The sequence below is a fragment of the Phyllostomus hastatus genome, unplaced genomic scaffold, assembly GCF_019186645.2.
Source record: "Phyllostomus hastatus isolate PE091 unplaced genomic scaffold, TTU_PhHast_1.1 phas_scaffold_21, whole genome shotgun sequence".
NCBI lineage: Eukaryota > Metazoa > Chordata > Mammalia > Chiroptera > Phyllostomidae > Phyllostomus > Phyllostomus hastatus.
The window spans coordinates 24,658,328-24,730,416 of record NW_025334017.1 but is presented as its reverse complement, the minus strand read 5'-3'; the positions used below and the strand labels follow the sequence as shown (position 1 = coordinate 24,730,416).

At 39.1% G+C, this 72,089-nt stretch overlaps 3 protein-coding genes across 4 annotated transcripts in view; 1 reads left to right on the top strand and 2 right to left on the bottom strand.

The window, feature by feature from the left end:
- Nucleotides 1-18,136: 18,136 nt before the first annotated feature.
- Nucleotides 18,137-47,146, bottom strand: DCAF13 (DDB1 and CUL4 associated factor 13). Its single transcript, XM_045860985.1, has 11 exons — nucleotides 46,989-47,146; nucleotides 40,397-40,596; nucleotides 39,735-39,842; nucleotides 35,973-36,062; nucleotides 34,173-34,328; nucleotides 31,197-31,274; nucleotides 28,983-29,065; nucleotides 26,837-27,001; nucleotides 22,026-22,161; nucleotides 20,313-20,476; nucleotides 18,137-19,069 (listed from the first exon to the last, which is right to left on the bottom strand). The coding sequence occupies exons 1-11, from the start codon at nucleotides 47,056-47,058 to the stop codon at nucleotides 18,982-18,984; spliced, it is 1,338 nt and encodes a 445-aa protein (XP_045716941.1). The 5' UTR covers nucleotides 47,059-47,146; the 3' UTR covers nucleotides 18,137-18,981.
- A 43-nt stretch (nucleotides 47,147-47,189) lies between these two features.
- On the top strand, nucleotides 47,190-63,974 carry SLC25A32 (solute carrier family 25 member 32). The gene is made up of 7 exons (XM_045860986.1): nucleotides 47,190-47,737; nucleotides 52,170-52,320; nucleotides 55,820-55,905; nucleotides 57,274-57,434; nucleotides 57,795-57,908; nucleotides 58,251-58,396; nucleotides 59,434-63,974. Exons 1-7 carry the CDS (start codon nucleotides 47,584-47,586, stop codon nucleotides 59,567-59,569), a joined length of 948 nt encoding a protein of 315 aa, XP_045716942.1. The 5' UTR covers nucleotides 47,190-47,583; the 3' UTR covers nucleotides 59,570-63,974.
- A 7,434-nt stretch (nucleotides 63,975-71,408) lies between these two features.
- The window catches only part of CTHRC1 (collagen triple helix repeat containing 1), a 10,655-nt gene continuing 9,974 nt past the window's right edge, over nucleotides 71,409-72,089 (bottom strand). For both annotated transcript variants that reach the window (XM_045861355.1, XM_045861356.1), the window contains exon 4: nucleotides 71,409-71,906. In XM_045861355.1, coding sequence (XP_045717311.1) covers nucleotides 71,764-71,906 — 143 coding nt within the window. In that variant the 3' untranslated portion in view covers nucleotides 71,409-71,763. The remainder of the gene's footprint in view (nucleotides 71,907-72,089) is intronic.

Below are 72,089 nucleotides of genomic sequence, written 5' to 3'. Positions count from 1 at the left end.
ATGTCATGGATAAAGCAAATAATGTACATTTAGTGCCAGATAGAAAAATAAATTGCTAGACGGAAGTTTCAAAGACATGCAGCTCGGAAGCGGTGAACAGAAGGACTAGGAGAGAAAGGCAAGGCTGACCTACTGATAAGAGAAAGTTAGGATGAGGCATAATCACAAGGGAGTGCATTTATAGATAAATGCTGAATCTGAATGCTTGAATGAGAAGGAAAATTGGGAGAAGATGTCCCATGTGGAGCTTGCCACAGTAAGCATTTTTCCCACAAATGAGGCTGATACTTTGTAATGTCAAGCAATTGAGTCAGGGTTGGCATTTATAACCAGTCAAAGTAGAAGATAGGGAATAGAATGTGATTAGTTGGATGTATTAAATCAGCTATAAAGACATACAACATAAATGCTTCTAAAACTGTTACTTAATATAAGAAATAAACTCTGTTTCCCAAATTTTAGTTTTTGGATACTACCTTATCTTAATGTAATTCTTTCTTAATGTAACTTAATTCTTATCTTAGTGTAACTCAATGTGATTCTTTAAAATAATTTATTAATTTTTTCACACTTTAGCTTCATCCTAAGCAATAGTATCTATGAGATCATGAGCTTGATAAGCAAGTTTGAGGTTTTTATAACTCACATTACCATAAATGTATAAGCTTAAAAATAAAAGCTCTCCATCTGCGTGAGAGCCAAAATCAACAGGCGTTCCACTGGTGATGCACAGCTCCCACTTTGAGAACCCTAAGATATGTGTTGTTCTTCCCCGGAAATGTTATGGTTTGGTGTGTGAGAAGGAATGTGCTAAACACATTCACTACCCCCTCCACATTCTTTCTTCCTTTTTGAGAGAGAGAGAAAAAAAAAAGCAAGAGAAAATAAGGCACCATTAACTTTCTCCTGCTTAGGTGGCTCTAAGACTTATTTTTTAAGTTACTGAAACTACTGGATTACTTGCATGTAAACTGGGGGTAGCATTTGTGGAGAGGGCTTTAGATCATTAACAAAAGAGTAAGATCCCCCCTGGTATGGAACGAGCTGTTGGCAGAGAAGTGTAAATAGAGCAATGATCCTAGATAGTCTGAATATGCTGTTACTCGGGCTAAAACCTACCAAAGAGAACAGCTGTATGTGGGAGTGAACCGTGTACCAGTTGAAAGCCAGAAACTTTGGTCGGGGGGGAATGAACTATATTTATATGTAAGTTCCCTGATACTGTGAGTGGAGAGGTTCAGGTAAATACCCGTACTACCTGGACTCACCATATACAGTTTTACTGAATTTCTCCCAAATTGTGGCACCAACAACTTGTTCTCTGAAGTAGATTTACCACCAAGAGGGAAAAGTCGAAGCAAAGAGCCAATGGGGGCATCTGGGTAGATATACATTCTGTCCACCATACATTCTGAAATTGGCATCCTTTTGTAAAGCAGCCTCTTGGGAGTTAGGTTAGAATGAGTTCTCCCTAAACATGAACAGTTTTGTAAGAAGTAAAAAAAAATTTCTCAACCTGCAAATCTGAAAATCTGTGGAGACTCTACCAAGAAATCATTCATATGGGGCCCAGGTTGGTTTCTTTGAAACCTTAGTCAGCACAATCGATACTAAAGGCAAACTTAGTCTCCAGCCCAGTTCTCCAAAGGCTGGGCCTAATTGTTGTGCAGCATTATGAAGGATCTTACTCCCCATTTAAAAGCTGTGTCTAACATTTTACTGGCGGAGGCTTTGCCTTGATAGTCAATAAAAGATATTCACTAATGGAGCTGTTTAAGAAATGAAATGAATTTATGTGGTAGGTAAAATGTTTTGAACCACAGCGGAGACTGCTTTGTGCTGTACACCTTCCTTTGCCAAGCTTGCCATCTTGCCACCAAACCATCTGCCTATCTTCCAGGGGCTATCCTGACCTTCCTGTTGTCTTTTTCTCACTTTCTCTTAATAATATCTGTTAATTAGATACTAAGAGGGCAATGTTGAAATCAAGGTAGCAGAATCCAGGACCAGCTTCTAATTATATAGTGAAAACAAAAAGTCTTCAGCATTAGATAAACTCTCTCTGTGCAGGTTAGTCTATAAACTTTATTTATTTTTACTTTTCAGCCGTCATGCTGTGCTAATGTCATAAAAGCACTGGATGCTATAAAACTCCTAGAGGACAACAAAGTGGTAAATCTTCATGACCTTGGATTGGGTGATGGATTCTTAGATATGAGACCAAAGGTTGAGCAACAAAAGAAAAAAATAGATAAGTTGGACTTCATGAAAATTAAAAACTTTCATGCATCAAAGGACATTAGCAAAAAACTGAAAAGAGAGCCCATATAACTGAAGAGAATATTTGCAAATCACATATCCAAAAGAGGACTTGTACCCGGAATATATAAAGAACTGTTACAACTCAACAACAGAGAGATAAGCAACCCAATTAAAAATGGGCAAAGAACTTCTAGACATTTTTCCCAAAAAATGATACCCAAATGGCCAACAAGTACCAGAAAAGATGCTCAAGATCATTGATTGTTAGGGAGATAAAAGTCAAAACCAGAATGAGATGCCACTTTACACTCACCAGGATGGCTATCATTACAAAAAAAAAAAGGAGACAAGTGGTAAGTACGTGAACAAACTGGAACTCTTGTACTTTGCTGGTAAGTATCTAAAACAATGCAGCTGTTGTGTCAAACAGTGTAGTTATTCTCGAAAAGTGAAACAAAAAATTACCATATGACCCAGCAATTGCACTCCAAGGTACATAGGTCAAAGAATTTAAAATGTACTAAATAAATAAATTAATTAATTAATGGTACTCAAATATTTGTACATAAATGTTGTAGCAGCACTATTCACAATAGTCTGAATGTGGAAACAACACAAATGTTAATCAATGAATTAATGAATAAAAAAAAGGGGTATATGAATACAACAGAATATTATGTGTCCAAAAACAGATAAAGTACTGATACATGCCATGATGTGGACACACCTTGACAACATTACACCGCATGAAAGAAGACAGGCACAATAGGTCACATGCTGTATGATTCTCTACATACGAAGTTTCTAGAACAGGTAAATCTATAAAGGCCAAAAGCAGATTGGCGGCTGTCTCAGACTGAAGGGAAGGATTAGTGATGACTGCTTAACGGGCATGGGGTTTCTTGTGAGGTGATGAACGTGTTTTGGATGATGAAGATGTTTTGGAACTTGATGGAAGTGGTGGCTGCACAACACTGTAAATATACCAAATGCCATTGAATTGTATGTGTACTTTAAACTGGCTAATTTTACGTTATGTAAGTTTAACCTCAATTTAAAACAAAGAGCAGTTGATGATTGTTATTGAGTGATCTGACATGCAAATTTGAAGCCAGGATCAACAGAATGCAACATCATGCCAATGACTTTTGATGGTGGAAATAGTCCATTGAGTTGAAAGAATTTTCCAAAGAATCATATAAGGTTATTTTTTAAGGGAAATCATTTTTATGACTGTGTATGCTCAAAGTTTAGCTGGTATCTGTTAAACAGCAGCATAAATTATTTAGCTTTGCTTCCCCATAACTGATGGCAAATGGGTTCAGAACAAATGACATTAATTTGAACACGACTGCCTATCTGAAGTGACTGGGAGATCATGGGGAACTTGATAGTGTCGAGTGATGAAGGTGATAGATACGCGGCATCGCAGCTGACAGCATAGAAACTATAGAAGCACATCTACCATTCTGTGGAGAACTGATTAGGACCGAGGAGTCAACTGGAGAAGTGCTGCAGAAGTCAGACATCATTCTACTATGAATAGATGAGTCTGCTAAAAGAGCGTGTTCTATTCCCGGAGATACAGAATCTGGGTAGAAAAATAGAATCCTTGCATGGAAGATGTGCTTTTTATTTTATGGAAATTAGTTTCATTAACTTCCATGGAAAGTGTCTTGATACAAGCCAAATGAACCCCTGATTAAAAGGGATTGACTTTAAATTTGCTCCCTCCTGGTCTGCAATTGGCCTCATTTCTCAAACTGGTTAAACGTTGTTGTCACCCTAAAAATGATTCTCCAACGGTGTTACGTGCACATCTCGATAACATGCTCATGTGTGCCTAACAGCAAACTCTCACCTCTCTTCCACCTTTGGAAAGGTCTGACTTACTTACTAACATTTTTTTTAAAGTGTAAAATGAGTACTACAGATGAATCAACCTCACATAAAATAGACAAAGAATAAGAGGAAAAGTATCCACTTATCCTTTGGGGCGGGAGGTGGTTTACAGAATGAAACTCAAACCAAGTCTTATATCAGGATGTTTTCTTGTCTTAATAATTCAGAAAATCAAACTGACAGTGGCTTAAACCAATAGAGATTTATTTGTCTCATAATTAGAAAAGAGGAGACAGGAGGTAGGATCGCCTGCTGAATGACGTCATTAAAGACCCTGGAGTTTGCTCTCTTCCTACTCCACCATACTTAGCCTCATACTTTGGACTCATGGTCATAGTATGGCTACCACAGGACCAGACATCGTGTTTCACACTAAAGGCAGAAAGAAAACGGGTGGAGGGCATGTGTGGGGAGAAAGAAGGTGGCAACCACATCTGTCCCTTTTTTAGGAAAGAAAAGCTTTCCCTGGAACCTTCTGTTTATGCCACATTGGCCAGAACATGTTCACATGGCCGCCCTAATTGTCAGGGAGGTAGAAAGAAAATATTTAGCATTTCTTGCCTCTCTAGTGGAGAGTTTGGAATGGAAAAGAGGGTGGGGAATGGATTTTAGGCCTGTCATATTTCATCATTCACCATGCTTTTCCTGTACAAACATTAAAGAGATTCTTAGATAAATAAAATAACCGATTTTATGCATAATATACAAGAACATGGACGACACATGACTCGCATTTCAACCTTCTTTGCCTAGAAATTATGATGTTGCTTAAGTTTTCACTTCATCTCAGAAATCAAGTAAACTGATAGTCTACCTTAAATGATTTGTAGCCTTTCTTTTCTGGTTCTAAAAGATCTTCATGCATATTGACTCATTGGCTTTTACTACATTTAAAAGAAAGACAATGGAGGTTGGAAGAAAGAGGAAAATGGAAAATGAGCTACATGCTCATTTACTCATCCAAATTTAGAACTCTAAGGGGTTTAGAGTTTTGGATACTTAGCAAGGTACTTTTTCTCTAGTATTCTTTCTCCCTCTCGATATCCAATTAAACACATACACTCACACACACACTGATATAAATAGTCGCCACCAGCATATGGAAAGGAAGCAATTATCTAAACCTTGGCCTGGACAAAGGAAGGTCGTCACTGAATACCCAATGCCAGGAAAAGGGGGAAATTATTATTTCCCTAAGGAATACAAATCTCTTTTAAGTTATCACACCTGAAAAATTAGATTTACGCAGCAATATTTCAGGGAACAGTGGTCAGATTTATGATGACATAAAATTCATTCAATTTATAAAAAATATCCAGCTTCCTCTTTGTTACCCAGAGAACCTATCTTACCCAACCAGGCAAAAGAAGTTTGACCTTGACAAATTTTCTCCCTGCAGCAAATGCTTGCTTGCATCAACGGGCAGATCTCCCCGGCTGTGGATTTATAATGACTTTCTTAATTTTGAAGAACAGATTAAATGAGTACATAAGGATCTGAGTATTACCATCCACAAATCTTTCTGCTAACTGATTACTATGAGTTATTATTAAATGGGTTTTCCATGTTTCAAAAGCATTTCCTTTGCCATACTACATATTGCCTCTGACAAATGATTCAAAAGTAAAATATGAGCTTCAAAGAAAATGAAGCCAACTATGTGGGAAAATGGATTTTGAAGAAGATTTTTATAATATTGTAGGGGCAAGGGCTTTAAATTACATTTCCTAAGGCTAAAACATAGTAGCTTTCAAGGTTTTCATATAAATGTTAAAATAAGTTTTACCAAAAGTACAAAACGTCTTCATAAATTGCAGTATTTATAGGTTTAACATTTGAGTTTAATAACTTGTATTGCATCTGTGATTTTAAAAAGTCTGTGAATATCACTTAAAAGCAAAATCCATTCTCTTCTCCAGGGTTGAAATGGACTTCTAATCTACTAGCCAAAGGGCATAGTTTCACTATTGCTATGGCAACCATTTTTTTTTTTTCATTTATCAAAGCATCTGAAGGAAGAACATGCTGTGTACAGCTGGGTAATGCAGTTGTCCTAGACTTTAATAAATTTGCTTTTATATGCAATTTGCAGATTTCTATCGTATCTATGATCTTAGACATTAAGGTTAAGAGATACACAGGGTCTTTCATAAAGTTCTTGTACAGATATCTGGCTATATTAATCCCCTTTGGCAAATTCCTGTAGTACAATGTTTTATATTTTGAAAGTACACTCTAATCATTTCTTTTTATCTTCTCAATATCCGTAAGACAGAGTAAGCTCTGGATAGAGAAAGTGTTGGCTCATACTGAAGCCAGAGGAGTCTGCTGGCCTTTCATAGAGATTTTATAACAATAATCAGAGGCTGAGAAAACAGAAGATCATGTTTTCACCAATGCTATAATAATAAATAATAAAGGAACCCAGTAAAAGAAAGAGACCTACTTAGTCTCTATACATGGAGAAGATAATAGCCCATAATTGGTGAGTTTACTGTGCTAGTTACTGGAATAAGTCTTTTAGATAATTTATCATTACTGAAATCTCACAGCAGTCCTGTGAAGAAGGTATTACTGCCATTTTCATATAAGGAGAGGAAGTTTATAAAAACTTTCAATAAAGGTAAGGTCCCTTCTCTGCTATCCTCCACTATGATGATTCTAACAAATGATGACCGTTCGTTTACAACTATTAATGTACAACTATTTAGTGCTAGGGACTGTGATAGCCATTGGGCAAACCAAAATAAAAAAGACCAACATAAGCCCTACCCTCCCAAGAGTAAGTTTTCTAGTTTTAATGTGGCACAGAGTCCGTGTTTAAGAAATGATAATGGACAATATTTGCATAGCATATATTATACACTAGGTACTGTTCTAAGTTTTTGATGGATATTAACTGATTTAATTGCCCCAACAACCCTACCACTTTACAGAGGATGAAGCTCACTCAAGGGCAGAGGTTGAGTAACTTACCCAAGGTTACACTGCTTATGACTTTCAAAGTGAGGGTTTGAACTCAAGCAGTCTAACTTGAGGACATGATCTTATCTACTGTGCTACTCCATCTCAGAATTACTCATTGAAATAGGTTAATCAGAGACCTGTCGCACTGACTCCTGGGCCTGTAGGATGTTAATTGTTGAATACATTTCTCTAAAAGAGAGTTTGTAATGAGGAGAGGGGGAGCTTTGTGGGCTACGACAAAGCAGAGAGGTCAGGGAGCTGAGACTCTAACTGAAAACACAACAGGCATGGTCCTCATCGCCTCTGAGCTCGCAGTTGGCAGACAAGTGCTTAGGGATTCCTTAAGGAGGGACCTACCTGCCCTGTGGGGTCAGGAGCGTTTTCTCTGAGGAAATGTTTGAGAAGGCCTAAAGAATGTTGTACAAGCCGAGGGCAGAGGGCACAATTTGCGGCAATCCTGAGGCAGGAGAAAGTACAGTGTGATCAAAGAACTGAGATAAGTCCAGTTGGCTGAGCATAGAGGGAGGAGTGTGGCATGAGATGGAAGCGTAATGGTAATGGAGAGAGCAGACCTTGAAGAGCTTGTGAGCCATAGTAAGAACTTTGGACTTTATTCTAATGGCATAGGAAGCTCTTGAAAGGCTTTTAAACACAGGAGGAACATGATGAAATTGGCTTTTAAAAAAGATGATCTGGCCAAAGAGTAGAGAACAAATTAAAAAGGGAAGAAAGTCATGTAAAAAACAACCCGTTTTCACAATGTATGAGGCTATTGCATTAGCCTGACTGAGGTTTGATGGGGGGGCTAGATTGAAGTGTTGACAGTGGGGAATACAGAGCAGAGGGGAGATTCAAAGATACTGTACTTTGCCGTGTATAATGTGCTCCCGTGTATAATGCACACCCACATTTTTAGCCCAGACCTTCAGGAAAAAAGTCTTTCATTTTAATTTTTAATTCAATTATGTATTTATTTATATTTAGATACTTTTTTGTATTATAAATGAATTTTAGCCTTTATTTTTGAACATACAGATATCATTACTGCTTTCTAGAGTTAACACTTTTAATGCATAAGCACAGATAAAAGAATTAAAAACATTTATATAGATACAGAATTAGTACTGTTCATATATAACATGCATCCTTATTTTTCCCTCAAAAATTTGGGCAAAAAAGTATACACTATGCATGGCAAAATATGATAATTTTAAGAGATATTTAGGACTTGATGACTGATGGAAGGACAGGGAGGGACCAAGAATATCTAAAAGTAGAACTCTAGTGTCTGGGTACCTATCAACTCCATTACCGGAGCAGTGCCGGCATGTTGCAGGGCAGGCAGAAGAAGCCGAGAGGGGGGATGTAGGATGACGGTGTGGCAGCTGGAGAAGGCAGAGTGGATGCTGAGGACGACGGTCGGAGGAGCGGTGTTCGTGGCTGTGGGCAGTCAGTCCTCAAGCGGGGGAGGCTTCTGAAGCTTTTTGGTACTTTCAAAACACTTTTTAAATATTGTTACAGAAATTCGAGTTAGCTATCTGGTGTAGATTTACTGCTGAAGACAGAATTTGAGTAAATATTTTAAAATGGAGAGCAGTTATTAGCCAATTCATTTATTAAAATCATGTATTTTCTTTATGAACACAAATCAACTTTGAGCTGAGGTCTCCTTTACTTATCGCCATCACTGCTAACATTAGCACTCTTCCACTGGAGGGCCAGTCCCTGAGCTACCTAAAATTGCCTACATATGTTTATTTATAAGACCGCTATTTGACTTTTGGAATATAACTTTTAATAGAACAAGTTATAAATTGTGGATAGGTTCCCAAACCAGCTCATAAGAATTTATTTCAGGCCTTAAAATGGCTAGAATAAGAATCGATATAAATCATGTTGAAGAGGTCCATCTATTTATTTAACATACTCAGTTGAGTATCTGTGATACAATGGATTCTGTTTATGTGCTGAGAAATCAGCAGTAGTCAACACAAAGTCCCTGCCAGTGACTGCATGGAAAATGTGGAATAGTGAAGTCCACTAAAGCAGACGTGTGGTGGAGCCTTCCTTCCTGGCCCTTCTCCCGCTCCCAGACACTGACTGCGTATTCCTGTCCCTCGGGCTCCTTTGTGGCATCCCCTTTCCTTGACCAACCGGGACTAACCAGTGGTTCAGTGGCCAAAATGTGGGAGGTGCAGGAATGAGGAGATTTAAAAAAAATGGTATTGAGAACAAGACAGGGTTGCAAAGGAATAGAGAGAGGGAAATGTGCAGCCCCAGTAGGAGAAGAAGTCCCCATCCAAACCAGAAGATGAAGTTTTTAAGCAAGATACCCAGATCAATAGATTGTATAGGGCTTGCCATTTTTAGTAGGGTTCCCATTCAAATGTTTTTTAAAATAGTTCTGAGAAAGGAAAAATTTAACTTAAGAAAAACTAACAAATTAGAATCCTTCCTAATGTAATTTCCAAAGGTAATTTCCTAATGAATTGGCCAAAGACCAAAGGAACAGAAGTTGACTATTGCTAACTTCAGCAGAAAAGGAATTTGTTGAAAATGTGCAGGACAGACCACGGATTGGATCGGAAGGCTGGACTCCAAGGCTGGAGATTTGACAGGAGCCAGGGAAGGTTCTGGAGCAGGCACCAGGCCAAAGCCCCACTGCAGGCACAGTCTATTTGGTATGTCTCAGTGGATACGAGTGCCCCTGTGACTGCTGGATACATCTCCATGTGTCAATTCAAAGCTGTCCCTGCATAGCAGCTACACTAAACCCAGATTCAAAGCACCGGGCAGGAGCATCCAATTGGCTTTTTCCATAAGGAAATGGGGAATGGGGAGAAGGAGTGTCTGGCTAGCACTTCCAAAAATCATGTAGTACAGATTCCATCAAAATGGACACTGGGCAGCCATGAAAAGGACAAACGCTCAGTGCACACTGCTTACGGTAATTGACTAAAGTGTTATTTTAATAAAGGAATAGAATCTCAGCCAAGGGTTTCAGAAATGTTCATAAGGCCGCAGAGAAACTCTGCTCAAGAAATATCTCCATTGGCCAACACAAACCACCAACACCACCCAGGTCTACCCTTAACTTTGACTCTTAGGCCTTGAAGCAAGCATCTTTGTCAAGACTGCCGTTCGCACAGGGTGTGGCACAGTCTCATTAGAAACCCTCCGCTCTGTGAAGGTGAGGGTATGCCCACCCTCTGTACCATCTTAAATGATGAGTCTCAGGAAGAATATCACACATTATAGTCATTATTGGTTGTTATGGAATATGAACAGATTGGAATAATTAATTTCCTCTACCTTATTTATTCCAAATTAAGCAAAAATAAAATTAGTAAAATTATTTTAAAATATATATTTCCTCTAGAAAAAAATCACATTTCACATTTTTCCTCATAAAATGAATGATAGTAATTTGAACAGTGCTGATGGAGAAATAGGAAATTCCTTCATTACAATAGAAATTGAGTTTAGTAATTATATATCAGATTGGATAATGCTATACAATAAATATAAAGCTTTACATTGAATCTAACAAGATTGCTTTTTTATAATTTCCTGACCTATTTCCTTATAGAATTGAAAGGAAATTAACCCAAATATATTTGGGCTAGACCCAAACTAAACCCAAATATATTTGTTCTACTTAATTAGTTGTAATATTTGAACTTGAAACTAGTATATTTGGGATTCTGTATACTGTGACAACAAGTTAACATAAATCCAAATGAACTTTTAAATTAAAATGACAAGATTTTAAATTAAAATCTTGAAGAATGTATATTACCGTCATACCAAACTCAATATTGGAGCTTATATTCCCTAAGAATTCTAATTGTTTAATGGAACTTTTTTACAAATCTAGTGCTGTGATGTTCTGATTAAGGAATCCTTGGGGGAATAAGTTTCTTCATGAGTAAGTTCAAGGTGTTAAAGCCAACAAAATGAGGCTTCCTGGAAGTGTTAGCAGGGCAACACCTCTGTACAGAGCTTCTATTTTATCCCTGCTAAGGTGAAAATAAATTTCCCTTTGAGGTAGTTATGAAGTCTGCAGTTTGTGTCCTTCTCAGGGGCAAGGCATGCTGAACCCGCGGCAGCCTGAGATAAGCTCTGGCTTGGCAAAATAGGGGCTGCATCTGCTGGTAAGGGGCGCGGTGCTCTCAGCAGTTGCAGTGGTTTTGCAAGCTTGGACAGAATTCCAGGGCTCATCCATGGTTGGTCAGAGAGCACAGAGACAGGGTTTCAGAGTGAGGTGGTTCGGTTTAGGAGCCAGACAAGACAATTACCAAAGTGTCCATTGTGCCAGTAAGCAGGGCACAGGCTAGCGGGATGCAGCCACGGGGAAGGCAGTTTAGTAGGGACTAGAGTTCTCTGGCACCGCTCACCACCCGGAGAACAGGTGATTGGGATCTACACCCAGACCCAGGGAGCACTGAGGGCCCAGGGAGTCTAACTGAATCCCATGGTCTCCTTGTACTTCCTACCTCCATGAGGAGCAATGGAGGCAAAACTCAGCCAGGGAGGTGTTTGAGGTGTGCCTCAGGAAACCTGGAGTTGCGGAGCTGGGAAAACAGAGGCAGTCACAAGGAGTTAAGGTAGACATCTGTCGAAGGAGACAGCCGTCTCCTTCTGTGCCCTTACATCAACCCAGGAGTGACCAGTAACTGCCTCCCACTTTGAACTCCCAAGTCCTTCCTGTTTTCTTCATCCCTTGCCAATATCAAAATACTGACATGATATTGCTATCTATGTTGATGATTAACTGAAATGTGGTAAGCATTTTGGTGGCTTGCTTGCACGGAGCTCATTCTGAAGATGTTCCACCTCTAGCCCATGCTATGCAAGTGGTCCAGGGCAGACCTGCTATCCAGGGCCTCCACGTGGCTCTGCCACAAAGGACTCTGCCCCCAAAAAGGCAATCCCAGCTAAGGGGTTTCTCCCTCTGGGCAATTGAAATAAAAAGACATAGAAGTAAGTAGCCAATTAATGGGACATTGGAACTAAAAAATCATGTTGAGTCAGGCTGGGGCCACCATTTGGGAACAGGAAGAGCCGAAGTTATGGAAGAGTAGAAACCAGGAGTAGGAAGAAGCGAAGAGCAGATGCAGGAGTCTCGTTTCCTTGTGGCACTCCAGTGCCAGCTCCAGAGCCCTGGCGTCCAGCTCAGGTGTGCGGGGGCTCCTGTCCTCAGATTTCTTTGACCCCCCTCTCCACAAAAAGTCTCAAACTGCCTAGAAGGAAATTGTTCCTTCCAGCAAAATAATCCTTAATCTACAACAAAACTACAGTATGTTCACACCAATGAATTATTTCATTTTTTAATCTTTGTGTTTAGTTGCAGTAAAGAGATGTTTTATTTAGTGGGGGCAGGAGACTGGGAATCACAATATTGTTCAGACCTCTTTAAAGCTGGTCCTAAAGGAAAGCTGCTTCCCTCCTTTGTCTGGGTGAATTATGGGTGCAAAAATCAGAAGAGATGTCTCCTCTGTCTGCTGCTGCAGCCTTCACTCTCTTTCAGGTATGAGTGCGCACCTGCTGGAACCCTATTTTCTGCCACTGCTGACTCATCTTGTCATGGCCTCTCCACCAGGGTCCACAGCACATCCTGCTCTGGCTAAGTACCTCCACTTCTCACACCTACCCTTGTCTTCCCTTAACACTTGCCCTTCCTGCCCTCTGCCCTAAGACCAATTGATATATTTTGTCTTTTTTCTGATCCACTAATTTTGAGTATCTAATGAAATTTCTATCCCCAACCTCCTTATCTCCCTATAGAATATTAGCCCTAATTTTATGTTATTTGACCTAGGGCAATAAGTTTCTGATAATACAGCATTGCTGCAACAGTTTCTTTCATCAATAGTGACCTATCTGAATAAGGGATCAGATTTATTCTGAAAACAAACTTGCTGTATTTCTACTCACCTACGAAACACGCTAAAACCAGCTGGCATTTGAAACCATCACTCACCTCTGGAGGGTTTCTTCTTTAGCCAGCAGGAAGTTAGGCTTTTCCTCTTGGGTGCCGCTACAGTGCCCTGCTAAAGCATCAGAGAGTGCTGCAGTTACTTGTTTTCATGTCTATCTCCTTTGAGACAGAACCCCCTTTAGAATCTTCGTAGATTGACAGCAGAGTACAGAGGCTAAATATGGATTATAATAGGGCCTTTCTTTTGGGGTTATTATGATGATTAAAAATAAATTTGCAGTGCTGTAATCACTTCAATAAACATTAGCAGCTATTGCTATTATTATGATCATTATTAATAATTTGCTTCCCTATGCCCATGTTTCTGTCTTGGTATCTCTGTGGGTGATGTGCCATTCAAAAATAAGGAATGCAGAAGATGAAATTTGGGAGTTGGAGCAAAATAGTAAGTTCATTTTGGGGACATTAGCTTTGGTGCTTGTGAAGAGACACAGGCATGAAGCTGACTTAAAAACACGCCCCCCCCCCCGCCATAGTTGGGGTTCAATAAATGTTGACTAAATGAAAGAATGCTTTCAGTCACTCCATTAATTCATCACTCATTCATTCATTCATTCATTCATTTGCTGAAAGCATTGTCAGCCCTGATCTAGCTATTCAATAACTTTAAGGGAAGCAGTCAAAGCAAACAATGTTTACTTTAAAATGTATGCACCATTATCACTACTACAAGTATCATAGTAACCCAAAACTGGAAAACATTGATTTATAATATGGTTTTAATGCCTGTCACCAAATAATCAAATTAGGAACCTTCTAATACATGGGGCTTTAAATGACCCATTTCACTGAGTTGCAACCAATTTTGGATTCTTTGCTCAAACATCCAAACTGACCATGAATGTTCTATAAGGACTTAAGATGCCTGATTTCCTGATTAGCCCTTCTTGCCTATGACATAGTCCTTAAGTCTCCCTAGTACATAGATACCACATCAATTTTGAAAAATCCCTCTCATCTGCTCTGTAAAATGTAGGAGAAGGAAGTAAAGGAAAGGAAGGAGAGAACAAAGAAGAGAAGGAAAAGACAAAAGGACTATCTGTGCCCATATCACCAAGTAGGTAGCAGGCGGGGAGGAGGGGGAGATAGCTTCTTTTCCCTTCCTTTTTTCTGAAAATAAGATGATGAGTGGGGATTACAAAATCCCCATAGGTTGAAGAGCTGCCTGCCTTCTCTGGTTCTATCAAAGGTAAGGGCTGTAGCAGAGACCAAGTGATAAGACTCAGTAGGGATTCGATGCAAATTTCCTTTCTGAGGGGCTAGTGTAAATCCTTTGTATTTACTAACGTTTCTCTGTCTCAAGCAACCCTTTCCCATCACTACTATCCTTGCTTCCAGCTTCAGGATTCTACCCTGACACCCTTACTTCTTAAAATATATCGGTGCATTTTATTCCATAAGATTTTGACTGGGTAAGTTACATTTCAAAATGGTCAAAATCATGTCCCCATTTCTAGATTAGTAAGAAGCTCAAATCGTAAGAAACTGCTCTCATCTTGAAACAGTCAGGTTCTGTTGAGTGCAGTTCCCTGAGATATCACCATGGAAACCACAGGTTGTAGCAGGGGGGATGCCAGTGACTCCGCAGGAGGTGCTTCCCTTGAAGTCAGCGCTTCCCAGTGCCAACAAGATGCCAGGCAAACACGTTACCATCATCATTTCATACTTTTGATAGTATATACACTGACATTCACCAGGCGAAGATACAAACAGATTTCAGATCAGCCAAACCATGAGCGGGGAAAAACAGCAAAAGAGAAAGATCAGAGTCAAGTGGTGAAAAAGAAAGAAAAATAAACTTCCACTCAACTTTGTAATTCACTAGAAAGTTGGCCTCAGTGAAGAATTACTCGGAGGAGGCAGTAAGGGAAGGAGGCTCCGCCCTGTTCAGCTCATTCTTACCGCCTGCCTGTAAAGGTGAGGTGTTTCTGGGGTACTGAAAGTTCCCTACCTGGGATTTTTTTCTTGATAAATTATAAACTGCTTCAAGTTTACAGTTTTGAATTTTGATTAAAAAAAAGAAAAGGATGATCCCTGTTGTTATTTCATAGCGGCATGGCTAAACTTGACTAAAACAACATTGGCACAATGGACATTTTGGGCCAGAAAATTCTTTGTTGTGCGGGTACTGTCCTATGCATTGTAGGATGTTTAGCAGCCTCCCTCCCTGGCTCCTGCCCACTAGAAGCTCCTACCTGCATCCATTCATAACAAGAAAAAAATGTCTCCAGACATTTGTTAAATGTCCCCAGGGAGACCAAACTGCCTGCTTTGAAAACCACAGAACTGAAAATAAAAGGCCCTACTCCCAGATAACTGGGGCTTGAATACAAACTGTTCTTAATCATTTTAAAGGCAAAAAGTAAGTTGTTTAAATTGAACTTTAAGCTTCAATACCAGTAGAATAAGACTCATTTCAATGTATGTGCCAAGTATTCTTTTAAATGCTTTTTAAAGTATAAATAAGTATCATTTTGTGTTTTTAAAAAATGCTAGATGACACAATTCTACATATAGAAAACCCTAAAGATTCCACAAAAAGAAAAATGTTAGACCTAATAAATTTGGTAAAGTGGCAGGATACAAATATATAAAAATCATTTATGTTTCTGTACACTAATAACAAAGTATTAGCAAAAGAAATTAAGAAAACAATCTCATTTACAATTGCATCAATTACAATTACATCAAAATAATAAAATACCTAGGAATAAGTTTAAACATGGAGGTGGTTAACTATATTCTGCAAACTCTAAGACATTGATGAAAGAAATTAAAGACACAAATATATGGAAAATGAATACCTAGTGTTCGTGGGTTGGAAGAAATAATACTGTTAAAATGTTCATAATAACCAAAGGATCTACAGATTCAGTGCAATTTCTATTATAATTCCAATGGTATTTTTCAAAGAACTAGAACAAACAGTCCTCAAATTTGTATGGAACCACAAGAGACCCCAAATAGCCACAACAATCCTGAGAAAGAAGAACAAAGCCAGAACTATTATGTACCCTGATTTCAAACTGTATTACAAAACTACAGTAATCAAAAGTTTGTTATTGGCATAAAAACAGACACAGATCAGTGAAACATAATGGACAGCCCAGAAATAAACCCATACATATATGATCGAGTAATCTACAAGGGAGGTAAGGATATACCATGAAGAGACAGCAGTCTCTTCCATAAATGTTATTGGGAATAACAGACACTCATATGCAAAAGAATAAAGCTAGATCATTATCTTACACCATACACAAAATTAATTCAAAATGGATTAAAGACTTGAAAATGAGACCTGAAACCATGAATCTTCTAGAACACACCACAGGCAGTAAACTCTTTGATATCTGTCTTAGTAACGTTATTTAGGATATTTCTCCTCAGGCGATGGCAACGAAAACAAAAATAACACATTGGGGTTATATTAAACTAAAAAGCTTCTGCCCAGCAAAATAAAGTATCAACAAACGAAAAGGCAGTCTGCTGAATGGAAGAAGGTATTTGCCATTGATATTTCCAATAAGGGACTAATCTCCAAAATATGTAAGGAACTCATATAACTTATTATCAAAAAAATTAATCCAATTAAGAAATGAGCAGAGGAGCCGAGTAGACATTTCTCTGAAGAAGACATACAGATGACCAACAGACACATGAAGGAATGCTCAACCTCAAATTGCTCGTTGTAAAAATAGTCATGGGGATGTGAAGTACAGCACAGGGAATAATACTGTAATCACTATGCATGGTGACATTGTGTAAGTGAACCACAGCTTTTTTCAGCCAACCATGGGCACCTGGGCTGCTTCCAATCTGGGCTATTGTACGTAACACAGTAATGAACTTAGGGGTGCATATATTCTTTCGAGTTACTGTTCCCAATTTCTTTGGATACATTCCCAGAAACGGAATGTCTGGGTCATTAGGCAGTTCCATTTTTAACTTTTTGAGGTAACTCCCTACTGCTTTGCACAGTGGTTGCACCAATCTTCATTCCCACCAACAGTGCATAAGGGTTCCCTTTTCTCCACATTCACACCACTTGTTAGTGGATTTAGTGGTGATAGCCATTCTGACAGGTGTAAGGTGATAACTCATTGTGGCTTTAATTTGCATTTCTCTGGTGACTAGTGAATTCAAGCATCCTTTCACATGACTGAGTACAGTGAGGGTACGAGCACTGGCCCAGTTTTACACAACATGGGAATCCTTTCACAAGCTACTTTAGCCTGAGGACACCCCATCAGCTGGCCCACCTGTTTTTAGAAATGCTCAGCAATTGGAGGCTCTTCCGACCCAGGGACCCCTCCTCCCTCTCACCTGTCAAGACTACAGTAGTACAGAAGGCAGGCTCTCCCTGCCTACTGCTCCCTCTTCATCCTTCAGACAGTTCCCTTTTAATAATTCTCTTACTCGTCTTATCCTATTTAGGCCTCTGCTTTTTAAAGGACTCAAGTTGACACACACACTCATGTTTCCGGGTCAGTGTTTGCATACTGTCTTTGAAACCACACCCAAACCAAAGCTGTACATGTTCAGGAGAGAATTTGGTTTGCCTTAAAAGTCAAGTAATTGAAGGCCTACCACAGACCATAATCATTAAAAGAGAGATGGCTGATCTCTTCTCAGCCTTAAGAAAGATAATGATGCCAAGGAAGCATAAAAACCAGAATAATCCAAGTTTAAGAAATAAATACCGAAGAGTTGAACTCACATCTGTAACCCACCTTAATCCTATCCTCTTCCCACCCTCCAGATCTAGGTCTTTATCATCCCTGCACATCCCTTAGTTTACTACAAATATATTATTCTTAAATAACATTTTTCCTTTGGGCTTTTAAAAGTGTCTTTATTTAAAATTTCCTAAAATTTAGGTTTATATATATTTATAAGAGTTTACTAAGCTGATGATTTAAAAAAAAAAACAAACCCAACCTATGTCACACAGAACAATTTATGACTTAGTGAGACTGAAGAGAAATTATTTAGCAGAAATGGTTACAATGCTGAGAAAAATGATGTTTTATTAATGTGACTTGACCCTAAGTTATCATTTATGAAAGTTACATAAATGCAAGCTGACCATCTTTAAAGTCTCAACAAGCCAAATATAAAGCACAGAAAATGTATTGAAAAATGTACAGACATAATTTTTCTACATGTTACGTGAAATCCTAGGAAGAATCACTGCAATAATTACTCAAATAATATTAAAGGTAACACAAGAGATGTTTGGTCTTGTATGTCAATTTAACTGTACAGTGTCTACAATAATAGATCAGAGCTAAAGTATGTTTGTAATTTCTAACAGTAAAAATAAGTTTGCAAAAACTCTGTACACTTCAATGAAATAAGAAAGTAGATCAAGGATAAAATGTTGGACAGCCTTATCAACCAGGCCACCTTTAAAAGATAATTTTTCAGGGTAGCTAAAATTGAGCAATAAAGGCTTACACATATAAAACTAAACTGTTATACTGGAGCCAATACTGCCGACCCTTGAAGAATGTGGGGGTTGTTGGGGTGCCCGCCCCCTGAGCAGTTGAAAATCCATGTAACTTCAGTCAGCCTTCTGCTTTCATGGATTCCCAGCCTTTGACAGAAAATACTTTTTTAGTCCCTTGTTGGTTCAATCCATAGATGCACAACCTGGGAATACAAAGGGCCAATTGTGTATTTATTGGGGGAAAAAAAAGAAGAAAAAAAAGAAAGAAAAAAACCCCGCATTTAAGTGAATCTGGCCAGTTCAAACCCATGGTGTTAAAGGATTTCTTATTTGTAGAGTTTGCACATCGAAACGTAACAAAGAATCGCACGTCGCACTGGCAGGAACACACCAAGTATTACTTCACAACCGCCACTATGTGTTTCTTCTTCTCCGACACGATCGGCACAGATCCAGGCTTGCTGTGTTTGAGGCGATTCACTTCTCTAGAGTAAGACAAAGTACACACAAAAATTAGCAAGTTTACAAATGAAAACTTTTTCAAAAAAGGACAAGGCATTTTCTTTCACTGGAAAACTACTCATTGAAAAAGAAAAGATTTCACAATGAGATTAGGTAAAAAATAGAAAAAAAAACTTTCATTAACCTAATTACTACTTCTCTTATTATAAATCAGTGTCCTTTGTAAGTTAAAAAAATGTGCTACAGTTGATAAAATATTTAAAAGGGACTCAACTTCAACATCTATTCAAATATAGCAAAAATAATAATCATCTGTATAGTATAATTTTTAAAAAAGAAGAGCTCCATTTTAGAATTTCTATAATACTTTGCATGAAGTCAAGAACTGCAAAGACTATTCCACAGGGGATATAGTCGTGGTGCTTTAGAGTCAAAACTGTTAGATCCGAATGTTATGATAAAGCATATTAGAAAAATTTTTATTTAAGAAATGTGCATTATGAGTTCTTTGCACATAATATCTCTATATTCTAGCTACATTAGAAATCATTTTTAGGAGATTACATGGAGGGTTATCAGCAGAGAAGGGGCAGGGGGAGAATGGGGAAAAGGTACCAGGAATGAGAAGCATAAATGGTAGGCACAAAACAGACAGGAAAGTTAAGAACTGTACAGGAAATGGAGAAGCCAAAGAACTTATATGTATGACCAATGGACATGAACAAAGGCGGGGGGATACTTGGGGGGGGGGTTGCAGGGCAGAGGGGAATAAAGGGGAGAAAAAAATGGGACTACTGTAATAACATAATCAATAAAATATACTTTAAAAAATATAATAAATCATTTTTAAAGCATTATTCACAATAGTCCTCTAGTATGAGAAGCATTTTTTATTTTCATAAAAATAATTTTCATTGTCCTTTTTTTTCATTGTCCTTTAAACATAGTCTCAAAAAAAGGTATTAGAAATTCTCAAAATCTGAGGGTGGAAGCAAGGGAGGGAGGTGGGTTTAGAGGGGGCTGGGGGGAGGGGTGGGGAGAAAATACAGACAACTGTAATTGAGTAACAAAATAACTGAAAAAAATTCTCAAAATCTTATATGGCTGTTGCTCCCCCTTTATTAGGGAAAAAAATACACATCAAAGTATAATAGCACATGAACTATTCCCTTGAAAGGCAGGTTTCTGGTTTGTTTTTGGTGACATGGGAAGGAGGGGGGAGTTACAGAAAGGTACTGAGATAGAGTCAAATGGCCCAAAACATACTTTCGCCTCCGAGCTTCTTTCATGATGCGCTGTTCTTGAATCTGACTGTAGATAGATTTTGGTAGATGTCGGTGACGAGAGATACGTTTTATATGAGGATGATGCTGAAATTTCTCCTTCAACTTCTGGTTGTAATCTTTGGCTGCCTTTTCTCGTGATGTAAGCTGAAAAAAATAAAACAAAAATGCATTTTGATATTTTAATGAACGGAGTGTTCTTTGTTTTGCTTCAGTATAAACAAAGCTAGAAGGACCCAAAATTCCCCCCCAAAACTACACTTTTATGATATGCAGCCCAAAATGCAACCCTCTGCAAGGTTCTGACAGTAGCACTAGACTTGGCCCTGACTTTGCTCTCGGGCAGCACGCCTATCACGCAGGCAAATGCCGGCAAGGAAGGCAGCTGTGCTGAGGGGAGCAGGCCTACGTGGGCACTGAGCTGGACACTCCCTAGGCATAAATAACCCAGAGAACCGCCTAAATTAATCACTTAATTTTTTATTTTTGTAGAAATAACTACTGGAACAGAAAAGATTAAGCATTCAATGACAACAAAACCACAGCTATCAACAACTGAACGTGAAGAAAAACAACCCAATAAAAAACTTAAGCCAACAACTAGAACAGGAACAGAATCACAGAAATGGAGATGACATGGAGGGCTATCAGTCCTCCAGTGGGAGGGGGGAAGTGGGGGAGGAAAAGTACAGAGAATAAGAAGCATAAATGGTACAAAATAGACAGGGGGAAGTTAAGAATAGTATAGGAACTGGAGAAGCCAAAGAACTTATATGTATGACCACGGACATGAACTAAGTTGGGGAGGGGCTGATGCTGGAGGGAGCAGGGTGCAGGGCTGAGGGAGATAAAAAGGAGAAAAAAATAGGACAACTGTAATAGCATAATCAATGAAATATACTAAAAAAAAGAGAAAAGATTAAGTATTCAATTTGGTAATAACTAGCCTTGGTTAAACAATGTGAAAGATGGTAAGATTTAGAAGAACATTTAATGATGAAGTGAAACCAGGGCAGGGAATAAAACTTAGCAATCATTAAACCTAAAACAGAATAGTCTTTAATTACTGCTTATCATCTCGTGATTTTCTACCAAGGCTAAGCAGAAAATAAATCACCCTTAACCTTTCCTTCTTAAACTTAATGTTTCTGATATAAACACGCCATGTTTCTTAGATAAAACATGAGACATTTAGGAAAACATCAAAAACGAAACAAAAAGAACCGCAACTCTACAACCTAGAGACAGCTGGCCAATGATGACATTTCTCACATTTTCACTGAATCTTTTTCAAGTCTGAAGTTTCCTATACTTTTTTCAAGTGCTCACTGTGTCTTTAATATTAAAAGACCCTGCAGAAAACTACAGCCTCTAATCTGCAAGATTACTGTCCAAAGAAATAGGTGTTCTAAGTTCTCAGCTTCCAAAAGTCACTACATCTCACCCCACCCCGAGGGAAGCACGAAGAATCAAGGCTCAAATTACTATCAAACATGTGAATTAACAAAGGCTTCTGAAGGTGCCTCTGACATGAAAGAAAGTAAATTTCAGTACAGCCTCATGTATTTTGCTGTTAACATTTCTTTTTATTACAATTATGTTATTTGATAAAAATACCTAAAGCACTTCAAATAAATTCTCTTTACAATATAATGATATCCAATAGAACCACATGAAAGAAAATGGGGTCTCTTACCACACCCAGTTTTTCAGAAGCGTTAGCTTTCCAGAGACGAATGTTCATTTCATCGGACCCACACATGATGTACCTGCTGTCAGAAGTCCACCTGACACAGATGACATGTTGCATTCTCTTTGTGTGATATACTTCCCTAGGGAAGAGGAATTCAGTTAAAACCTTTAGGATTCGGGTACACATTTTCTTGAACCACTCCTACCAAATATCAGAATACCATTTTTGAGTCCTAACAGAGTATAAGAGAAATTAAAACTCATTTTAATGTATTTTTATTGAAGCAAACTAAAAAGATTCTATGCCATATGCCAGATAGTTAAAAATTATTCCTGTCCTCAGAGAAGTTACAATCCAGTAAAAAAAATGTGAACAAACGAAGGAAAACTAGATGCCCAGAAAAGTAACTGAAGGCATATAAAACAAGTAAAATATGTTGAAGCTGATGTTTGTAACAGTAAGATATGGATTGTTTTCAGTAAGCTTCCATCCACCCTCCAAATCAATTCTGGTCAACCATCATCCTTTCTTTTTTAAATTTTACAGGAAAACAAGATAAATGCAATGGAATTCAAGGAACTCATCCTGATACGTTGATCCGAATATCTGATTTTTATTTTGGCCAGGTTGTTTAAAAAGCTTAATTAACTGAAGTGAGAGTTGATTTAACAAGTGTGAAACGAAAGGGAGGGCTAGAGAAGTGTCTGATGAGTTGATGTAAGAATCATTTAATAAAAGAGAGGTCAGATACCAGACCTATTTGGAAAGGCTGTGAAACATGCTAAGTGAATTCACAGAAGATACTATATTGGGAAGTGCGAAGAAGAGCATTAAAAAGCAAGTAAAAGACTAGGCCAGAAAAAAATAAAAAGAAGAGACTTCTGGACAAATAAATTTTCCACATCTGGATTAAAAATGATTCAAAATGCAGACTACTTGAGAGAAAGGAAGCAAGCTCAGCACGCTTGCTGCACAGCAGAAGAAATCCTACACACGACGACCGAGTCAGAGTTCGCCTCGACGAAAGCATCTCTGAGGGCCACTCACAAAGCTAGTCTTTTACAGTTTCTAAAAGATACGTTTTGAGCTCTTAAATGAATTATTTCTAAAAGTAGGGAAATGGTTAGAAAGAACAACCTGTTAAAATGAAAACAGATGAGACAGAATGCTTATTCTTATCCTCCCAATGCTCTGCTTTTACAAGACTCAATTCTTACAATCTCTACATATTTAAGAGACCCCCTTTTTTCCCACAGCCATGTAACGAATTTAAGTATCAGGAAATTCAATCAAGCATTAGTGACCACTACAAATAACCTGTTCATATATTAGACCAGTCAAATCCAACCGTTAGTCACTTAACCAGCTTAGAACCCTCCTTACTGGTGAACTCTGCAGAGTTTTAAATTTCTAGGCATGTTTTTGCTCGTACATATGACAGAAACTAATTGCTCCATGTGAATGCCACTGATTCAATCTTGGTTGCTTAGTTACTAATATCTATTTAACTGCACTTTTAAAAACAACCTACTCAAAATTTACTTGAAAAGTACACTCTAACAATTTTAAGGTCATTCAAAGGAAAATGCTTTTAAGACATAGATCATTCAAAACACTGCCTGTGTCATTTGATGTCTGTAACAACAGAGAACTACAGCAGACCACACAAAAACAAACTAGAACCAGCTTTCAAAAGCAAATGAAGGCAAAGGTCAGAGGGAATACCATTTATATCTAAACCCAACAGGAAGTAAGACATACTCTGAAACCTCCAAATGACACCAGCAGACAGTTCCCTGAAAATGGGGTGTAAAACATGTCACGTCATATAATTTTAGAAAAACCTGAGCTATTTAGCGAGATCTGCATTTAGCTGCCCACATTAGCTTTGGAAAAACTCAGACTGAATTTAGCTACTCGGCCCTTGGGATTACAGGTGCCTAAACAGTTCCATTTCTTACTGTTTCTTCATTTCTTTACTATTTTGTCTTGTGTGTGTCTACTTATCCATTCTGTTGGGAAAATACTGTCCTACTACCTTTGGAGGTTCTGATGTGAAGAAATGATGAAGGGCCATATTCTCTTGATTCTTAATATTTACCAGAGGTGAGAAGAATGTAAACTATTAGCCCTGCCTTGGGCCTGACTGAATAATCCCAACAACCATTCACGACAGTTTGAATGGTATCAAGTCAACTGCAATAGCCATTTAGAAACCAACACCAGTTGTTCTACGATGAAGATGATGGAATGAAGATTTGGGAAGTGAATGAATATCAAAGTCACCCAACACTCCAATCAGTATGCTTTTGACTTAATCAGATACACAGTGTTAATGACAACTATTTGCTGGTAATCAATGATGATACATTGTGCTTTAGGAATTTACATGACTTTCTCAAATTGACGAGGAGAAAAATGCAACTATATTAAGTAAAAACAGCAGAGAGAGCAGCAGATTGGCTATGACCAGAAGAGGTATGGAGGAACTGCTCGACTCGCAGGAGAAGAGTCTGTCTGAAAGATCTTTGGGTTTTGGTGAACACAGGGCTGGCACTAGGGTGAAGCAAATGAGGTGCCTGTAGTGTAAACTCTGAAAGAGGCCCTGCTCTCAGGGCTGTGCAGGTGCAGGGCTGACACCCGCACAGCCCTTGATTCTGCACCCTAGGCACCTCACTCTGAGGCACTAGGTACTGGCCTGGACAGAACAGAAAGACACTGAGTCAGAGGAAGGACACTACAGGTCTCTGAAAATGAACAGCATTTAAAAAATATATTATTTATTTATTTTTAGAGCGAGGGGAAGGGAAGGAGAAAGGGCAGAAACATCAATGTGTGGTTGCCTCTCAGTAGGGTTGGGTCCCCTACTGGGGGCCCAACTTGGCTCGCAACCCAGGAGTGTGCCCTGACTGGGAATCGAGCCTGCGACCCTTTGATTCACAGGCCGGTGCTCAATCCACTGAGCCATACCAGCCAGGGCAATGAACAGCATTTTTTCAGAAGGTTCAGAAACCTTCAGCACTGTAAGAACTAGGGCAGTTATGATTAAGACTAATGATTAAAATCCTCATCACTGCATTAAAATGGTAAGATTTCTCTACCCTGTTGTAGTAACAACACCAAACTAAACATTCTCTAGATTTATTTTTTAAGTTAAGGAAGGATCCAAGAGAAATCCTCTGCTACCATCAATTTTTATGAAGCCGGAAAGACTCTTTCACCAGCTGCACACTGGTGTCCTCTAGCACGATCATCCCCTCCCACCTTCCCTGTACAGGTTCTTTCTTGTCCCTGATTTCATCTTCCTTTTCTACGATCTCCAACCATTCCCTGTCACCTTCCACCAAGGCCCACTTCTCCTCACTGAACGATTGTAATTCCATCAAGCAAGACCAGGCCATTCACTAAATTGTGTGCGCACACACATGTATGTATACACATGTATCTATTGTGTGAGTATATATATATATTTTATTGTATTTTAGAGAAAATATTTAGATTTTCTTTTTAAATTTCCAGGTTATTAATATGATTATATTAAAACAGAGGTGGTCATATATTCAAGTGTGAGTGACACCACTATAATCCTGTAATTATCATTATTTTTTATGGGTAAATTTCCTCCAGTTTACTTGGATTTGCTTTTTGAAGATGTTTCCAGGAACGCATGTACGACCTTACTAAGGATTAAGAAGAATGTGTATAAAAGTGCTGTGTAAACCAAGAGGCTTTACACAGGGGTTAGCCTTTACAGTCAGCCTGTAAAGCAAGAATTGAGTGCAGTCGAAAGTACCCTTAAAAACTTTAAATGTCAGTTTTCTGTAACCTACCTCAATCCAAAAATATAAAGCACAATATAGGCATATAAATGCACACCACATTTAGTGACATGTAATATACAACAGAGAGCCAAGCTGTACAAAACACATCTTCAACACTGGAGTCACATTCACTCCGCTGACAGGAGAGAGGCAGGCAGAGCCCCCACAGCTGAGGATTCCTAATCGCCCCACCTCCTGACGATTCCAGGGCACGGACCTACCTAGTGGGACACAGGGAGAATGGTCCCCATGACCAATATGCTGCTCTTCTGTATTTTTAGCTCAGTGTATAAAAGCTGAATTTGAATAAATAACAATAACAAAATGTAAGGTACTATTAATTGTTCTTAAACTGTATTAAGGAGAACTTACCTAAGTTATTTATTAGCAAATTAAACTTTTTTCAAAGTTTAATGTTTTGGTACAATGATGGATATATGTCATTTTATACATTGTTTCAAACCCACAGAATGAACTACACCAGGAGTGAACCCTAAGGTAAACTACAGATTTAGTTTTGGAGTGACTGTGATGCATCAATGTAGGTTCATCCTTGGTTAACAAATGAGCCATTCTGGTGAGTGATGCTGATAATGGGGGAGAAGCTAGGGATGTATTGGGGAGGGGTTTATGGGAAATCTCTGTTACGTTCTTCTCAATTTTGTTATGAACCTAAAACTGCTATAAAATAAAGTCCTTATTTTAAAAAGTTTACTAAATTGTTCTAAAATAAAAGGCTTTGCCCTAAGGCAAATCTTAAAATTTCACATCAACAAATTATGTGAGTACAATATCCTGCTTAATGAAAGGAACTGCCCAGCAGGCTGATGTTTCGCCCACAGATGACACAGTGAAAGTTGGTACCCAAGTCACAATGCCAGGGTGTGAGCCCCACCACATACACACAAACAAATGACCTTTCAACAAAGACAAACGATGATCAAGGCCAGGAAAAAGTAAATAAAAACAAATGGTTTACTGGTAGTAACATACCTGCTTCTACTTTTGTCCATGGGAAAGATTCGAATCGACTTATCAAAGCTAGCGGACACAAACTCTTTCCCCGTGGGAGAGTAATCCACGTCCAGCACGGCAGACACATGATCCATGTGCACCATTACAGGGGTGTCCAGCGCACGCATGTCGAAAGTATACAGGCTGTAGAAGGATTTTTAATTATTATATACAAACTTCTATAATGCAGCATATGCAGCAGTACTAAGGGACACCAGTGAAGGTGACACCGACAGCCAAATAATGCACGTCTAAAGAAATAGCTCAATTTTTCACACAGCAAGTAAGAAAGAGGGAAAAACGTCAATTGTTTCGTTATTCCTTAGGATTACACTTACACACTTTTATCCTTATAAACACCAATCTCCTTGTAGAAAACAGGAATTTCAAACAAGTACAGAATACAAAACTTATCTTTATTTCTACCACCCAGAGAAAGTCAGCACAGTATAATTATTTCTAATCTTTTTACCATGAAAATCAAATGTATACTTTTAATAAAACTTAGATAATATTATATGAAACTCTGTATTCTGATATTTCATGTAGCATATTATAAAACATTTAACCATTAAATAATCTTTGAAACTATTTTAATGGTTGCATATTTAAATGAGTTAAAATAATTTATAATTTGTTTAAATTCATTTATTAATAAGTAATTTTTAAATGAAATGCCAATACTTGAATTTCTCTCCCTTAATTTTTGACTGAATGAGATGATTTCAGTTGAATCTGGATAGATTCCTGTACATAGAAATATTAAGTCCAAAGGCATGAACACTTCTGAGGCTTTGGAGTTGACAACTGATTTTTAACGAAGTCGCACTACTTTATACTCCTATCAGTGATACATAAGAGTGAGCACAGCTTTTCAAAGAGTGTGCTAAAATTAAAAACTACACTTTGCGCACAATTGGTAAGAATAGCTGCATGACTGCCAAGATTTAAAAATTCTTCATGTACAGCTAAAAGAGCGAGTGCTTCAAATGAGCCAATATGGACAAGGGACAACAGCAATGCAGTGCTACTGCGGCCAGGTTCCTAACATCACAACACTTCCAGACACCGAGATTAGTGAGCAGAAGTTTGAGAAGAAACTGGATATCTACATGATTTCAAAGTTATCTCCCCCAAATATGTGTTAATTACAAAAGGGAAAAATAGCAACTTTATAGCAGAGAAACCTGGCAGATGCCATCTTAAGTGATCTAGGTCAACATCACCAGTAATGGGACATACTGACATGATGTAACACTGATACCATGAACCAAGGAGGGCATATCAGTTTTGTGGTAGTCTTACCAAAAATGCATCATAACGAGAAACATCAGTTAGGCCCAAATTAAGGGTAGTCTACAAAATAACTAACAAGTGAGTTCTTTTCAAAAGAACCCAGGTCATGAAAGACAAGGTTAGATTGAGGAACAGCCCAACATTGAGCAGACTAAGGACACAAAGCAATCAAATGTAACAAGGGATCCTGCCCTGGATCCTAGAACAGAAAAGAACCTTAGACTGGGGACGGAATAAAGTCTGTAGTTTAGTTAATAGCACTGTACTGATGCTAGTAAGATTCATCAGTGTCAGCTACCTGAAGAGCTACAGATTTTGTAGGCAGATGTTTTTAGTTTCTACTGAAACATGCATGGTTCAGTCACTATATGGTCTTCATCAGAGATCAGCCAACTTTCTCTGCAAAGGGCAGATAAACACTTTGGGCACTGTGGGCCATACAGTCTCTGCTGCAACTGCTCAGCTCAGGCATGACAGCACAAAAGCCCCCACAGTCAGTACATAACTGAATGTGGCTATATTACAACAAACCTCTACAAAGACAGGCGGCAGACAGGATTTGGTCCACAGGTCACAGCTGACAATTCCTTGTCTGTATCACTTTGAAAACTGAGAATACTTTTCTAATGAAGCTCTTCTTCAACTTGGGAAACTGTTGTGTGTGTGTGTGTGTGTGTGTGTGTGTGTGTGTGTGTATGTGTGTTCTAGCAAAACAAATGACAGTTTTCTCACATACATGAAGAAATTCTATATAGGAAACATATTTCATTAGTTAAACATACAACTGAGCCATTTCTGATAGAAATAAGTTTTAAGGAGGGAAACTTACTTGTAATCTTCATTTGCTGCAGTGAAAATGAAAGCTTCCATAGGGTTCCAACAAAGTGTATTTGTTCTCATATCTAAGATAACCTGAAAAAAGAAGCATACACTAACCTATTACTATGAGGTCAACTCCCTCTAAAATAAATACATTTCCCACTTCATTTCCTTTCCTTTTTTGTCATTGATTTAAGCAAATATTTAGTAAGTACCTATTATGTGCTCAGTGCAACATGAGAAGAAATCAATTAATAGTTGCTTTCTGAGCACACAGGCAGGGTGGTAAATAGTGAAAAATATAAAAATATTTAATAAATAGTCCCCTGACCTCAAATAACTTATAGTATAATCAGAAAAATAAGACATATATAACAAAGTTAAAATATAAACAATGAAGCAGTAAGTAATTATCAAATCAGAGGCAAAATTAAAAGTGAGCTTAGAGTTAAAAGAAAGAAGTTTCAAAAGACAGGCATGACTGGAGCTAACCTGTGAAGAACCAGTACATCACAGAGCTTCTCTCAACAAGAACATTTTGGGTAGACAACCTTCTGTGGTGTGTGACCGTCCACTCCAGGATGTTTAGCCTCCCAGGCACCTACCTATTAAATGCCAGTAGCATTCCCTAAAATGCCCCTCCCACATTTCCAAAAATACACCTGGTGAGAGCGTAAAATCTGATTGAGAACTACTGCATTTAGGAGAGAAAGGATGAAAAAAACACGGACAATCTACTAGACAGAACAAAGAAATAATAGAAAGTGGCATTTCTGCATCCATCAAGGGGACCTGTATGTGACAACCACTATATATATATATATGGAAACCTATATATATGGAAACCTATAAGGAAACCTATATATATGTTTCCTTACCACTAAAACAGGTAAATAAATGGAATACACACTGGGACCAGGTTTTGGAGGCCTTGAGAGCCAGGTTGCAGCTCTTTTCTTCAAACTAAAAGTACTGGGTCACCATTTAAAAATTGAAAATGCAGGGGCAGGAGGGTGGTGGTACAGAAATTATTACTTATTAAACTAGTACTTCATGTTGGCATTCTGCCAACTGCTTAAAGTACCATATTTTATTCTCACCAATGTGCTGCAAGGTTGTTATTAATATCACCATTTTACAGGAGAAACACAGATTAAGTTATCCACTTAGACTTTAAAACCAAAGCTCATGTAGGATCGTCCCACTACATGACATGAATGAGTAAAATGATAAAAGTGGCACCTTGGACAGGTTACCATATTTATGAAGTTCAGACTTCAATGAATATACTCTACTTCCTTTAAGATTTTATTTATTTCTTTTTTAGAGAGGGGAAGGAAAGCAGAGAGGGAGAGAAACATCAATGTGTGGTTGTCTCTTGCATGCCCCCTACCGGGGACCTGGCCCACAACCCAGCATGTGCCCTGACTGGGAATCAAACCGGAGACCCTTTGATTCGCAGGCTGGTGCTCAACCACTGAGCCACACCTGACAGGGTGAATATACGCTATTTCTAAGATGTCTAAATTTATTACATGTTATAAAATGATTTGGGAATAACAAAAATAATAAAAGCATTTTTTTTACATGTGGACTCTTTGACAATGATCTCGTGGTACATCAATGACGTCTAGCCCTTCGGTATGCTCACAGTTCTTCTATTAGCACTCTTCTCTTTACCAACAATATTTTTCTCCCTTTAGAGCTAGCCTAAGGTTGTGTTAGCTTTGAAAGCGAACTCCTGGAATGACTGCTTAGCATTGTTGGGAAATCTGTCACTTTGAACAGGACAGTGTTTGTCTAAACAAAATGCCAAATTAGTACCTGTCAGCACGTAACTGAATAAATAAAGCTGGTTAAGTAAATTAGTTATAAAACTTTCTGGAATACTGTATGTGCTATATGATGATCATGGGCCTGAAGTGAAGGGATGCAATACTTTTAATTAAAGAACTTTCAATTTAACTAGATGCCTACCACCTGCATTATGGGAGCCACAGAGACGACTAGGATCCAGTACCAAGTATAAATGCAGGTCTCTAAAAAGTAATAGGGAGCTGAGCGAATGTCACTGTGATCCCTTTGCAAATTTGTATGTTCCAATAACATCTCTATGAAAAAAATGTGTTTTAACTCCGAAGAAGCATTTGCTCCATATTCTGTCATCAATCCACCAAGGAATGCACTAACAATAGTACAGAGAAGAAGATAAACGGAAACTCACCTTTTTCAGAGGAGTAGCTTGCCTCATATCATATAGTACTATATTCCTGTCAGAAGCACAGCTTCCCAAGAGAAATGTCTAAAAATAAGTACAACAATCACCAGTTAAAGCCAGGCTTGGCAGCAAACCATGTCCATTCAGTGAATAACTGATTTAATTACCCTTAGTGTTTACATTTATGATGCAAAGTTATAGCATTAAAGTCCATTTTAAGAGAATACAATAAATCACTCATAATCTCAACAACCTAAATATTTTCCGTGTTAAATCCCCATTTATGTTTTAGATGCCAATGATGACAGTGTACAGATAGTTCTGTACTCTATAACGGAACATATTTTACTTATCCATTCAACTTCCATCTGTCTTCTGTTTTTCAGTATTATAAATAACACTTTAATAAACACTTTCATACACTCAGCTCTTCTCTTTCTACAGATAAAATTTCAGTAGTGGCATTACTAAATCAAAAAAACATTTAAAAATTTATTGCTTTTGGTATTTAGGGCTAATTGTTTTCCAGAGAATTGTGCCAGTATACACTTTAATGTGGGAATTTGTCAATTTTACTGCAACTGGCAACATTAGGTAGTATGATTTAAAAGTTAATATCTATATGGTAGTATTTTCTAATTTTATAAATCATTACTTTTATTAGTAGTTAAACATATCCTCAGGGAATATTAACTCTGTATAAATTAGGCCTGTCCTTTGTTTAACTGTCTCACCATGTTTCAAATATTTATTTCTAAGCCAGTTATAAATGTGCAAGGTACTTACAAAACCCTTGGTGTTTGGTGAAAAGAAGCCCTCTACTACAGTGGAGCCTTGAACTCTGCTTTGTAGCGCCATTCCTCCACATTCGGGGTTCCTGACACTAATTAACTCTTGGCTTCTGCCTACTAGTTACTTCCTACTGCAAATGTAAGAGGAACAAGGCTTATTTACTAAGTATCTGTATGGCCAGCCCCTACTTGCGTGTGTACAAAGTTCAAATAAAACATCATCATGATCCCCAAAATTCTTCTTTTAAATCACTTCCTCATTGAGACTTTCTCCTAGTTAGTGACTCCTCTCAACCTTTCTTGGTGTTTCATTATATCACCCTGAGGTCTGACCAGTTCCAATTTCTAGATATAAAGACTCTGAGGTATAAGCAAAGCAAAACTTCCACCTGGACTGAAAACTGACTTCCACACTGTAAAATGTGGCAAAGCTAAGTATAAACACTTGGCTTTATTAGAATTCTAGGTTCAATATTTTAACAGAAAATTTATTACTAATAACTAGAGGAGACAAATACACTCCATTTGTGCACGGCAACACGCCCTTTCCATTAAGTTTAATACAGAATGAGACGTGCACACCATTTGCTTTTACCACTAAGTCAAGTTCATAAGGTTAAAAAAAGTAAAACCACACACACAGCTGAACAAATATAGTGATTACCCAGGCAAATGTGAAAAACATGGTTGTCAGGTCATCACTAAGGATTACCATTTTAGAGCTGCCCCATCAGTTCTGACACAGATGTTCACCAAAACACAGAAACAGAAGATCTTCCCTCAGAGAAGGAGAAATCAGTATCTGTCCTCCTTCTGTTCTTTTTAAAATTTTTTAAAATTTATTGATTTGAGAGAGAGAAGCATTGATCTGCTGCTCCACTTATTTATGCATTCATTGGATGGTTCTTGTATGTGCCCTGACCAGGTATCGAACCCTCACCCTTGGCGTATGGGGACAATACTCAACCAACTCAGCACCCAGCTAGGGGCTGCTTTTTGTTTTTTAAATAGTAATAACATCACCATGCTAAACTTGAATAGCACCTCCTAAAGATATTCACATACATTATCACATTTTACACTCACAAAAAACCTATGAAGTACACTGAAAGATATAATCAATCTTATTTTAAAAATAAAGAAAGAAATATAGAGAAAAAGTTTGGACTGTGAAAGTTCAAAGGCACGCTGGCAGTAGGTTACACACTAAGGGCAGGAAGAGTATCCTCTGACTGACTTCCCAGAGGCGCTACAAGGTCAAGTGCACATCACAAGACGGTACCTCATGTGCCAATACAGCATACAATGTTTATACCCTGCCACTTTGACTTGGCCTTTCTACCCTCCCTCTTGTCTGCGTGGGACTCCCAGAGTATAAAACCTGCAAATCAGGGTTTTCTCTTATACTATCTACCATGATAATGTCCCAATAACTTCTAAAATCAGCTTACATGTGCCACAATTTCCTTTTCTTTCTATAGGAAAAAGCATCTCCACTGGAATCTTCTGGGCAAGGAGTTTGTCTCTAGTTACGCGTTCAGAAAAAGCTCCTGAGAAGATGTGGAGTCTAAGGGCTAGCTTAGTGTGCAGGGCAGCCTCTTTCCCTAAACCCAGACATGACTATAAAGTAGCAGCCTATCTCCACCTCTTCCCCCACACCTGGAAGAATGAAGAATCACAGCACATACTTCTTAGAAAAAAAAAAATGTCACTACTTAATATGAAGTACAATAATCAAGCATATTATCAGGAAGCTCTGGTGCCCTTGCCACTTTCAAATAAATACAGAAAACAATGCTCAATTCCCCCTCTTCTGACCTCCAGGAGAGTGAAAACCAACACTGCCCTGAAGGTACCATGACATACTCGGTGGTACGAGAGTGCTGAAGACGGGAGTCAAACAGGAATGCCGCCGCACAGTGTGTGTGCGAATCCTACCCCCGAGCACAAGCACACACCCTCCTCTAGCGGGGCTCACACTGGTGTCCAGGCCTGACCCTCGGACAAATAAGCTGAGATCTCACCAAGGGTGTCAGAACTCAGGTATAACCCGGAAAATTGACCAAAAGCCAGAAACACAAGGAAAACTCATAAAAATTTTATCACATGTTTAAAAGTTTCCTATGCAGAGCTGAAATTATTAAATAATAAGGAAACAAAGAGTAAAATATATTTCAAAAAGAAACATTACCTCAATTGGGTTAAATTTAACACTACATATACTGTCGAATCCCCAGGTCATTGAGCATATAGGGCTGGTTCTTTGTTCATCCCAAATGTCTACTTGCTGTCCACACGTGGCAAAAACAGCTTCTTTCCAGTGATGATCAATTCCTGTATACACTGTCTTTAAAAGCAGAGAAGCTGTTATAAATGGATCTTTCATTACTACAAGTCTACAGAATAATATTTTAAATATATTCATCCTCTCTCTCTATTTATTTATTTTTTGAGAAAATCCCTGTTCACAAAGAAACTCCTTTGAAGCCCTTAAAGGAGAAAACAGTCCCAAAGGAGTGATTCGGCCTACCACACATTTTGGGAATAAAGAAGAAATGCTAACACAGGATGCATTTCAGTGTGAAAACATATCACTGAAACAATTTTTAAATCATCCCTGGGTTATTGAAGGATCTAATGAAATACAAAAATAATTTCTAAAAAACTTCATTCCACATTTACCATGTGACTCCCAGGACAGAAACACATAGGTAACAAGTGGATTAAAATTTAGAGAAAAAAATAAAACCAGTGAGGGTTGATGCTAATATTGTTAAAAGCAATAAAATCTTATAAGGTTGGTATTATCCACTTAAAATAGGTGATTAATCTAGTCAGGTCCAAATTAAAGTCTGGCTTGTACGATATCGTAAAAACTGTTTGCAAAGCCAACAAGAGGGAACACAGGGTCTGGCAGAAGTAAGGCCTGCTCCAGTGAGGCTGGCAGGGTAATAAAACGGGTGTGATTATTTATAGTTTATAAGATTTTGTGATAAAAAGGGGGCATTATTTGTGCTGGACCCTGTATTTAGCTAATACTTTAGGCTTTTAAGAACTTTTATCAGCTCCTACAGGTTTTAATTATTTTCTATTCATAAAGTCAAGTCCTACAAACTTTTTCACAATTAGAATTGCCTATACCACAGAGGAAGAGGTAAGACTAAATATTTCAAAAAACTTTTGGAACTTCTAGAGAAAACACATTCTGCAAGTATGAAGCCAGTTCTGTTTCAGACATACATCACTGGCCATTTTTTTGCCACCTGCAGGTTTTCTACCTCATACTCATACCCCACCTCCGAGTCCTTTTAAGAACACTGAGAACTTCTTGAAACCTGAGAAGCAGCACCTAAATATATGCTAACTATACTAGTGAAATTACAAAGTGAGTTTAAAAAGGTATTTTTAAAGATTAAATCTAATTTTACAACTTTGCTTACTATCAAATGTAAGCATTAAAAAACATGGGTAACCAAACGTTCTGAATTGTACTTAAGCTATAACTAAACCATATCATCTCATTTGCAGAATGTTTTAAGAAATATAAATGAGGTTTATACAAAAAGCATCACCATGTTATAACATTTCTTCATTTCTTAAAGGATTCTTTCAAGTTAGACATCTAAAGCTTTGTGTAAGATCTATGACAATATAAATCAGACGGAAACTGAAGCATTATTTTCTCTGATCTTTTTACCTTACAGATGCCCCCCCGCCCCGCCCCCCAGGGCCTTGCCAGAGAAATGTCTCACTGCACCCTCTGGCTAAAAACAGGAATTGAACCCAACTACAGCAAACACTGAAGAACTGTTCAAATTCTTTAGCTGCAAAGGACCAAAACTGCATTAAATATTGATTAAAACAGGTCAATTATTACAGTCTAAAGTCTTTAATTTCTTATTTGTATCTTTTTTTGAAAGACAAAATTATGAAATAATTTGAAAAGACAAGATTTTTAATAGACAAAGTGTGGGTCAACTTATTTTTGTACCTTTCCTAATATTGTGTGCAGTGGCTCCTCCTCTTCCCCGAAGCCTGGGCCGTCCATCTTCCACTGCTTCACAGTTTTGTCATCACCGACCTAAAGCATTTGTTATGGTGATAATAGACAACAGTTATAAAGCATACATTTGCCAACATATACATCAAACTACAAACATCTCCAGTTTTAAAAATAACACAGATGGTCTCTGTCCAGTATAATTATTCATGCATTTACCTCATCTTGTTATAAAGACCTATAACAAATACATATAGTACATAAAATTAAAAATAAAATAGTATGGGTAGAGCAAAAGAAAATGAGAGTAGGAATAAAGTTAAGTCATATCTAACGGCAGAAAAATGCATATTGCAATAAGGATAGCATTTTAAATTAGGGAGAAAAACAGATTTTAATAAAATGACCTTGTGATATCCAGTGGTCATTTAAAAAGCTGAACTAATTTGATGCCTGACATAAAAATAAAATGCCAGATAATTTTAAATATGAAAAAAAAAAAGAACTAGAGAGGAGACATTTTTATAATCTTAGCATGAATAAAGTCCTTCTTTGGCTGACACAAAAGTCCAGAAACCACTGAGCTGAGGGTTTTCAAACTAAACTACAGAGCTCCGAGGCACCCTAAGAAATTTTCAGAGGTTCATGAGGTTAAAACTATTTTCATAATGTTAGTAAAGACCTCATGTGCCTTTCACTGTGCTCACGGATGTGCAGATGCAACGATGGGTACACCTGTTGGCACCTTAGCTCAAATCAAGGCAAGACAACAAACTATGGATTTTTAGACTTGGGTATGTGGCAGATATATTCAAGATATTACGTGAAACAAGCTACAAAACAGAATGCCTAATATAACCTGATTTGGGTTTAAAAACATCATGTATTTATCTGTAGGAAGAGCATAAAATCAAAAAGGGAAACACTTCCTACAAAACAATTCATTGTACTTGTGATACTAGAATAGGGTAAGTGGTTAGGAGAGAAGTTTGGGTACTAAGGTCAGACAGAAATTTCTTTTGTCGAGGATGCTAACAGGCAAAAAAGTATTTATTAATAGGGCTATATTTTATTAACGACCTGAATCTAAATTACTGGCATCATACCAAAACTCAACTTTGGAAACCAGTGTTAGGAGCCAGTAAAATGTAATCAAGGCACCAAGGTCTTAGCTGATCTGGCTTGACCCAATGGGATATTTCAGCATTTATGGAAGACAGGATAAACTGTTATTAGGAACACCCTCCCTGAAAACTGTTTCTTTCAATCAAGCTTTAGATAAGCGGGGTCTGCCAGCTCAAGACTGAACCTCCTTGTAAATGTCTGAGCTACTCTGTACGAGTCCATTGCGCACAAGCCTCCACAGACCACAATCCTGAGAAGGGTTTAACGTCTGGTAGAATGGAGGAACCAAACAAGAATCTGCCTGGCTAGAAATACCTCGTCTCCAGGCTTAGTGAACTGAAGGAGGACCTGCTGGTACCACAAAATGGGATATTACAGATACTATGAAATTTAGGTAATATAGGTTTGTCTTTTGCAACGTTGTACATTAAACATTTTTTGAAACATTAAGTGCTGAAATTATGCCAGTGTAAGTAGTTTTCACATGTGTCTCATCTCTAGCCAGGCACACATTACTTAAAAAATATCTAAAGGGAGAAATGAATAGTGAATGTAAAACATTTTCAGCTTTTATTCATTTTTAAGCATTAAAAAAGTAGTAAATCCTCTGACTGAAATATTAAACTACTCAATATATCCAGAAGAAGAACCAACTGTAAGAAGTGTAGCTGCTCCAACTCCCCCCCCAACTCCTTCTACAACATACACATGTGTACAGGGTCACGAAACTTCTCTGCACCCCTCTAAAGAAAAGCTACTAAATGCTCTGCAAGTTAGCCTATTTTAGTTGTTGACAGCAAATAAGTTTTTCCTTACTGTTAACATTAACAGCTATCCCTAATGTTGCCATATGAAACAACCGGTCCATTTTTGTCTTTCACATGACAATCTTTCGAATATTTAAAGGTAGCTCTCAGGTTTCCCACATGTCATCTCTTTCCTTCATTATTCCCTGTTTTTGCACCCAGCATGCTACTCAACTTGCTCTCTGAAAAACCACCTCCGAATAAAGAACAAGAAAGATTTACAAGTTGGTGAGTGTTTGTAGAGACACGAAAGGTTGCACAGATAGGTCAAAACATTTGTAAAGATACACATCGAACTTCTAAAGAGTAGAATTATAGGACCTTTAACTTTCAATTTTTTGCAGGTCTACATTCCTGAAATATTCTTCTCAGTCTTCATTCTCATCATCCTTCATAGTAGCTCACATAACCTACTATCCCTTCCTTCTGTGACATTAAGCTCATGCACAAGTTCCAGTTCTCTGGCTATTCCCAGAGTTTCTCCATTCTTAGAAGGTGGGCATCCTCCAAGGCTAGTTTCCTGACATCTCTGATTTCTGTATTTTCCACCTCACTTCTCCCCAGTGATGCCATACCATGGCTTCAATCGTTATTTCTGTATGGATGCTTCCAAGTTTAACACGGACTTCCCTCCCGAGCCCCAGGTCTGTATCTGCAAAGGTCCGAGAGACATCTTCACTCGAATAGCGCATGGCACCCAGCTCATCACACTGTACCCTTCCCATTCTCACTCTCCTCTCCTGTTTCTGACACTCCTGGCTTCCCCATTTCTGTAACAGAAAGTACCATCTTCCTAGGCATCCCACAGTTATCAAGCCTGTCAAACTTCCAAAATGTTTCTAAACCTACAGATTTCCACTACCCAGCGTTGACTCATCACTGCTTAACAAGATTATTAAAACAGCCTCCAACTGTTCACTCACTGCTGTCAAATTAATCATATCAAAGCACAGTTTAGATTTTTGCCATTCCCCTGTTAAAAACTTTCAATGAACTCAGACATTTATACACCAATATTAACAGCAGCATTATTCACAAAAGCCAAAAGGCGAAACATCCAAATGTCCACTGATGGATGAATCTATAAACAAAATGTGGTATATATATGCAATGGAATATTATTCAGTCTTAAAAAGGAAAGAAAATTCTGGCACGTTCTAAAACATGGATGAACCCTAAGGACATTATGCTAAGTGAGGTAAGTCAGAAAAGAAGGGCAAATATTATGATTCCTCCATTATGAGTTTCCTAGAATAGTCAAATACACAGATACAAAGTGAAATAGCGTTTATTAAGGCCTGAGAGTTACAGTTTGGGAAAATGAAAAAATTCTAGAAATGGCTAGTGGTGATGGTTGCACAATGATATGTACTTAATGCCACTGAAACGCATACTTAAAAATGGTTAGAATGGTAAACTTTATGCTATATAGATCTTACCTCCCCACACACACAATAATTTATTTCTTCAAAGATTTATGACCCTGACATGGTACAATTTACTTTTTCTTAGCACTGAAAATCCTCCAGAATAAATAAAACACCTTTCTAGCCTCACCTTGCATTAATCCTACTTCTCAGTACCCTATAGGATATTTGTTTCACTATTACATTAAGTAATACTCATTCAAAAATTACATACAATAGCATGGGGAAGGCTGGATTACATTAAAAATAGTTCTTTTTCAAGGTTTCAGTAAGTTATTTTGCATTGTGAAATTCTACAAGAGCCTTGGAAGAAATAAATAAACTCAGAAAATATTCCATTAGACCAGTCTTATCTATGTTGAAGAGAATTAATAACTTAATTGCATTATACTTACAGTAAAAAAAGAACTCCCACAAAAACGGGTACATATTCCTCGAACAAAACCTTCATGTGCCTGTATTGTACGGACACAGTTTCGTTTGGTCAGGTTCCATATCCTAACCTACGACAGGGTATACCAGGAAATGTCAGTAAACTGTTAAATATAAATGTTCAGGCACAGAAATACTACAGCCCAAGAAAAATAAATTCAACACTGAAAAAGCTGTGACTCATTCTACCAGACAGCTAAAGGCAAAATCTTCTGGATTAAAATAATGCAGTCATTAAGGATAAGTATACCAACAAGCAGAACATTCAATCTGTTAAATACTCTATTGATTCTGGTTTAAAGCATTTCAAAGCTTTTTCTTTGCCAGAGTGGGAAATAAGTGTTGAATCATTACTAACATCCTGTTACTAATAAAACTCACACTGAAAATCTTTATTATAAACATGTTTTATTATTTACTATCAAATTAGGCCTAAAGCTACTACATTTTTAATTTCTTGGGTTTAGAAAAGAAACAACAGAAGTTACTAACTGAGCCTTGAGAATGAAAACAACATATAAAAATGAAATCAAACCAATTAAAACTCACAGTAACTCAAAACTAAAGAACATTTGTAATATAACTATTTTTAGTTTTAAACATCAACATTTAGAGTGACACTTGCCTCTCCATCACATGCCCCAGAAAGGACAGTAGCCAGGCTCTTTGGATGCTTTGCCAAGCAATTGACTCCATCTCGATGACCATCCAGGGAAGCAAGGAATGGCTTTGCAAACACCCGTTCCAGTTTGGTAGCATTTAAAGCTCTCACGTATTCTCGTGGGACCTCAAAAGGATGTAAGGTTGGATCATAGTTTCTTGGAACTGAAATAAAAATGACTCCTCTTAATAAAAACAATTCACATTTAATATTTCCTGTAGTCTTCCTTAACTAATCATTCAACTTGTTATTCAGTAAGCTGCTGTTCTATGCCTAGCACTGTAACACAAAAGTAGACCTTCTGTCCAGAAACTTGCCAAAATTGCCAAAAACTCATGGAATGCATATATTTTGCAAAAGACTTCGACCCTATATATACACAGCTTTTGCTTTTTAAGAAAAGATTTTATTTATTTTTAGAGAGAGGGGAAGAGAGGGAGGAGGAGGAAAGAAACATCAACGTGTGAGAGAAACATCAATCAGTTGCCTCTCACCCGCCCCCAACCAGGAACCTGGCCTGCAAGCCAGGCACGTGCCCTGAGTGGGAACTGAACCTACAACCCTCTGGTTTACAGGAGGACACCCAACCCACTGAGCCACACCAGTCAGGGCAGCTTTTCCTTTTGTGTTGAACGCTTCAACCAGTTGTAAGCATTCACAGGCAGGGCTTCTGTTACATTCTTCACTTGTACTCCTATGCCTAGCACACTGCCTGGCACAAAACAAGTGCATGATAAACATTGGCCCAACTGAATTCTAAGCAAACAGTGGGGCAAGGAACATTATTAATCTCCAGTGCTAATCACTGCAGTAACAAACACTGTTGTGATTATGATTATAGCTACAATTTATTGAGCACTTTCCATGTTTGTTCACTTACTTTAAAAAGAGTTTACCATGTGCCAGGCACTCTTGCAAATACCTGACATATTTTTTTAAGTAATTTTAAGACATTTTATTTATTTTTATTTTTTAAGTATATTTTACTGATTATTCTATGGGACGGCTGTCCCATTTTTTTCTCCCCTTTATCCTCCTCCACCCTGCACCACTCCACACCAGCATTCACCCCTCTTAGTTCATGTCCAGGGTCATACAGGCAGTTCTTTGGTTTCTCCATTTCCCCTACTATTCTAAACCTCCTCCTGTCTATTTTGTACCTACCGATTATGCTTCTTATTCCCTGTACCTTTTCCCCCATTCTCCCCCCTCCCCCCACCTTGATAACCATCCATGTGATCTCCATTTCTATGATTCTGTTCCTGTTCTAGTTGTTTGGTTAGTTTGTGTTTTTGAGGTTTGGATGTTGATAGTTGTGAGTTTGTTGTCATTTTACTGTTCATAGTTATGATCTTTTTCTTAGATAAGTCCCTTAACATTTCATAGAATAAGGGCTTGGTGATGATGAACTCCTTTAACTTGACCTATCTGGGAAGCACTTTATCTGCCCTTCCATTCTGAATGATAACTTTGCTGGATAGAACAATCTTGGATGTGGAGCCTTACCTTTCATGACTTCAAATACATCTTTCCAGCCTTTTCAAGCCTGTAAGATTTCTTTTGAGAAAGCAGCTGACAGTCTTATGGGAACTCCTTTGTAGGTAACTCCTTTTCTCTTGCTGCTTTTAAGATTCTCTCCTCATCTTTAACCTTGGGTAATGTAATTATGATGTGTCTCTGTGTGTTCTTCCTCGTGTCCAATTTCTTTGGGACTCTCTGAACTTCCTGGACTTGAAAGTCTATTTCCTTCACCAGAATGGGGAAGTTTACCTTCATTATTTGTTTAAAAAAGTTTTCAATTCCTTGCTTTTCCTCTTCTTCTTCTTCTCCTTCTAGCACTCCCATGATTCGGATGTTGGAATGTTTAAAGTTGTCCTGGAGGTTCCTAAGCCTCTCCTCACTTTTTTGAATTCTTGTTTCTTCAATCTGTTCTGGTTGAATATTTATTTCTTCCTTCTGCTCCAAATCGTTGATTTGAGCCCCAGTTGCCTTCCCTTCCCTGTTAGTTCCCTGCATATTTTGCTTTATTTCACTTTGCACAGCCTTCACTACTTGCTCTATTTTGCATCTGCATTCAATCATGTCTGTGAGCACCCTGATTATTCATGTTTTGAACTCTGCATCTGATTCATTTAGCTCTTTTTCTGGAATTTTGATCTGTTCTTTCATTAGGACCATATTTCTTTGTCTCAGTGTACCTGTTATGCTATAAGGGGTGAAGCCTTAGGTATTTGCTAGGGTGGGGCACCCCACTTTGCTGTGTTGTGGTGCTGTATGTGGGGGAGGGGTCAGAGAGGGAACAGTGATGCTTGCTTGGCTCTCACCCTGCTTTCAGTCATTTCCTCTGCTACCTACATGCAAATTGAGCCTTTCTGGTGCTGACTCACGGGTGGGCGGATTTGTGTGCGTTCTAGGGCCTGGTGGGTCTCTCCAATGAACTTTTCTGTGATGCTGGGGGTTTCTCCCGCTGCTGCAACCCCCACCGCTTTTTACAGCCAGAGGTTCTGAGGCTTTAGTTTCCTGTGCTGGAACCCTGGGTTCCATGGTCTCTCTCATTCCCCAGTTTATCCACACACAAAAGTGGGACCTCCCATTCTGTCAGTTGCTATCTCGTCTGCCCAGTCCCACCCACTCCACTGCCTTGTTATGCACCCACTCCACCCCAGCTGCCCATCTACACCCCTCCTACCAGTCTGGATGAATGTTCCTTCTTTAACTCCTTGGTTGTCAGACTTCCATACGGTTTGATTATCTGGCAGTTCTAGTTGTTTTTTTGTTTTTTGTTTTGTTTCTGTCCTTCTTTTGGTTGTGCAAAGAAGCAAAGCGTATCTACCTATGCTACCATCTTGGCTAGAAGTTCAGATTTTATTTTTTAGAGAGAGGGGAAGGTGGGGCAAAAGAAAGGGAGAGAAACATCCATCAGTTGCCTTTCATAGGCCTCCAAACAGGGATCTATCCTGTAAACCCAGGCATGTGCCCTGACCAGGAATCCAACTGGCAACCTTTTCGTTTGCAGGCCAGCACTCAATCCACTGAGCCACACCAACCAGGGGGCTGATACCTTGTATTAACTCATTTAATCTACACAGCACCTTATGGGTTAGGTTGTACTATTACTTCCTACCGTATAGATGGGGAAACTGAGGCACAGAGTAGTAACTTGCCTATGAAGTGATGGAGTCAGGATTCAAACCAAGACAATCTGGCTCCAGAATAAATGTTTTTTAACTACTATGCTATGCTGCCTAACACTCTGTCACAGTTAATACTCTGAATATCTAAAAGTAAACCTATCTTCTCACCCCATGACTCCACCTTGCTGTCTCTTCTTTCTGATTCCCTGTCAAAGGATCTGTGGATGAAAAAGAGGTTCTACAGAAGCAACCTCACAGGGTGATCCAATCACAAATTCCAAAATGGACAGGTTATGGAAGGTAATTATACCTCCGGCATATAGTTTCTTTAGTAAAACATTCATCTTTGCCTTAAGCAAGCTCTTTCCATTGTTTCTGTGCTTCTGGGTTAACACACAACTTTGAAATAAGCTTAACCACCCTCAAAAGAGCACAAAATCTTTTTCAAACATATAAAAGAAACTGCAAAGATGTCATTCTCCTGAGCATTTGAAATCTTGCTTCCCAGCAACTGTCAGTTTGGCTCAAATAAATTCTTATAAAAATTCTCTACAAGTCCGTGAGATGCTGATACTGACAGTGCTATATTCAACATTCAATCAAGCTTATGAATCCATCATCCTTATTCCCCAGTGCCAAAACTTACAGTCCTACTTACACTCTCTCAGAAATACTTCTTACTCATTTTTCCCTTTCTCTTCCTACCTCTAGTAACTTAGTTTTGGCCCATATTACTTTATACTTGAACTACTGTATTATCATCCCTACTTTATTTAATAGCAGTTTACACTATCACCAGATTCACTGTTCTAAAAACACAGCTTTTTGCATGTCACTCCCATGCTCAAAAACTCTCAAAGGCTCCCTACAAAACTCTTGGTCGTCTCTAAACTCTTTTGCTTGTATGCCCCATTAGGAAAGGAGTTTTTGAGCAGATCTCTGCTGCTCACCTATACACACACACACATAATTTATTAAGCAAGAGCATGTGATTAAAGATGCTGTTTTTTCAAAATCTCAATCTAATACTATTCAAAGGTTTTAATTACAATATTTGGTTTTAATTGCTACTGCAGTTGCAAAAGATACAGGCAGAACTTGCTAACCCACGGTACTGTGTTACTGAAAACAGACATACTGGAGAAAACTCCTACTGAGGATTCATAGCCACAGAAAAGCTCAGCAAATTTTACAATGCTTAATTCATCATTATGTTCCACAACTCTTCTAAGAACTCTGCCATATATTACCAAGGAACCACTGGAGTAAAATGGATTTTTATGGCCACCCCCCATCACTTCATAAATTATTATAAAGATTCTATTATTTAAAATAATAAAATTCCCCACTTAATGTAAACTGTAGAGCATGGTACACTATTCTGAAGGTAGAAGCAAGCATACCATGTCAAGCCTCCAGTCTTTTTTCGGGATACCTCAAGTACCACACGCATCAAGTGACTATTCAACATACTACTGAAATGACAGTATCGGTGCCAATGTAAGTATTATCTTAATAAAGATTAATTTATTTTTTAAGATAAGAAATGTAAATTGAAGTATTATTTGTTTTTTTCTACTCCGCAATGAATAGCCCAATATATCAGTTTTAGAGATCTCTGACCAATGGCATTAATTTCAAGCTCCTTTCTGGTCTTCCGCAATATGGGCCCAACCTACTTGTCTCCAGCTTCATGTAATTTTTGAAACTCCAATTTTTGGCTCCAGCCAATCTGGTCTATTCATTGTCACCTAAAACTGCCTTGACCTTTCCCACTCTTGAATACTTGTAGAAGTCATTTCTTCCCACCAAGAATGTACTCCAACTTTCATCCTAACCTAAATAAACCCTATGTATGCTTTAAAAATATTCAGCTTAAATTTCATGTCTTCTATAAAAGGCTTCAGATCACTACAATCATTCCAACCTCTAAATTCATACATTCTGTCAACAAGTCAGTAAGTATACATGGAGCATCTGCTATATGTCACAAGCACCAAGGATACCATAGCTGACAAACACATGACATATATTTATGTAAGTTTTTGTCATACATCTGTATATTAACCAATGCATCAGAATAGCCAATGGAATTTTAAAACTACAGATTCTCTGATGTCCTCCCCCCTAGGTCAATGAATCAAAGTACTCAAATAAGCATTTCAATACTGCACAAAATTTACAAGGAAATGACAGCTAAATATTAATAAAATAATAAAGGAAGACAGCAAATATCTTCCTTATTTTGCTTTACTGAGCTCCAATACTTCAATTTTTCCATTTTGCTATTAACACTTTCATCATCAAGTATAAAGATATAGAAAGTTGTTATAAAAAATAAGTAAGACCCTTAACGCCAAGGTCAGATAACTCATCACCTTCTAACCTTGAGATTCTTTGACTAGCCAGTCATTCACTCATTCCTGCATTAAGAGAATGCCTGAAACGCACTCAGATTGGCAAGGATAAATACAAGGTACTTGTGAGAAAAGTAATGACTAGCAAAACTAGAGAGGAAGATGGGACCAGGTTCAAGAAATAGAAATGTCAAATCCAAGTGACATAACCTAATGCATATTAGAAACATTACCGTCTTGTTATCTTGTTACTTAATCTGTAAACATCTTCTGAGTAGGTATTTACTTCATAGCAGTTCTTGAATATATGTTGATAACCTCCACTACTCAATTAAAATGACGAAATGTTGTTCCAGCCTCTTCTATCACTCATCCCTTACTCAAACTCTGATAACGCGGCCCCCAAGTTCATTTTTGACTAAAGGCCTTTGAACCTGTTATTCTCTTCATTTAGAATAGTCTGTTCACATATGGTTGGTCCCTTGTGATTTAAGTATCATGAGCAATTATATGATTAATTCATAAGCAGTCACCATGTTAATGAGGGAACAGGCCAATACGGGTAAGTAAAACTCACTAACTTCATTTTAACTATTTCCAATTCCAAGAGTTGTTGATAAAACTGACGGCTTTAGGTTCACCTTTGTCTCTTCCTACATTCAGATGTACGTAATTTTAAGAAGTAAAGTGGCCAGAAGTTAGGGCAACGGAAAGGTTTTAAGAAGTCAGTTTAATTGTTAAATTCGTCAACCCACGAGTTTGGCTCATTCAACTTGAACTTTTCAGCAGGAACCTGAAAACAATGTGAGAAAGGGGCAGGGGAGCTTCAAACATTCTCCATACAGCTAACTTTCCCGCAGACCACTTGGGAAAGTTCTTTTTAAAAGGACTTCTGGGGAAGTTATCTGCTACTCAGTCCCGTCTGGCCTGATCTGTAAAAAGTTTGCCTTGGAGAAACGGAGCAGTGAAAGAACGCGACGAGAGTGCCAGTCTCCCCGCCAACTTCACTCGTGGGAAGCCCAGGCCAGACCCAAGGCTGGAGGGCTCTCTACTAACTTGTCTCACCTCTCTGTAAATCCAACTTGGTTTCGCGGACATAGTGGTCCGGGTTCCGACTCAGCATCTTCACCTTCATCTTGGGGTCCACCTCGGGCCGACTCCACAAGCGTTTCCCTCCGGGTTCCGGTTACCGCCCCCTCCGCCTGCACATGCTACTTCCGCTTCTTCCAGACTACTTCCTGCCACGTGACTTCACGAAATGGGAAACCGGCTGCGTAGCCTGTACCCCGCGGCACTCCGTAGTTTCGCGGACGAGGGTTGACCGGGGGCGGTTCTGTGCGCTCGCTTCCACGCCCTTCAGCCCCAGCTTGCAGGAGCTGTGGGCGAGGCTGGGCGGGGACTCCGTGGAGGCGTGCGACCCACCTCCCTCGCGTTCTCTTCTGGCGTCACTTGCGGCTGCCCCCTGTCATGCCAGGCTTGCTACAGGGTTTGCTGGCTCCGTGCAGTGGGTACGCGCTCCTCGTCCGCCCGCCGGTCCCGGAAGTGGGCTAGCGTCCTGCAGTTCTGCTTCAGGGTGGCGATTGTCGCCACGGTGGTGGCCACTGCCTCCCGTCTCACCGCCTCGGCCCTAGGCGCCGAGGTATCAGCAGGCCCCGAGTCAATGACAAGCCAGGGCCAGTCGGCTCCCGGGTCGTCGGCGTGGAGCGCGGTATTCCGCCACGTCCGGTACGAGAACCTCGTGGCGGGTGTGAGCGGCGGCGTCCTGTCCAACTTCGCGCTGCACCCGCTGGACCTAGTAAAGATACGCTTTGCAGGTAAGAGCCCGCTCTGACCCTGGGCTCTTTCTGCTTGCTGTTCCCCGAACTGGGTGGTAAAGATGCTCAAGGAGGCTTTGGTTTTTTCCTTGCTCCTTCCATACTAAGAGGCAAGCGTTGAAGATTGCTGTCTGTCCGGGCTCACCTGGAACTGGATTTGAGGAAGGGGGCATGGCAAAAGGATCTGGCTGTGGTCACCCGGATTCCCCAAGAGTAAGAGTTGGGGAGCATCGATAGAAAAGTCCTCACTGGTGTAGAATGTGGGACTCAAGGCCTGATTTGTAAATAAAAAACGGGTTGTCACATTTTAGGATTAGCCCTCAGCACGTGCAAAACATTCGTGGTTGAAGGTAGTTTGAAATCTTAGGATAGTCACGTGCTTGTCAGCGCCTATGAGGAAAATGCAAGTGCTTAGTGTAAGGCGTAATCTCTAGCAAATATGAGATAGAATTCTCTTGAAGGTTTGTTTTTTAGCGTTTATAGTGTGGTACAAGGTCCTGTGAAGGAATAGGTAGCTGGAATCTAAATACTATACTGCTTTTTAGGTTTATTGATTGAAGCGCCTTGAGTTAAGTAAATTAAGTATGTTGAAATTAACAAAGTAAGGTAATACTAAATTCTGGAAAAGATAGTTTCAAAGAAGGTCTTATATAACTTTATTTGCGAACTTTTCTGTCATTTTAGTTCTCTTATCAGTAACACATTACTGTAAGTTCTGCCTTGAGAATTAGATCTGCAGAAATGGTTTATCTTAAAGACTTTAATTCTATCCTAGTCACTCAATACATTTGTAGACTGCTGTAGGGGATACAGAATCACCTAGACAAAGTTCTTGCGAGGGGACCTTACTGTCTAATTGTAGGTGTGAGACTTGGTCATATAAAAGATCATTCTAGACAACATATAAGTGGGGACACAAAAATGGAATTTATAAAAAATTGTGTATTCTTACATATTTAATCTTCAGTCACCTTCAAAGTACTCCATTTGATGCAATACAACTGAGTTTTTTTTCCACTGCTCAAAATAGCTTTTGAACTTGTGATTATGATGTCTTTTAGTGCTTCTGCCACTTTTTGTTTCACCTCTTCCACACCAGCAAAACATTTCCCTTTGAGGACTTTTTTCATCCAGGGAAATAAAAAATGTCTGTAGGGGTGAGACAGGGTGAATAGGGAGGGTGGGTCACAAGAGGTCATCATGTATTTGGTCAAAAACTGCTGACCACTCAGCATGGTGTGGGCAGATGCACTCGTAAAAAACTCATGAAATGAGCCACTGCATTGAAAGAGTCTTCCAAAAAAAATTCGCTGCAACTAAACCGCAGCCCCTCACAACAGTGCCAGCTGGTGCACTGATCCAGATGTGAACCTAGAACACTCACCTAGCGGGGCAGCCTGTACTACAAGGGGGCCGCCCTCCAAAAGATAATTCTGGATTTTTGTGGTCCCTTCCCCTGTAAAGCCAGGGCAAAATGAAATAAATCTAAATTCCAAAATATGAGCAGAGGTAGACTATCAAGAAGATTATAGGTTGCTGATAGCCATATGTGTCTGTATCTGTAAAGGTTCCATCAGATGTTAAGTTTCCCCATAGAAGGGCTATTTCAGCAGTTGCAGGAGGTAAGCAGCCATGCTATGAAGGAAAAATAAGTGAAAATTATGGAGTATTATCCATCGGAGAAAACCCACAAAGGCATATTATTTCCATGGAGTGTATGACGTATGCACAAATAATTTATGATGTAACATTCGTTGAGCATTCACTAGGAGCAAGGCAGTGACCTATGCACTATTTGACTGACTAGTCTGAACAACCCTATGGCTTTGTTCTCCACACTATACAGGTGAGGATAGTAGAAGTTAACTAACTTGCCTGTAACAATAGAGCTGGGATTTAAACCCAGGTGGTACAATCTAGAACCCTTTGGCACTTAAGCACTCTACTACATCTAGGAATCTGTGGTGTACAGTGGCTTAAACATGAAAAGAATTTTGCATTTGGCTACAGGCGCTGGCCTATATGACTTGGTTTTTGCAGTTTTTGTCTAGGAACAGAAGGGATGTCAGCTGAGATTGAGGAATAGTGTGGTTGGCCTAGTGAGTTTCAGAGTGTGACATAAGCATATGATGCCTGAGGGAAGGGAATTCTTGGTACCCGAGAAGATTGGTAATTTTGATGAAATGGAGAGAGTTTTAAGAGACCAGTAGGGTGAAGGTGACAGATAAAGCAATTAAAATTGGGTGGGAGGACAGAATTACAGATCTAGGAGTTGACACAGGGCTTTGTTATCACAAAGCTGTGAAATGGTGATAGAAAAGAAGAAAGTTTGGCAAAATGGATAACTGAAATCAAAATAGTTGGTTGGCAATAAGCATTAATGCTGTAGTTTTTATGCTTTAGTACAATTAATTCCTACAACTAACCTGTAGTATCTAGTGATTGGGGGTGTTAGTCTTCAATGTACCATTACATGAAACCTGGACTACTTCAGTAAGCCAAGTGCAAATTGGAACTCAAAGGTGTCCAGAGTAGAAGAAAAATTAGAAATCATTTCATATGAGAAATGACTGGAGGAACTAGCTAGCTCGGTGGGAGCGTGGGGAGTAGGGGGTAGAATTTAAGGTATTTAGAGAACTGACATGTAGGAAAGGTAGCTGCCTGATTGTATGTTGATCTAAAGAGCAGACAGAAGTTAGGTAGAAATTACAGGGAAGCAGATTTTGGCCCGGCAAAGTAGTGGCGCCCAGAAAGGAAACCATGATGACTAGAAGTAGTTCAGTGGCTGGATAACAGAGGTTAAAAGATATTCTTGTATTGAGTGGAAATGTTGGATAAGGTGATGGTTGAAACCTCTTCCAACTTGAAAATATATGTCCCATGGTATCTGCAGGGGACAGGTTCCAGCATCCCCCTGTGGGTACCAGAATCTCCAGATGCTCAAATCCCTTATGTAAAATGATATATTTGCATATAATTTACACACAGCCTCCCATATACTTTAAATCATCTCTAGATTAGTGATAATACCTAATATCAATACAAGGGAAATGCTATGTGAATAGTTGTGCTATATTATTTAGGGAATAATCACTAGGGAAAAAAATTCTGTACACCTTCAGTACAGATACAGCCATCACACACCTAATTACATAGTACACATCAGCAACATAACTTTTTTTTCCTTAAATATTTTTGATCCTTGTTGGTTGAATCTGTGGGCACAGAGGGTGGATTGTAGTTTTAAATCATCAGGAATGATGAGAGAGTCTCAACAAAGAAGAATGTAAATGAGGTGTAAAGATAATGATTTTCTAAAATAACCTGAAAATCTAATCATCCACAGATTAACCAAGGAACCAAAGTGCAGAGTCCAGTAACAAGAATAGCATACAGTTGAGTTTTAGCATATACTATTGCAAGAGCCAGTAGCATGAATAAACTGAACAGTTGTTGAATGATTGCTATGTGCCAGGGAGAATTTTAAGGGCTTTATATGTAATCCTTTGTAAGTTTTAGAGTTCAGTTCTATTATTTTTCTAATTTTATGGCTGAGAAAACTCAGCCATGGAATAATCAAATAATTTAGGGTCATATGGTAAGTGTTGGAATTGGGATTCAAACCTAGTAAGTTCGATTCCACAGCATATGCAATTAGTTTGAAACCTTAGTGGGTAGTTTGGTATAGCTAAATGGCAAAATGCTAAAGGTTGTAAATGAAAATGATTCCAGAAAGTTAACAGGCTGCCAGATTGACACAACTGTTATGCCGTGTGAAAACGGAAGTCAGGTCTGGGCGTTAGGAATGACATCGGGACTAGAGATGTAGAAACTAACACAGGGACAGCAGCTCAAGCTACTTAGTAATTAAGAGACTGTGCCCGTTGAGTGGAAAGGTTGCTGATAAAAATCAGCATTTGAAAGATGGGCAGAAGACGAGGAGGCTGCAAAGGAAATTTAGTGGCCAAAGAGGAAACAAGGATGAAGAAATAAGAGGAGGATCAGGAGAGTGTGGTGCGAAACTAGCCTGAAGAAGAGTGTTTTGGAGGTAAACAATGCCAGGAGCTACTGAAGTGTCAGTAAGTTCATTTTTTGAGTAATATGTTGATCATTTGAATCGTTAATCTTGGATATCTATAACAAAAACAAAACTTGTGTTGAAACTTACTTATTTAAGAGGCTTTTGGATTTTTAAGAGCGGCTAATCCAACAGTTCCTTCAGTATTACTGGAATGCTCAGTATGCCCTCAATAAAAAACTTCAATAAATTCACAAGTGTGTTTATTTTAAAAACAATCCTGGAAAATAATTTCCTCTACCTAAATGTTTTTCTCCTGAATTTACTTCCTTTACATGATCGTATATCTATGTTTATATGTGATTCAGAACTTGAATTTTGCTCTCACCTGACTCTGTGTATCTTTTACTGCAGTGAGTGATGGATTGGAACTGAGACCAAAATACAAAGGAATTCTGCATTGCTTGAGTACCATTTGGAAACTTGATGGACTACGGGGACTTTACCAAGGAGTAACCCCAAATGTGTGGGGTGCAGGTTTATCCTGGGGACTCTACTTTTTCTTGTGAGTAGATCTAGAAGATCTTCCAGTGTTAAATGAAAGCAATTTTTGTGTTGTTGTTTTTTTTAATATATTTTATTGATTATGCTATTACAGTTGTCCCATTTCCCCCCTTCACTCCCCTCTACCCTGTACACCCTCTCCCACCCATACCCCCCCTTTAGTCATATCCATGTGTCATACTTATAAGTTCTTTAGCTTCTGCATTTCCCATACTATTCTTACCCTCCCGCTATCTATTTTCAACCTACAATCTATGCTACTTATTCTCTGTATCTTTTCGCCCTCTCTCCTCCTCCCACTCCCCTGTTGCTGACCCTCCATGTGATCTCCATTTCTGTGGTTCTGTTCCTGTTCTGGTTGTTTGCTTAGTTTCTTTTGGTTTTGCTTTAGGTGTGGCTGTTAATAATTGTGAGTTTGCTGTCCTTTTACTATACATGTTTGTTTTATCTTCTTTTCTTAGATAAGTCCCTTTAACATTTCATAAAATAAGGGCTTGGTGATGATGAACTCCTTTAACTTGACCTTATCTGAGAAGCACTTTATCTGCCCTTCCATTCTAAATGAAAGCTTTGCTGGATAGAGCAATCTGGGATATAGGTCCTTGTCTTTCATGACTTGGAATACTTCTTTCCAGCCCCTTCTTGCCTGTAAGGTCTCTTTTGAGAAATCAGCTGACAGTCTGATGGGAACTCCTTTGCAGGTGATGTCCCCTTATCTCTTGCTACTTCTAGGATTCTCTCCTTCATTTTTACCTTGGCTAATGTAATTATGATGTGCCTTGGTGTGTTTCTTCTTGGGTCCAACTTCTTTGGGGTTCTCTGAGCTTCCTGGATTTCCTGAAAGTCTATTTCCTTTGCAAGATTGGGGAAGTTCTCCTTTATTATTTGTTCAAATACATGTTCAATCTGTTGCTTTTCCTCTTCCCCTTCTGGTACCCCTATAATTCGGATGTTGGAATGTTTAAAGATGTCCTGGAGGTTCCTAAGCTTCTCCTTGTTTTTTTGAATGCTTATTTCTCCATTCTTTCCTGTTTGGTTGTTTTTTTCTATCTTCTGGTCCACTCTATTGTTTTGAGTCCCAGTTTCCTTCCCATCACTGTTGGTTCTCTGTGCATCTTCCTTCATCTCTTTTATGGTAACCTGCATTTTTTCATCTAATTTGCACCCCAAATCAACCAATTCTGTGAGCTTCCTGATCACCAGTGTTTTGAACTGTGCATCTGATAGATTGGCTATTTCTTGGTTGCTCAAAAGGATGAGTCCTGGGGGACTGATCTGTTCTGTTTGAGACAGGTCTCTCTCTCTCTTTTTTGTTTTTTGTTTTTTTTTTTTTGGTCTGGTCACTCCTGTTACGGTGAGGGGCGGAGCCTTAGGTGTTCACCTGGGCTGGGCATCCCCTTCGCTTGATCGTGACGTTGTATGTGGGGGCGGGGGCAGGAGGGAACAATGGCAGTAGGTCCGTTCTCCTGGGACCTCAGTTCCTTTTCTGGGATCCTGGGTTGTGCGCTCTGCCCTGGTCCACAATCGCCGCCTCACTGGGTCTGCCAGCTGCTGCTTGCGTACTCAGGGTCCACCCGCTACAATCTTGTGCGCCCCAGGTGCCTTATGTGCTCCCGGTTGCCTTATGCGCCCAGTCCTCCCTGTTCTTCGCGCACCACAACCCGAGCCCGGCTGCTCGTCTCCGGCCCTCCTACCGGTCTGGACGAGCGGGTCTACTTCAACTTCTTGGCTGTCTGACTTCCATTCAGATAAATTCTCTATCAGTTCTGGGTGTTATTCTGCCTCTAAATTGTTGTTGTTCTAATCTTGATTGTGCATGGAGGTATGGTGCATCCACCTATGCCTCCATCTTGCCAGAAGTCACAATTTTTGTTTTTAGTGATTTTTAACATATGAGTTAATAATACAAGGTGAGTCATTTAGTCACTTTCTCTGAATTGAAAGGGTCAGAAAGTGCAAAATGGCTTATTTCATTTTGTTGGGTATTACCAGCGGCATTTGGTCTGGAGGAAAGTTCTTAGTAGGAAGAAGGCAAAGGGATGGAATGGAGAAGCACTCTTGTGGATGCCAGTTCTATGAGATGAATTCAGGAAAATGACTTACCAAAATACATTTGATTCATAATGAAGTTGGAAAAGCACAAGAGAACAGATCTTGGGTTCCTATAACATTATGTACCCCAGGAAAATCCCTACTAGAAACAAAACGGAAGCCAGTGTATAGCTGAAAGAGTTTGAGACATGGTCCTTCTTACCTCTTATTTGACCTGCTTCATTATCTTCTTAGTTCATTCATTTTCTTTATCCTTACCTTGTAAGATACCATCACCATTTGAAATAACTGCTATTGCATGCTTACTGAAGGAGCCACAGAAAGCATGTATGGCAGGCGCATTCAACCTACTGAGAGCACAGGAGCACGGGGACAAGGCATCACCACACTGCAGTGGGGGAGCATGCGCTGCTTTAAGTGAAAGCAAAATAAAATTCAGCTTCAGTATCATGTAGGGGTTTTTTTTCAGTTCTAAGATACACTTAGAAGGGCGAAACCATATGTACAAAATTCATGCTATTAATGAATTTCAGAGATGTGTAGGTTTTCCAAAGACAGTTTCTAAGGACAAGCCATATAAGGTTCATGTGTTGAAAATTTTTAATGATAAAATAGTATATTTGTTTCATGTTAGAATGGTGTTGGCAAAGCTTGGGAAGATTTATTTACCTGAATTCTTCTTTCAAGAGAAAGTGGAGATTAGAGGTAGAGAAAATAGGCTGATTTGATTCCCTACTCAGGAACACATTAGTGGTTTTCTGTTTTCTGCCAAATAAAGGCTAAATGCCAGTCTGCCACTCAAGTGTGGCTCCGTTTTTCCTGCCTTCCCATTCATCCTTATTGTAACTTCTGCTTATGCCCACCTGTTTCCCTGTTGTGACTGTACCTGCCTCCCTGTACTCAGCCCGGGCCACTTGCTACACAAAGCCTTCCGTGATCAGTCATAGTTTCTCAGTGTTTTCTGATACTGTCTGTGTTATCTTTTGTTATGATTATTTGTTGGCTGCCTATGGTCTTTAGTCTGTTATGAAGGATTACAGAGAGATTTTATCTTTTTACCTACTATACTCGCCAACCACGATAACCGAACGCAGATGTTCACATATTTGTTAGGTGCCTCCCCATCCCCCACCCCGGCTGGTCCTCCACTGCATCTCCCCCCTCCTGGTTTTCCCTGCTGTTTTTATTAATTGTTGAGTGTGTGGTTAAAATATTTTGCATATGTATTGCTAGCCATATCTATTTGGGGGGAGGAAAGGTATAATCTTAACAATGAACCACTCCAGCACATCCGTTCTTGAAAACGGCCTTATTTGGTGGCTGCCTTATGCATTGACTTTTACTTTTGAGGCATTATCGTTAAGTTACACACCACTTTAAAAGAGACTTTACTGCTTAATGACGCCTACTCAAATATTTACTAAATTGCTCACATTTTACTCTTTTAGTTACAACGCCATCAAATCATATAAGACAGAAGGAAGAGCTGAACGGTTAGAGGCAACAGAATACCTTGTCTCAGCGGCCCAAGCTGGTAAGACAGTGTGTGAAATTTAAAATGTCAAATTTTGACTTTTGTTTTCGATTTTATTTGCCTTTTTTCCTTTGAGCACCAGAGCTCACATATGCTTATCTAACTGTACTAATCAGTGACCACATGAACTTTCCTTAAAAAGTAGGTATTCTTACTGATTTTTCTGGATGTATTTCAAGAATTTTACTTTGTACAGGGTAATAAAATTCAGAAAAGTTATAAATCTCTAATAGCTTAAAATGATTCAGTATGGAGATTATTCAATTAAAGTATAATCTCAGTTTTCAAATTATATGAGTACAATTTAGTAGCCTTGCTTAATTGCCTCATGTGTATAATATTCAGAAGGGGAAAACAAAGTAAGACCCATAAGTCTTTAAAGTTCCTACTTTGAGCCCTGACTGGTGTGGCCCAGTTGGATGGGCATTGTTCCAGAAAGCGGAAGGTGGCCAGTTCTGTTGCAGGTCAGGACACATGCCTGGGCTATGGGTTCGGTCCCCGGTCAGGGCGTGTGCAAGAGGCAACTGATTGATGTTTCTCTCTCACATAAACGTTTCTCCCCTGAAAATAAAAATAAAAAATAAATTAAATTAAATTTTTACTTTGATATTTTGTGTACTTTACTTTTTAATGTTGATTTTTAAGGCAAAAACTATCTTACTCATTTTTGAATACCTAGCTGCTAATAGAGATCTGAATCACACAAGAAAAATAAATATTTGTTGAATAAAAGACTACTTAGAAAACTCAGCAAATGAGAGGCTTATCCAGATATAGGTTTTTGGTTTTTTGGTTTTTTTATAAAATTGTCACTTCCTGTAAAGAATGTAAAATAATACTTATTACATTGCATAGTTCTTTAATTTGGGACATAGTAGCTACTTTGACTGGACTTTGAGCAAGGTTGTGGTACAGTTGAGGTGGATATATAGGTACATATCACACATTATTAAGGTGCTGGATTCCCGGTCTTTTCCCCCTGGCCTTCCACCCCTCTGGGTTACAGTGTGTCCCACTCCTAAGTATCTATTTGTTTATCAGAGTCTGCTCCCTGTTTGCCATCTGTTCTCTTACACTAGGTCACGTTGTTCAGGAGCTAGGACATCTTCATCCTCACACCTCAAAGGGAATGTGTCTCACATTTCCATCTCCTTTTTACCTCGCACTTACTGCAGAAGGAACTTTTTGTAACCACCCAAAACTTTTTAGCCCTAAGTCTGTGTCAGAGACCGCATGTCCCTATTGCATGTACAGACCCTGGGCAACCCCATTCTTTATATAAATTGACTCTTCTTTATTTGGGTTGTCATGAGGGAAAAAGTGACTAGCTGTAATTAGCTGACTAATCATATTTAAATCTGCTTTCAGGAGCCATGACGCTCTGCATCACAAACCCATTCTGGGTGGCAAAAACCCGCCTTATGTTGCAGTATGAAGGTGTTGTTAACGCCCCACAACGGCAGTATAAAGGGATGTTTGGTACCCTTTGGAAAATATATAAGTGTGAAGGTGTGCGTGGATTGTATAAGGTAATGAATTATTATCAATACATTTTTAATCATCACTGACTGTTGTAATTTTTTTTGGCTCTACCGTCCAAGTTCTGAGTGACCTATAGTCAGTCATAAAAAGAAGTCAAACTTAGGCAAGAAACAAACTAATGAAAACTGGAATCTGGCTTACAGTGTTGGAACTGTACTGTAACCTGTGTATCCCTGTTACCATGAGATGTATTATCATGACACAGTGTGGGTAAGAACTGTCTAAAACTTTGTCCATTTCACATTTGTCGAGTCACCCATTCCGTTCTCCCCTCCCAGGAAGCTGTGGTCCTTTGGGAATTTGCTTACTTAGTTTAACTTTTTGTTCATTTGTTTATTTCAATTTAGGGGTTTGTTCCTGGGCTGTTTGGAACATCACATGGTGCCCTTCAGTTTATGGCATATGAGTTGTTGAAGTTGAAATACAACCAGCATATCAACAGATCACCAGAAGCCCAGTTGGTAAGATAATTCTTGGAAAAAATATACAATATTATTGACTTTTGGGGGGATATAGTAGATGGAAATGTTGCCATGTTTACTTTGGGAGTATTGTTGTGATGATGAGTGATGATGAATATGGGCTCTGCCAATAATTTATAGTTAAATGTTTTATAGGCTAATGACACAGATGTTAAAAAAAGAACCCCTTAATTGCTCAGAGCCTGTGTTAAGAGAGGCAATAGTATTTTTCACTTACAGATTCATTTAAATGTTTGTTTTCCTACATACTTTATATATACTTACATATTTTTAAAGAAATCCTGTCTAACAGAAAGCACATATTTTGCATTGTCATTTTAGAGCACAGTAGAATACATATCTGTTGCAGCACTATCCAAAATATTTGCTGTAGCAGCAACGTACCCATACCAAGTTGTGAGAGCTCGTCTTCAGGATCAGCATATGTCTTACGAGGGTGTATTGGATGTAATCTCGAGGACGTGGAGGTGAGTGCATGTGGCATGGCAGAATGGCTTTTAGGAGGTGCCTTCAAATCTTCAGCTGTCTAGGTGATGTTGGCTGTATAGCACAGGCTGGTGTGCGGGGATGAAAACATGGCTGGTAGCCCCTGCTTTCCCATTTCCCACATAGAGGAGCATGGACTTTCCCTCCCTAAGGCTGGATTTGTAAAATTAGAACGGCTAGGCTGACAAGGTTGTTTTAAAAATCAAATGAGATATGTGAAAGTGCTTTGACAAATTAATAAAACAAAAATTAGATGTTAAAAAAATATTTGAATGGCCTTGAATATAGGAAGTCATAAAAGACCTGGTTTAATACCATCAAGAAGGTGCCACACCTGCTGGAGCACCATAACTTTCACAAGTATAGCAGGTCCTGGGACGACATCGTTTCCTTATAATGTTAATGAGATGCCATAGGACCTTAACTCTCGTCCGTATCAATTAACCTGTGGTAGAATTGGTTTTGTTGTATGTCATTTCACTTAAGTCGCAGAACCTATTGACTACAATTAAATGAAAACTTACTGCACTGGTCTTCACATTTGGGAAAAATGTGTATTTCTTAGTATCCCCATATTAATCTTTAATTATAAAAGGCCAGAGCAGAATATTTAGAATGTTTAAATTTAGTTCAGTTTAGTAAATATTCATCAAGAACCCACATGACAAGTTCCAAGGCCATCTTTCTGTTCTAGGCATTAAAGAAATAAAATTTTGTTTTGGCATGTGATATTTAGGGTTGCCTCGCATTTGTATAATATATGAGGTTTTTAATGCATACGTTAGATCAGTTAATAGTCTTGCATGTTTATACATTTAAAGGCATTTGAAAGATGGCTGTCATTAAAGCACTTTTCAGTTCAGTTTTGAGGTGTCCCTACCCAGGACATTGAAAACATGAAGGTCTGTTTTCACAGTGAGGTTTGACTGCTGGCTCCATGCCCTATGTCAGTTAAACTTTTGTATCTTCAGCCTAGCTATACAGGAAATTAAGCATCTATCTATTTTTCTCTCTAAAGGAAAGAAGGCATTGGTGGATTTTACAAAGGAATTGCTCCCAATTTGATTAGAGTGACTCCAGCCTGCTGTATTACCTTTGTGGTATATGAAAATGTGTCACATTTTTTACTTAACCTTAGGGAAGAGAAAAAGTAAGCTAAAAGAAGATAAGTCCAGCACAGCTGCCCAAGGCACCACATGCTCCTTTGTGTTTGAAACATAAAACTCAGAAGAATACTACACGGCAACATGGCTCATAATCAAAATTGGTCTATGATCATTAGAAGTCAGAAAACTGCTAAGTCTCACAATGTCTGTTTGTTTTTTGCCTTCCCCATGTAAATGGGACTTGGCTACCTCTGCCTGAACTGGCTGCCATCACCACAACAGCAAAACTGACACCACATGGAGAGTTTCATACATTTCTCCATTTCGTTGTTCAAGTGGAAGCTAATTTTCAGCATTTGCTAAGTGGATTAGATAAAGTGCTTCTTTTTCTGAATTCATTTGCCTGGATTAGCTTTAAAATTGACCTCTGTGCAATAGCAAGAAAATGACTTCTTATAAGAATGTCATCAGTGTTTCATGGGTAAATTGAACTTTTAAGGATTTGCTGGAAAAGATGTTGCCCAGATCCAGACCATTTTAGAATTGGGAAATTTTGGTGAGACAAATTTTGTTTCAATTCAGTTGGAACACACTAAAGAAACTGAGAAGTTAGGTACTCCTGTGAACTTGAGAAATATCTGACATCTGTTGTAATTCCACCACTGATTTTATTTCCAGTGGTTCTTCCATAATTTAAAATGTAATACTGGATCCCATTATTTTATGGCATGGGTACCTAGTGCCTTTAAATTTATAAAGTCTGAACTAGAATCCAGCTGTGTCAGCCCTTATTTAGCACATCTGTCTGTAAGTCATACACTGGAGTTGCAAATAGATCACCTTATGCAGATACCGGAATGACTGAGAGTTGACAAACATCATGGAGCTGAGAAACTTTAATTTCATACTTCAGTTTTCATATATATGGGTCCAGATCCCAAACAAATGACTAATCTACTTTGGTTATTCAAATTCAGGTTCTAATACAAATTTCATTAATGGCCATTATTGGTTTTACTTTCATGAGTCATTGTAAATATGAAGTTCTGCCCCAAAGGGATGCCAGAATAATGCTAATATTTTTATTTATCATAAAAGTCTATCACTGCTATTGCACTACCATCTATTTGTTGTAAATAAAACATCGTGGTTTTTCAAAGCCGTATTTAAATGGTTCTTTGAAAATAGGTGTATGTTTTATATTTTGAAAATGGCATTGTTTTAAAAATAAAGGTGAAATGATAAGTACCTAATTATACTTACTATAGTTTCTTGTAACATGTGCAGGAATACTTTATGAATTACATGTGATGTATTTTTTCATACTTCTGGATTATACTATAATTCATATGAAATGCTGATTATCGTCACTATATGGAAAGTCACTATATGTAGTTGATATCTCGAATTTTAGAATTGGTGTCATTATTTGAATGCCTTCTATGTACCCCAAATTAATAAAACATAATTTCTATCCTTTAAGAGCATACAAGCTTACAGAATAAACAAGCAAACATAGTAACTATAGTTCACAAAGATTTCTACAAAGCTCTGTAAGAGTTCTGAGAAACGAACTCATTTCACTTCTCCAACAAATAGTTGCTGAGCTCCTGTCCTTTGCCGGGTGTGTTACCAAGCATGGAGGGGATGGCAGTAAAGAAGCCAGACAACATTCCTGCCCTCAAGGAACTTTCATTTTATTGTGGGTGACGGGAAACATATAAGCATAATATGATTCCGGGCATTAAATACTATGAAATAGCAGGCTTGTGAGTAGTATTGCTATGCTAGGTAAATGGTTGGGGTCAGGAAAGGTCTCTCTGAGGAGGTAATATTTGAGACATTTTGACATAAGTGAGGAAGTAAACCACAATGAGATAGAGGAAACACTGGAAGAATAGGAAGTACAAAGACCCTGAGGTAGGAATTAACCTAGCTAGAGGGGATGCCTGGCCAGATGAGATTGGATAAGTGGCCATTACAGTATGGTGAGAAGAAGGCAGGTTAGCAAGCCAGACTGGCTTCAGGTTTCAGCTTTGCCATTTTCTGCTTGATCTTGGGCAAATCACTACCTGTTTGCCTCAAGTTTTCTCATCTGTAAAATGGTGTGTTGGATCAGTTGCTTGGTAGCAACTCCTGAGACGGGGATCCTTGGGCATGTAACATTTATTGAGGGAGTGCTCTTGGGAGAAATCTGTAATGGAGTGAAGAAAACGGTCCAGTAGGGGAAGAAGAGGTTTCCAGGGTCAGCCTCAGCCTGACTTTACAGTGTACTCTGTGTATGGATGAGACCACCTAGGTTGTGCTACCCAGAGGTGTGGGGCGGAGCCATTACTACCTGCAGTGGGGGAGGAGCTGTCAGCTGAGGGCAGTCCTCTAAATAAGGCGGAGGTCTGAGCTGTTAGCAGCCAGCACCTGCTGCTGCTGATGGGTTGTGGGTGCACCAGCCCTATAAAAGGAATCTGGGTGGGTCATCAACAGAATTTGCTACAAATCAGTATATTACAAGTACGTAAGCATAGGATTACTGGCAGGATTCAATGCATAAATCCAAGTAAAGTGCTTAGCACAGTCTCTGAGCTAGTAAATGGGTCAGATCTTACAAGTGATGATAAGGGGTTCAGATTGCATAAGAGGTCATTCTGTGGTTGTGTGGAGAAAGGAGACAGGCAAGAAGCATGATACTAGTTAGGAAGCTAGTGGCAGTGTGACCCGGTTGATGTTGGAAGTAGTTGATAGCCTGAGGGGAGCCAGAACAGGTTTCATGGGTGGGAAACATTGAAGCTTTGAAATATCTTGAAGGAAGACATTTCAAAGGGAACCTTGGAACGATGGGGAAGAGGCACAGGTGACATGTCTTGAGCAGTGAGTTGATAATGATAATGACATGGAAGACAAAGCTGAAAGATGGGGACTAGATAGAGTATGATACCTCTCGGAGCTTTGCTAAACCTGTTTGGGTTTTTTGATGGATAAAGAAGTGAGAGGAATTAATGGAACAGAGAGAGGTAGCCGCATGTTCGGGGCGACAAAGGAAGACCAATCGGATGCGAGCAGCACCCTGAGAAAGAAGTTATCAGCCATGTAAATATTTCTGGGAGTCTAGGAAGGAGGCGAGGTGGTGCAGGATGGCAAAGGGAAAATGAGAACATGATTGTAGGAAGGATGTCTGAAGATTTAAGGTACAGGCAAAACAAAAACCCGTGCTGGAGTTCAACATGGTGGGACAAACGTGACCCGACAATCCAAGACAATGATGGGTGCCGTGCCTTGTGAAGAGAAGGCTGTTACGTTTCAGTATGTGCTTTCGTGGTCAGGCAATTTTAGAAAGTCATGTTGTTTTTTTAAACACACTAAAAAAAGGGATATCAATTGAAAGGTATGTTAGAATTCATGAGGCATCAGAGAAAAATTTTTTGGATATGGACACTTTACCAAATATAAAATCATCCAGATGAAGTCTGTATTACCACTTACATAACAAAGTCTTTTTAGTGATTATAAAATTATTATAGAAATAAAATACTGGGAAATTATTTATTTAACCTTTATGTCTGTTTTCTAAAAATGTGTCAGGTAACAGCGTATATGTGAGGTAAGCTGGGTCAAAGTCTTAAATTTCTTTCTAATTGAGTAAACAGGAAATAGACTCTGGAAGTATTGTACCTATAATGAATACCTGTTATTACCTGCCCAGCATCTAGTTCTCCTCCTTCTGTAGCCTGAGTTTCTTGCAGAATCTACCCTCTCCCTTCATTCTCACCTTTGTGGTTTAGGTGGGGGGGCCTCCCCTGCACTGGAGGAAGGCCCTGATGAGCAGAGCCAACCTGCACGTGCTGTCTCTGATCAGAATGAATGGTTTGGAATTGACACAAACCATTCCAGCCAGACCGACTCTCGAAGACGTGATTTTCTGAGTATACTGACATAGATTCTCTCTTTGCTGTTTCTTGAATGAGGATTCATGTAACTCTCAGAGCTCCTCAAATCCAATTTAGGATCATGAATTGGGGGAATGTGTCCACCAAGAACATGACAGTAAAATGTTAAATTAGGTCATACTTCAAACATAGGAAAAAAAAGAAAAAAAAACCCACTTCTTTCAGATAAGCTTAAGATTAACCATCTAGAACAGGACTTATGAAAAAAAAAAAGGAAAGAAAAACTCAGTTATAAGTCACATTATATGAGATTCTGGATCAATTCTCACCCCTAACACATGGATGGACCTCTGTAGTTTCAACTGGGTGAACCATTAATTTTCCTTTATTTTGTAAGCGAGACTCAGCTGGGTTTTTCTGTTACTTACTGCAACTGGAAGCTTCCTACATGATGCAGAATCTAAGACCATAAAGTCTGTCACTTTCCCATCAACTGTCATGATGCTGGTGAACTCTTGTTTCTATGGAAATTGATGTTACCTTTATTAAAACTGAGCACTTGGGGACCCTTATGTATGTTGTGTATGTTCTTTAAAGTGTTTTAGTTTTATAGAAAAACATTTCATTCTTTAATATTTATAAAAATTAAAGATTCAACTCACCATGAAAAGAGATTGACCAGAGACTTAGAAAAATAACTAAAATCTGCTTATGGTAAAAGACCCAACTGTACAAAAATTGGATGATTTGGGAGTGCTCCCTAGATATTTTCTGAAAACAAATATTACAGGATTGGATGTTTATATTAAATTTCAATGTACCAGTATGTTAATTATGACATTGGGCATGTTCTACTAAAAGCTAGAAAGTGAATAAACCAGTTCACACTCAACATGTCAAAAGAAAAAGCAGCAAGCTGCTTTTCAGTGATTCACATTAACCTCTTCCCCACCCAGGGTCTAAACTAACTCAGAAGTAGACAAGAGGTAAGTGGAGCAGGAAATAATGACCTTTATTAGTGATAAGGCTGAAGTTAGAGAATGAGGCTTACATCTGTATAAAAGTGGGCTTCCTTATACCAAGCGCCAGAATTGTGCAGACACACCCATCCAGCCACAAACAACAATGGACCAACTATTTAACTGCCTGCCCCTTGTAAAACTTGCAGCAAGGAGGAAGGAGGCAGAATGCATGCTCTCTTATTCCCTAGGAGAGAAGAGAAAGTACTAGTCATGCTCACTTCCTTGTCCCAGACTCACCAACTAATCACAGCTCTAGCAATCTAGGTATAATCAGGAGGTAGACCAGTAAATTTAACCAGGAGAAGCTGAAATAATTGTTAAGTTAGGACACAGTAATATAACTATGTTAAGAGAACTCTAAGTGGTACCCTAGGGCTGAGGGAGAGTACTCAAGGAAGGACAGGCTTGGAGGAGGGCCCTGCTCTGGCACTCAGATGTCACTGGGGAAGGTGTTGCAGGCCACTGGGTGGTGAGAAAGTGCTGGTTTGCCTGGCCAGAGCTGGTTTAGAATAATCTTCTAAGCAGGAAATGACCTTCTGGGGCACAAGTAAGACAAGGCTGGTGAGCAGGTTGCAGAGGAAGTTCGGACGTTTCTGCAGGTGCAAAGTCAGGAACAGACCTCTTCCACGTTGGAAAAAGCCTCAGGAGCAACCCAAAGGGAGCTGGCAAGCTAAGACCAGTGGATAGGCATGCCAGGGAGTTTTAGCTCTGCTAAAGCATGAGGCCAGGAGCACGTGGTAGCCCTCTCAAGAAGCCTGCGGTGAGGTGATCACCAGGCCTCCTGGGGTGGGGCTTCAAGGTAGCTGAGGGACTGTGCATTTTGGGTATGCAAACAGAGCAAAGCACCATCGGTTGTCCACACACTAGGACACATACACACACCACTGACAGATCATGAAGCAAGAGCAAAAAAAAAAACAAAAAAAGCTCAGTACACTGAAACCAGGAAGAGAGGCTTTTTTCCTCCTTTAATGTCCCTCCAGTATCCTCTACTTAATGTGCTCATTCTGAAGGAGAAATGCCCGGAGTCCAGTCCATTATCCCAGAGCAGGTACTGAAGGATGAGTTGGGAGCTGATATGAGGCTTCATCAACCCCTTTGACTACTCTGCTTCCATATGCACCCTTCTACAAGATTTGAATTCCAGTACAACAAAGCAATTAACCATATTTTAGCCTATCCTTCTGATAAAGGAAGTTCTTGCCCTTTTCCCAAATGAGAAGACACAAAGCCCCAACAGTCATTGAATCCACTGCCGGCTGTTAGTTACCACTCGAATTCAGTCAAGGTCCCAGTGCATATTCTATTAATGAAAGACTACTTTGTAAAGTTGGCATCCACCAACTTTAAAAATATAATACAAATGGAAAGGAGAGGAAGGAAGAAAATGGTTAGCATATATAAATAAACATAAATAAAGAGAAAATATGCAAAGCTATCACAGTCCCGATTTCTGTAATTGGACCTGGCTATACTTGATAACTCTAACTTCCAGCTTCAACTACCCATTCCATACATTCCTTACCCACAGCCAGAACCCACAGCTCTGGGTTCTTTACCTACCTGGTAAAGTGATGCAAACATTTCTTCTCGAGATGTCTGAATCCTTAATCATCCTGACTTTTTTCTGGTTCCTGTAGTTTTCCATTAACTTTTGCTGTTGGCATGGAAGTTTTAGGAGAAACCTTATAAAATGTCCAGATTTAGAATCATTTGCTGGTTCAGGCAAACCAGCAAACTCCCTTCTCACCACTCAATGCCCTGCCACGGCGCCTTCTCTAACTAACATAGGGCTCTCTCACATGGCCCTCCTTGCTTCCACCATAGCAGCAAAAGGGATTGATCAGTACAGCCAACTGATTACCCTTCTGTTTTTCACCTGTTGCTTCAGTGGCATAAGGAGAGCAAAATGGCCAGGGGTCAGTCTGCGGTAAGCAGAATTCTAAGATGGACCCCCCCCCGATATACGTACCCTGCATAATTTTGCCTTGTGGATTGTTGGAACCTGTAAATATGATTGGATATCACCTCCATGATTGTGTTATATGTCAAAGGAATTTTGCAGGTACAATTAAGGTCCCTAATCAGTGAACTAAAATCCAAATGGAGATTATTGTGGGCGGGTTCTACCTACCTAATTAGGCAAGTCTTTAACACAGAAGAGTTCATTCCTGGGCCAGTTTAGAAGAAAAACAGCCCTGTTGTGAAAGGAGGGTCTACGTGGCAGGGACCTGAGAGCACCCCAGGAGCTGAGAGCAATCCTCCACTAACAGCAAAAGAGCAGGGGCTTTCCTCACACAGCTGTAAGGAACTGACTTCTACTAACAACCACATGACCTGGGAAGAGGCTCTGGACCCTCACTTGAGATCACAGCCCCCATCAACACTTCGGTTTCAGCTGAAGTGGTGACACACTCTGAGCAGAGGATACTCCCAGGTGATGGGGTATGTGGTGAAACCAGTTAATTCCATGGGTGAGCCCCACTGTTGCACATCTTTGCTGTGAAATGAAATGTCTTGAGCAGAACCAGTGTGTGCAGAATGCCATGGCAGTGGATAAGACTTTCTGTGAGTCTGTGGATGATAGTGCTGGCAGAAGAATTATAGTCAGAAAAGGCACATCTATATCCAGAACATATGTCAATTTCTGTGAGAATGAATCTCTGCCCTTCCATGATAGAAGTCCAAGGAAAGCCAGGTAGGTAGCTGGCTTGTCCCCCCCAGGAAATGGTGTCCTATCTGGGACTCAAGCTGGTCCCTACTCAACAGTATCACTAGCATTCCACATGGGTGAATCCATATATAGCCTCCATCCTTGCCAGCATGGCTTCTCTGTCCAGGGTCCACTGAGCTAGTGCTGCAGTGGCTGGGGAAAAAAGCCAACTGACGTCCAGAGTATTGTTTTTCCACCTCATTATTAAGAGTCTCCTCTGCAGCAAATGCTCTTTGGTAGGCATTCTCATGGAACACAAATACCTTCACAGTCTATAACTATTCAAAAAGGTCTTAACTAGTATTTTCGTTCCCACCCCAAATGTCTTTAATCCCAGTCTCTATTTGTCAAAAAATTGACCCATCTTGTTTACCTTCCACCTGTCTTCAACATTTTTCCATCTAGGCTCCCTCTCACTCACTCGTCATTTCCAGATTGTTTTGAAGCATGTGCCAGATATCAGTATCACTTTATCTTAAATATTTCAGTATCTCTAAAAGATGAGCACTGTTTAAAAATAACCACAAAACCATTATCACACCTAAAAATGCATAATTATTCAATATCAAATATCTAATGTTCAAATGTCTTCAACTAAAGCATTAAATAAAGTTCAAATGTTGAAATGGGTTGATATGATATGAAATCTCTTTTACTGCATATATTTTTTCCCTCTTTCTCTTTTCTTGCAGTTTGTTGAAGATATCAAGCTTTCTTTTGAGTTTCCCAGTCTGGATTTGCTGATTATAACCCTGTCATGTCAATGAACATTTTCTTCTATCCTCTGTATTTCCTAAAATTTAATGGTTATATCAAGCAGCTAATCAGACCCAGGTTTGATTGTTTCCTGGCAAAACTACTGTTTGGGTAGTATTTTCTACTTTCATTAGGAAGCATACAGCTTGGTCTTTCTTTTTGAAATGCTATCACTCATTGATGATCACTACTAGATCCCTTAGTTCATGAGGGGGTGTGTACATGCATGCACACACACATACACATGCATTTCTCTAAGGAAAAATTTCCCTTCATCAGTTTGGTTACCCAGAAACGTAGTTCACATAGAGAAAGCAGAGTAAATGCTGGGTTTTTTTATGTATTAATGCCAATTTCAAAGTAACAATTTCATTTACTGGTGTCCTTTAAGTTGACCAATGAATTCTATGTTAATATCATTATGAACTCATGCATTTAAATGCAGTTGGTGTGTTTCAAACCATTGCAGTTATTATCTTTATTTGTGCTTAAATTGTACCATCTTTGCCAGTGGGAACCAATTCAAGTTGCCTCATAGATCCTTTTGAGTTGTCTTTGATAGCTGCCTTGTTTCCCAGTAATGCCAGGATGATCTGGGCCCACAAGGTGCATTTTCTGCCTGGGGCCAAAGTCCCCCATTAATTCACAGAGCCTCAGTTCCTTTAGTAGGAAATGGTATGCCAAAATAGCAATCTGAGCATTACTTAATTGGTCACTGTTTCTAGGCTTTTTCGGTAACAAAACTAGAGTTTGTTGTTATTGTTTTATAACTTTAAGATAAAGTACTTTATGAATTTATATTGATGCTTCCAACTCAAGCACAGGATTTGCTTAACTTTATCAGTCTCATACCTGAACTTTCTTCATCACGAATTCTTTCTTTTTTTCCCAAATTATTTTATTGTTGTTCAATTACAGGTGTCTGCATTTTCTACTATCCCTTCCCCACCACCCCATCCAAACCCACTTCCCTCCCTTGCTTCCACCCTCCCCCTTGGTTTTGTCCATGGGGGAGGGGACAGTGGGGAGAAGGGTTTTCAGGAACTACTATAAAGGATAAATGCACAAGGGCAAAATTCCTTTTTCTGTATAAGGTGATATATTCACAGACTCCAGGGGTAGCATGTGAACATCTTTGGGGACCTTTATGTTGCCAACACAGTATTTAACTTTTTAAGAAACTGCCAGCTGTTTTTCTAAAGTGGTTGCACCATTTTACATCTCCACAAGCATTATATGAGAATTCCTCATCCTTGCCAATACTTGGTATTTAATTTTTGCATTTCTTTTTTTTAATATATTTTATTAATTATGCTATTACAGTTGTCCCATTTCCCCCCTTCACTCCCCTCCACCCTGTACACCCTCTCCCACCCATATCCCCCCTTTAGTTCATGTCCATGTGTCATACTTATGAGTTCTTTAGCTTCTACATTTCCCATACTATTCTTACCCTCCCCCTATCTATTTTCAACCTACATTCTATGCTACTTATTCTCTGTATCTTTTCCCCCTCTCTCCTCCTCCCACTCCCCTGTTGCTAACCCTCTATGTGATCTCCATTTCTGTGGTTCTGTTCCTGTTCTAGTTGTTTGCTTAGTTTCTTTTGGTTTTGCTTTAGGTGTGGTTGGTAATAATTGTGAGTTTGCTGTCCTTTTACTATACATGTTTGTTTTTTTATCTTCTTTTCTTAGATAAGTCCCTTTAACATTTCATAAAATAAGGGCTTGGTGGTGATGAACTTGATGTAACTTGACCTTATCTGAGAAGCACTTTATCTGCCCTTCCATTCTAAATGAGAGCTTTGCTGGATAGAGCAATCTGGGATGTAGGTCCTTGTCTTTCATGACTTGGAATATTTCTTTCTAGCCCCTTCTTGCCTGTAAGGTCTCTTTGGAGAAATCAGCTGACAGTCTGATGGGAACTCCTTTGTAGGTGACTGTCCCCTTATCTCTTGCTGCTTCTAGGATTCTCTCCTTCATTTTTACCTTGGCTAATGTAGTTATGATGTGCCTTGGTGTGTTTCTTCTTGGGTCCAACTTCTTTGGGGTTCTCTGAGTTTCCTGGATTTCTTTGAAGTCTATTCCCTTTGCAAGATTGGGGAAGTTCTCCTTTATTATTTGTTCAAATAACTCTTCCACTTGTTGCTCTTCCTCTTCTCCTTCTGGTACCCCTATAATTCGGATGTTGGAACATTTAAAGATGTCCTGGAGGCTCCTAAGCTTCTCCTCATTTTTTTGAATTCTTATTTCATCATGTTTTCCTGCTTGGTTGTTTTTTGCTTCCTTCTGGTCCGCTCTATTGTTTTGAGACCCAGTTTCCTTCCCATCACTATTGGCTCTCCGTGCATCTTCCTTCATCTCTTTTATGGTAACCTGCATTTTTTCATCTAATTTGTGCCCCAAATAAACCAATTCTGTGAGCTTCCTAATAACCAGTGTTTTGAACTGTGCATCTGATAGATTGGCTATTTCTTGGTCGCTCAAAAGGATGAGTCCTGGGGGACTGACTGTTCTTCTGTTGGAGACATGTCTCTCTCTGTCTCTCCTTCCCCCCCACCCTATCTGGTCGCTCTTGTTATGGTAAGGGGTGGAGCCTTAGGTGTTTACCTGGGCTGGGCACCCCAGTCGCTAGATTGTGATGTTGTATGTGGGAGTGGGGGGGAACAATGGCAGTAGTTCCGTTCTCCTGGGATCACAGTCCCTTCTCTGGGATCCTGGGTTGTGAGCTCTGCCCTGGTCCACAATCGCCGCCTCACTGGGTCTGCCAGCTGCTGCTTGCGTACTCAGGGTCCACCACCTCGATCTTGCGTGCCCTGGATGGCTTACGCGCCGAGTTCTCGCCAAATTCTCCCCGATCACCGCGTGCTGCTGCCGACCCGCGCCCGCCCGGCTCCGCCCTCCTGCCGGTCTGGATGAACGGGTCTACTTCAACTTCTTGGCTGTCCGACTTCCATTCAGATAAATTCTCTATCAGTTCTGGGTGTTAGTCTGCCTCTAAATTGTTGTTGTTCTAATCTTGGTTGCGCGTGGAGATACGGTGCGTCCCCCTATGCCTCCATCTTGCTGGAAGTCTCCATCATGAATTCTTTCTGAGCAGCACCTCAACCTGATAGCACATCTGTTGAATTGTACTGCCCCTTTCAACAACTTTCATGGCAATCAACATATAATCTTTGATTTGTTGCTATTTTTATATGTATATCTTATTCTCCCTACCAAAAGGTAAGCAATATGAGGCCAGAATTCACACCTTTTTCCTCTTTCTTAAATAAAGATAAAATCCCTAAAGTGCTAGAGTATTTCCTGACACATAAATTTCTTTTTCTTTGTATCCCTCAAAATATGAAACAGTGCTATACATATACTTTAAATTTAATATATCATGTTAATATAAATAAATACAAAATTAGGTTTATACTCAGTTGTTCAGATATAAAGCACTAGACACTCTAATTTTAGTAGGAATGAGGTTGAAGATATTGAGATTGTCTGAAATAAGTTTTATTTCACAGATATAAAACAGTTTTGAACATTTACAACTTGTACAAAGACTAGTAGCGTTTATACTTTTAAAAGTGCTATACTAAGAGAGTAGGAAAAAATTAAAGACTGCCACGACATTCTAAACTATAGATTCTGAGAATGAGAATAGGAAGAAAGCATTGTATTCAACGACAAAATCCTAAAACCATCTTTGATTGAAGGAAAATGCATAATACTGGACTTAAAAACTGTGTGAAATCACACTTTGGTCTGTAAACACTTTGTTTTTCATTCAGATATATACCTAAAAATTATATAAAATGTCACTAAAATGAACTATTCAAAGGTGTAGTAAAAAAGAGGTAGGGAGTGGACATTAAAGAATTTATTTCGGCAGTTCTTCGATGATGATGCGAGACACGGAATTCCATCCTGTGGAGGCGTCTCCTTTGGGGTAATCTGAACACGTGCCAACCCAGATGGCAACGTCCACTAATCCGGCCCCGACTCCTTCGCAGAGTCCTTCCACTGCGAACAAAGGTGAAGGGTGCATCGTTCTTTAGAAAACGTCAACCTTTAGTTAAATTTTGTTACTTTAGCAAGCCAGATAATAAAGCTATTTAATGTGCAGTGAATTAAAAGTTCTAATACTTGATAAGTGTTTCTCTTATCACATAAAGAGTTTTAAAAGACAAATACATATCCTTTCTA

Coding starts and splice junctions, on each gene's coding strand:
- DCAF13 (XM_045860985.1), bottom strand. CDS start 47,058: ATGAAGGTGAAGATGCTGAGTCGGAACCCGGACCACTATGTCCGCGAA. Junction 36,063..39,734: donor GTGGGAGTTCTTTTTTTACT/GTAAGTATAATG, acceptor CAAATGCTTTAG/GTCGGTGATGACAAAACTGT. Junction 22,162..26,836: donor ATGGACAAAAGTAGAAGCAG/GTATGTTACTAC, acceptor CCTCTTCCCTAG/GGAAGTATATCACACAAAGA.
- SLC25A32 (XM_045860986.1), top strand. CDS start 47,584: ATGACAAGCCAGGGCCAGTCGGCTCCCGGGTCGTCGGCGTGGAGCGCG. Junction 52,321..55,819: donor TGGGGACTCTACTTTTTCTT/GTGAGTAGATCT, acceptor TTACTCTTTTAG/TTACAACGCCATCAAATCAT. Junction 58,397..59,433: donor GTAATCTCGAGGACGTGGAG/GTGAGTGCATGT, acceptor TTCTCTCTAAAG/GAAAGAAGGCATTGGTGGAT.